At 33.9% G+C, this 72,089-nt stretch overlaps 1 protein-coding gene across 1 annotated transcript; it reads left to right on the top strand.

Moving 5' to 3' along the window:
• The first annotated feature begins 12,968 nt into the window (after nt 1-12,968).
• LOC126891160 (uncharacterized) lies at nt 12,969-34,094 on the top strand. Its single transcript, XM_050660342.1, has 3 exons — nt 12,969-13,371; nt 15,682-16,653; nt 34,003-34,094. The coding sequence occupies exons 1-3, from the start codon at nt 12,969-12,971 to the stop codon at nt 34,092-34,094; spliced, it is 1,467 nt and encodes a 488-aa protein (XP_050516299.1).
• The last annotated feature ends 37,995 nt before the right edge of the window (nt 34,095-72,089 follow it).

Raw genomic sequence — 72,089 nt, forward strand, 5'->3', positions numbered from 1 at the left:
GAGCCATAGTAAGTTCAATACACGAACCATGACTGATTTTCTCATTCTCCTAGCTCGCCTTAAATATGCTCTCGATGCCCTCTCCTTCGGTTTCCCCCAGCGGTGCCGTGAAGAAGGAATGCGCAAACACGGACACTCCATCAGTCCCCTCCGGTAACAGCAGCTCATCGCCCGCCGAGGCATCACATCGTTACACCCCCTTCTCTTTGGAAAACAAAAAAAAATGTAGCATACATTTTTTTTTGTGCCGTGTGTGCAACACGGCTTGGGCTCATCATCGGTGTGGTCTTGGTCGGTTCTTCCTTACTTCGTAAACTGGTCCTGGATGGCTGTCAAGAAGATGCTTCCCTCTGTAGATCTTGGTCGTGGTCCCCTCATATCCATTGGGACAGTGTACCAAGGCTTTTCTACAGAAATGGTCACATTCTTCCTGCTGGCTGCATCTGCGACGGTTTACCCTTAAGGCATGAAGAAGATGCTTCCCTCTGTAGATCTTGATCGTGGTCCCCTCATATCCATTGGGACAGTGTACCAAGGCTTTTCTACAGCAAATGGTCACATTCTTCCTGCTGGCTGCATCTGCGACGGTTTACCCTTAAGGCATGTACTTTCTGTCGATTTTCTTTCACAAACTGGTCTGGGATGATTGTCAAGAGGATGTTTCCTTCTGTAGATCTTGCTCGTGGTCCCCTCAAATCCATTGGGACAGCTTATCAAGGTTTTTCTACAGCAGATGGTCACATTTTTCTTGCTGGTTTCATCTTTGACGGTTCCATCAACAATGTCGTATTTTTCGGTGATTCGTAAATTGGTCTCGGATGACTGGCTAGAAGGTGCTTCCTTCTGTAGATCTTGGGCGTGATCCCCTCAACTCCATTGGGACAGTATGCCAAGGTTTTTCTACAGCGAACGGTCGCAACTCTTCCTGCTCGTTGCATCGGCGACGTTTATTTTCGGTTCCTTCTCGGTTTCGGTTCCTTAAGAATCTGAAAACAAAGAAGCTTAATCATCTTTGAACGGGTTCTATTTATTTATCCACGACGTGGACCTGGTACTGAGTCTGTGTCTTTGTATGGTTCTAATTATTGCTCGGGTGCCAATTTGTAACGGGTAGTTACAAACTGCGTAGCTTTTATTTTGCTCGGGCGCCATTTTGTAACGGGTAGTTGTTTTAAGGACGACAGACTCAGTAAAACACAATTTAAAAATAAAGCAAATATATTAAAGGTAATTATATACAGTTTAAAACAAATAAAATAAAATATAATTCCATCTTCTGCAAAGGAAAAACAATATTAAACTTTATTATAGTTATCCGATCATAATAGCAACATCGAAATAATACGATAATCAATATATACAATAATAATCTCGCTACGTTAAAACAACGTAGCCTGGAGACGGCATTTCACTTCAATGCAGTCACTCGTTCCTCGCTACTACCGCCTACTGCGATAACGATTGTGGCAAGACTCCACGTCACTACGGTGGCGTCTACCTAGGCATAGTTCCGCCTCACAAACGGCGCATCTTTGCCAGGCCAGCTGAAGCTCGTTCAATACGCGAGGCATCAGCTGTTGAGCCATAGTAAGTTCAATACACGAACCATGACTGATTTTCTCATTCTCCTAGCTCGCCTTAAATATGCTCTCGATGCCCTCTCCTTCGGTTTCCCCCAGCGGTGCCGTGAAGAAGGAATGCGCAAACACGGACACTCCATCAGTCCCCTCCGGTAACAGCAGCTCATCGCCCGCCGAGGCATCACATCGTTACAAATTATAATTAAAATATTTTTTATTTTATTTAAAAGGCAATCAATGCTTAATATTTGCTATTTCTTATTATTCTTAAACATAACATTTACAAATGGGAATCTTATTTCCTTTTGGTTTTCAATTGAAAGTTTTTATTAACATTTAACTATTAGGAGTTATTAGGAACAACTCTATTTAACTTTGATGAAGCTTTTCTGATATTATTGATTATGTTATTCAATTTTTTATGTGGAATTTAATACGAAAAACCCATACATTCATGTCCAAACAAATGAGACTGACCTTTTCCTGGTGAACTGAAAATGTCCTCACACAAGACCCGTTTCCTGCTATCCTTGGCTGCGATCAAACCTCGTCCTGGCTTCCAGTAATGTTCTCCTTTGAAAAACTAGCTCGAATAGCTCTCGTTCCTGCTTTTGTCGTGATGCTGTGTTCTACCTTTTTCGAAACTGCTATCAGCTACCGGGACACTCTTGGCTCAAGGAGGTTCTTTTACTCTCGACCTGGCCTACTTCTCGTTCCACGATAGATACTCCACACTCACGGAACTACCGGCTTTCTCACTCTCCGTACACTACCGTCTACTACTCGACTTCACTTCTCGACAGCTCAAAACATTCTGATCTCACTTTGTCATCCATTCCCCTACTTTCTAAATATCCCTTCCAGATTCACAAATCAATCTTCCACCACCAACTCTCATTCGTAATATTCCTCAAAATCAATTTTTAATCTTTCTAAATATGCTTAATGGATTTCAAAAGAAAATATTTAATTCCCATTCTAAAATACTTTCTAACTATTTACAAATTTTAATGACCTATTCTCTCTTTCAAATGAGTCTTATTTAGCATAGGCTAATGATCGAAACCTTCCGCGAAAAACGATAATGAACTATCATCTATTTCACTGAGTTTTATTTAGCATAGGCTAATGATCGACCGTCCGAGAAGAACGATAATGGTACGCGTCATTCACTTTGTTTATCTAAGCACATTGTTCCGAGTTTCGTACGCTTATTCTAATCACTTCTTAAAATTAAATATAACAATTTGTTGTATACAGGTTGTTCTAAATTTATATGCCCGAGGTTGAGAAAATTAAAAATATTTTATATTAAAGTGAATTTTGTTTATAATTATCAAAATTTAATTTTCATATCAAATAGAAATATAACAAATCCCCGCCTTGTATTCGATAAAATTTATCTGCATTTTTAAATAAATTTTCTCGAGGCAAAACCAACTCCCTGTATATTTCCTTACTTTAATCTACGTCTTATATCCTAACTTACTATCTACTTCATGTAATTCTGTCTTTTATTCGTGATATTTGTATACATCGTGAATATTATAAATTCCTCGGATCTTTTCCGAGTTCCTGTGCCTCAACTCATAACTATTTATCCCATTTTCATTATTCACTATGTACGGGCCTTCGAAAACAGGCATCAACTTTGCGCAAATGCCCCCAGGAAGATTTGATACTCGTAATGCCCTCACGAGTACTTTTTCACCCTTTTGGAAAGTCACTGGTCTTCTTTTTCTATTTTGTTCCTGTCTTTGGATATATTTTTCGTTGCTTCGCCGTAATCTTCTCTGTACGGTTTCAATCACCTGTTGATATTCTTTTGGCTCTTGGTCTTCCCATGGCCTTATCGGCAGTACACCCTTCATGATGTATTCTGGGGTCTCTTTTGTTACTGTGCTCGGAATTGTATTTAGATACCTTTCTATTTCCGCCATTTTCCTGTCCCAGTGGCGATGTTGACCATCTGTTGCAATGCGAAGAAATTTCGTCACTTCCTGTATGAATCGTTCCGAAGGATTACTCTGTGGATGCCTGATGCTGACAAAATTTGTCTCTATTCCTCGTTCTCGAAGTTGTCCCTTGAAACGATCATTTCGGAAATACGTTGCATTGTCCAGTAGAATCTTTTTTGGTGTTCCTACTATGGCTATAAAATTGTCGATTTTTCTTAATATTTCCTCCCCCTTTGTGGTGCGGCAACTATATAATTTTACGTATTTTGAAAACACATCCACCATTACCAGAATATGTTTGTTCCTTTTAGTGGTCATAATTAGATCGCTTAACATATCTATTGCTACAATGTCTAGTTTGTTTCGGGCTTCAATATTTTTGGCAACATTTTCGTTTTTGAAATTCCGACTCTTATATTTTTGACATACATCGCACTTCTGGGTAATTTCCTTTGCAATGCGGTAATCCTGTCGGCTGATGTAATTTTCCCTAAAAACGAGCCAAACTTTTCTGCTACCGATATGCCCATTGTCCTCATGTAATTTCTTTATTATCTTTTCGGCCAATGTCTGTGTCACTAAATATAGTTCCTTTCCGTCTATTCTCTTAAAATATATGTCATTTTCTACTTCCGCTCTTCTTTTCTCTCTTTCCTCTAGGTCTTCTTGGTTTGTCCTTATCTCATTTAACGAATATATCCCTTCTTCTTGTATTAATCTATTTAGTCCCACCTGTAGAGTAATTGTTTCCTTTTTTCCCGTGTCCTCATCCCGTGTTAGAGCGTCGGCTATTATGTTGTCTTTTCCTTTTATATATCGGAACTCAAAATCATACTCCTGTAATAATAGAATGCCTCTATGTATTCTATTATTTACTAATCTATTCTTCATGATATGTACTAAAGCTGCATGGTCTGTTTCGATTGTAAATTTTGCTCCCAATAAGTAAAACCTCAATTTGTTTACGCAATATAGTACACTGGCAAACTCCAATTCTGTAACACTATATTTTCTCTCATGTGTTTTAGTCACTCGCGATATAAAACATATCGGCACTTCTTGGTCGTTTTGTATTTGAGACAGAACTCCTGCAAATTTTTGTATGGACGCATCAGTTCGGAGTATAAAAGGTAAATTGTAAATGGGGTGGTATATTTTCGTTCCTTTTGCGAATTCTCGTTTTAATGTTTCGAAAGCTTCCTCCTGTTCTTCTTTCCAATTCCATTTTATTCCTTTTTTAAGCAACTTTATCAGAGGGATTTCCTTTTGGCTCAAATCGGGAATCAGTTTTTTAAAATAATTAATCGTGCCAAGAAAACCTCTCAATGTTTTCAAATTCGTTGGTCTTGGGTATTCATCTATGAGCTTGACTCTGTCTTCGGATAATCTTACTGTTTTGGTGTCCAATTGAAAACCCAAATAAATGACTTCTTTTTGAAAAAATTGACATTTTTCAATGTTTAATTTCAATCCCGCTGTGTCCAATTCTTGCAGAATTATTTCTATGTGTCTCAGATGACTCTGAGTATCTTGCGAAAAAATTAATAAATCATCGATATAATGAACTATGAAATCTTCGTGGCGATTCAAAATGGTATGTAGAGCTCGGACGAGTGCAGCACAAGCACTCTGCAATCCAAACGGCACTACCTTAAACCGGTAGACAATACCATCAATAGAAAAAGCGGTGTAGTTTCTACACTTTTCAGCTAACGGTATCAACCAAAAACTGTGTTTTAAGTCAATTTTCGAAAATATGTGTGACCCGGTGATTCTTCCAAAAATGGCCTCGATGTTTAGAGGTGATTCATATTGTGATACAGTGTGCTGGTTGATATTCCTGGCATCTAAACATAATCTCAATTCTCCACTGCTTTTCTTTACTATCACAATCGGGTTAACATACGGTGAATCACATCTTTCGATGATTTGATCTTCCAACATTTTATTTATTTCTTCTTTCACCTCTTGTCGATACTTGTATGGAATCGGGTAAGTCTTTGATCGAAAATTTCCCAAGTTTTTCACCTCAAATGAATGTTCGTACTTTTTAGCCACTCTGTTTTCCTCATTGATCAAATTTTCGTAGTTTCTTAACATCAACCGCAATTCTTTTTCTTTCCCTTCTCCACATATCAATTTTCTGTCTTTTTTCTCAGATTCTTCACACATGTTTACCGTGCATTCTGCATCCTCGTTTGCATATACCTCCTCTTCAAATACCACTGTTTCAATCATATTCTTTTCACTTTCATTTTTTAGCTTTATTTCTTCTTCTCCTGAGCCCGTCTCTTCTTTTGAGGAATCCCAGGTTTCCTTTGTTTCTGATACTCTCCAATTTTCTTCTTCTGGGCTCAACTCTTCTTTTGAGGAGCCACAGGTTTCATTTTCTTTTATCTTTTTCTGACCTTTTCTCCTTTTTCTTCTTTGTCCTTGCTTCGCTGCCAAATTCATTTCCACTGTTTGTTCTTTACCTGATTCGTCCGTATTTTGTTTCTCATGTTCCTTGTCCTGTTCTTTTTCTTTTTCTTCTGTTAGTTTCATCGTATTATTTTTAAAATCTATCACTACATGTTTTTCTGCCAATTTGTCCACTCCTACTATCATGTCATGTGACATGTTTGGCATTATTACACATTGTAGTGCATACATATTCTTGCCCAGTCGTACCATTACTCGTATGCCTTCATTTATAGTTGCCAATGTCCGTTTGTTTGCGCCCACTAAATTTACCCTAGGTATTTTATAAATTAAATTTGTTAAGTTAACTTCTTCTATTAGTTTTCTGTTGACCAATGTTATTTCAGATCCAGTGTCTATCATAATTTTAATTGGTTTCTCGTTGATAAATCCATCCACAAATTTTAAATTAATTCCATTTTTCTTTTCGTTGTTTCCTGCCAATTTAATAAACTCCTTGGGGTGACAAAAGATTCCTGTTTGATTTTTGGTTTTTAGTGAGCGCCGTCGTGAAAAGACGCCGGTTGCTCATCGTTGTTTATATTTTCGTCATAATGTCTCTCTCCGTCATATTCATCTGTCTGGGTATTATTTAGTTCTCTTCTATTTTCTCTTGGTCTGTCGGATCTGTTTCGGTTTTCTCGATATCCCTGTTCATTTTGTCTACCATTATTTCTGTTTTCTTGATTTGAGCGTGTGGTGTTTCTATTCTGGTATTCTCGATTTCTGTCCTCATTCCATTGCCTATTTCTTTGTTCATAATTTCCTCTTCCGTTGTCTCTATTTTCGTTTTCCCTTCTGGGATTAAAATCTCGTCTTGTATAGTCCCTCCTATTTTCATTTCTATCTCTGTACTCCTGTGTTTCTCGGGGCCTGTAATCTTCTCGCGACCTTCTTGATTTTCTTTCTCTTAGACGTGATTCTCTTATTTGTAGGAATTGGCATAAACTATCTATGTCTTTGTAATTTTGCAATGTGATATGGTCTTCCAGCGTTTCCTCGAAATGTCTTGCAATCAGTTCGACTAATTGTTCCGATGAGTAATTATATTGTAAATGTTTTGCATTATTGTAAATTTGCAAAGCATATGTCCTTTCTGATACACCCATCCTATCATTGTATTTCCCATTTTGCAATTCCTTGTTAATTTCCAATTGTTGGACTTTTCCCCAGAAATAATTCAAAAATTTTTGTTCAAATTGTTGCCAATTGCCGAATTCTTCTTCTTTACTATCGAACCATAGGCTTGCTTCATATTTGAGATGGTTTCTGATAGTTTCTTTTGCTGTTTCGAAATTTCCGATGTGCTGTATTTTCTTTTTCAGGCTCTTTATGAACGGCACTGGGTGTAATCTTCTTACATCCCCGCCAAACCTTATCTTCACGTCATCTGTGCTATGTATAACAATTTCTCTTCTTTCTCCGACATTCTGTTGCGTCCTGTTTTCGGTGACTTGTTTTTCTATTTCTGTGATTCTTTTTTCCACTTCTTCTCTGTCTACTTGAATAGCATTTTCCAACTTATTTTCCAAATTTTCTAGTTCCTTTTTCTGGCCATTCGTTAACTCCTCCATTTTGTTTTGAATTTTCATTTCTTGTTCTTTCATGTGGTCCTTCATTCTAATTTCTTGTTCTTGCATGTGATCTTTAATTTTCATTTCTTGCTGTTCTATCTCGTTTTTCATTGTTGTCAAACATCCTTTTATTTCCTTTTCATACTTTTCTATGCGTTCCTCTATTTTCTTATTGTTCTCTTCTATTGCTTGTTTTGTTTCCTTTTGATTGTCATCCATTTTTTGCTTTGATTCATCCATTTTCTTTGATGTTTCTTCCTGATTTTTATCCATTGTTCGTTTTGCTTCATCCATTGCGTGTTTTGTTTCTCTTTGATTGTCATCCAGTTTTTGTGACTGGAGTTGCATCAGTTGTAATAGTTTATCTATTCCTGATAATTCTTGCTGTTCTGATGCCATGATTGTCGTGTCTAAAATATCTTCTTGGTCTGAATGTTCTTTTTGTTTTTTGTTGTCCTTGCTTTGGCTTCTTGTCACAGACATTTGTTTTCAAGAAGTATTATCCCCGCCAAATATGAAATTTTACTAGTATGTTACCAATACGACTTTTTTTTACCCAAATATTATAAATTGTCAATAAATATATCAAATGTAAATATCGTAAAAATAAAATATTAAATCAGTTATGTAAAATTTGTACCTAAAGAGATCTAAAATTTTATGTTATCAAATGTAAGTATCTCACTTTTTACCACAGGCATATAAATTTTCAAATACCGGCTTTACTCTTTCTATCCTTCAAATTTGCCACTAGAAATACTTTACAATGCCCTCCACGTTGGACGACAGTTGTTGTGATCTTGATTATTGATATGAGATAATATTCTTATATGTCACTTAATTTAATCAATGTATTAATACTAATCTAATTAATTAACCAGATCACATATCAATATGTTTTCAATCTCAGGGCTAATTATAAATTAATTACTTACTTTCGTGGCTTCAAATATTTCTTAATGGTTCCTAATCGGGATAGAAAAGAAAAGAGTAAAAAAAATACACATATGGGTTACAATTATAATTAAAATATTTTTTATTTTATTTAAAAGGCAATCAATGCTTAATATTTGCTATTTCTTATTATTCTTAAACATAACATTTACAAATGGGAATCTTATTTCCTTTTGGTTTTCAATTGAAAGTTTTTATTAACATTTAACTATTAGGAGTTATTAGGAACAACTCTATTTAACTTTGATGAAGCTTTTCTGATATTATTGATTATGTTATTCAATTTTTTATGTGGAATTTAATACGAAAAACCCATACATTCATGTCCAAACAAATGAGACTGACCTTTTCCTGGTGAACTGAAAATGTCCTCACACAAGACCCGTTTCCTGCTATCCTTGGCTGCGATCAAACCTCGTCCTGGCTTCCAGTAATGTTCTCCTTTGAAAAACTAGCTCGAATAGCTCTCGTTTCTGCTTTTGTCGTGATGCTGTGTTCTACCTTTTTCGAAACTGCTATCAGCTACCGGGACACTCTTGGCTCAAGGAGGTTCTTTTACTCTCGACCTGGCCTACTTCTCGTTCCACGATAGATACTCCACACTCACGGAACTACCGGCTTTCTCACTCTCCGTACACTACCGTCTACTACTCGACTTCACTTCTCGACAGCTCAAAACATTCTGATCTCACTTTGTCATCCATTCCCCTACTTTCTAAATATCCCTTCCAGATTCACAAATCAATCTTCCACCACCAACTCTCATTCGTAATATTCCTCAAAATCAATTTTTAATCTTTCTAAATATGCTTAATGGATTTCAAAAGAAAATATTTAATTCCCATTCTAAAATACTTTCTAACTATTTACAAATTTTAATGACCTATTCTCTCTTTCAAATGAGTCTTATTTAGCATAGGCTAATGATCGAAACCTTCCGCGAAAAACGATAATGAACTATCATCTATTTCACTGAGTTTTATTTAGCATAGGCTAATGATCGACCGTCCGAGAAGAACGATAATGGTACGCGTCATTCACTTTGTTTATCTAAGCACATTGTTCCGAGTTTCGTACGCTTATTCTAATCACTTCTTAAAATTAAATATAACAATTTGTTGTATACAGGTTGTTCTAAATTTATATGCCCGAGGTTGAGAAAATTAAAAATATTTTATATTAAAGTGAATTTTGTTTATAATTATCAAAATTTAATTTTCATATCAAATAGAAATATAACAATATATATATATATATATATATATATATATATATATATATATATATATATATATTTTGCTATATATATATATAATATAATTTTGCTGTTGCACCTACATACATTCCCGTAGAAAACATCATTACTGAGGTAGAGACTACAATTACTAATCTCCCAGCAGAAACAGCCGAGATCATACGCCAAGACGTATCAAAAATATTAAGAACAGCCAAACCACCAAAAAGAAATTTAACACGGGAAGAGAAAGAAGCCTTACATAATTTGAAGAACAACAAAGAAATCATCGTGCTTCCAGCTGACAAAGGCAACGCTACGGTAGTGATGAATATTCAAGACTACGAAACAAAAATAAACGACATCTTAAATGATACAACATATCAAAGCATCTCGTCAGACCCGACAACCTATCTAGAGAAAATAACAAAAGCCAAGATCAAAGCCTCAAATATCAATAAAGAACAACAGGTCCATCTCATACCTAGAGAGAAGTCATCTAGATGCCCAAAATTTTACGGCCTACCCAAGGTACACAAGGCAGGATTACCACTGCGACCAATTGTGAGTTCCATCGGATCTCCCTTACAACCGCTGGCGAAATTTCTGGCCCAACAGCTGCAACCATACGCGGAAGAAGCGGAGTCTTACGTCAAGAACGCGAGCCACTTCATCGAGCGTATAAAAGGTGTGACTCTTGAGCCGGGACATTTGCTAGTCAGCTTCGATGTTGTCTCACTTTTCACGAATGTTCCTATAGATGAATCACTGGACATCATAAGCAAAAAGTATCCAATATCACCGGATACACTAAACCTAACCAAACACTGTTTAAATAACACTTATTTCATCTATAAGGAACAAAGATATAAACAAATTGAGGGAGCACCGATGGGTTCTCCACTGTCACCAGTAATAGCGAACTTGTTTATGAAGGAAATAGAACAGCGGGCAATAGAAACAGCTGAATACAAACCCAAACTGTGGCTTAGATACGTGGATGACACTTTTATTATCTGGACCCACGGAGAAGAAAAACTAAAGGCTTTTTTAGAACACATCACCAATATCCACCATAAAATTCAGTTTACCATGGAACTGGAAGAAAACGATCAAATTCCATTCTTAGATGTGTTAATAATAAAGAAACAAGACGGACACATAGGCCATACAGTGTATCGGAAACCGACACATACCGATAGATATCTAAATGCTGCTTCACACCACCATCCTGCACACTTGCATTCAGTCATCAAAACCTTGATTATAAGATCCGAAAGACTGACAGACCAAGAACATCAAAATGAAGAAATGCATAACGTGAAAACAGCGTTAAGAAAAAACGGCTTCTCAACATACAACATCGAAAAAGCTCAAAATGCTCGAAGAAGAGATAAGGACCCTACAGAAGACAATAAGCCGATCGGCAAAACCATTCTGCCATATGTGAAGGGTACGACAGAGAAAATAGGGAGAGTGCTGAGAAAACACAACATAGAAACGATATTTAATACGGACAGAAAGATCTCAACTATTTTACCAACACCAAAGACCAAAATATCGTTAGAAAGCCAAGGTGTATACGAGATTCCGTGTGGGGATTGTGGAAAGTCGTACATTGGACAGACCAACCGAAGAATCCAGGTAAGACGAGAAGAACACCGAAATGCTATCGAAAGGGGAGACCACGTCATCCCTGGCTCAACATGTCGCAAATACAGGACACACAATAAACCTGAACCAAACAACGATGTTAGCTAACATCGAAATAAAAAGAAAACGGGAAATCAGAGAATCGATAGAAATTGAAAGAAATCCCAACGGCTTAAACCAAAGAGATGATGCGCAACGGCTTCCTACAACTTGGAAAACGGTATTGAAGAAAAAGACCAAAATAAATCAGGCCGCAACATCCACGCGTAACATCCCGCCGACGACTGCAACCTACACCGGACCAATAACAAGAGCCAGAGTTCGCGCAGGGCAAGCAGCATCAGGATCAACTACATAAGCGACGGTATCGTGAGTAAAAATTCAGTTTACTTCAAGCAGCAGCGAGAAGCGGAACTACCTGACTTGACAATGGCAAGTGAAATCTTGCCGAAACGTCGTCAAAATAATGGTTTTTATCAAAACCAAAATTATTCAACGCGGAGTCAAACCCGGAAAACAACAGAAAGCACATATAGCTCCCGCGGAAACTTCAAGTGTAACATATATATATATATTGTTGTGATCTTACTTTTGAAATCTAATGATGTTCTCAGATGTAATTTATCTTAATCAATTAATCAATAATTATCTCATTAATCAAACAGATCAAATACCAATATAGTGTCAATCTCAGGGCTAAATTATAATATCTGTTTTGGCCTCATTAAATTTATTTCATTCGAAGTACCTGGCCTATTTTCTTGCCCAGATATTGTACTAAATTTTTTGTTTTCTCTTTAATTACCTTTCGTTAGTACTAACTAGTCGTGGTCGTCAGTAAGTAAGAACAAATTGAATTGTTAAGTCGTCTCCTGTAGTTATCAAGTGTCGCCAAAAAACGCCGGTTTCAGTTATAGTAAAAAATAAATTAACCCTTTCTCCCTCCTTCCTTCACCTTACTAATAACTGAAGACTTCTCGACCTACCAGTTAAAATAAGGTAAGAATTTTTTTGTTATTATTTCCATACAGTCCGCTTTAAATTCGATTGCGTAATAGACCAGCATAGCCCAATCGCCACCCCATAAGTTTGGCCTTCTAGCCGGATCGTCTTGAATCAATTTCGTTGTTGCTTTGCCGGTTCAAGATCTGATCTATCGTATTTTTCGCATTGGATAAATTTATTTAAAATTATAATTGTAATCGGTATAGTATATTTGTCGTGTTAAAATCTAATTAAATCGTAGTGTACCCTTTTTTTGTCGTGTATCGAAAAACCTTGTTCTTCGGTCGACTATAGTTGGAACATTGAATTCGTGTTTTTGCTTCTGAACCCATCGCTTAGTGAAATCGATTTTGATTAAGTAAATATATTTGATTTGGATATTTTGCAAACCTAAAAATAATTTGTTTGGATTTAGTTTAATAAAATTTTAGTAATTGTTGAAAAAATATATACACCTAACTACTATTCTTGACATATTTTGGGTTTTGTTCCATTTTATTTCTTCATCATTGATAATTTTTTGAAAGAATTTCAATATTTATTATTAAACATGCCTAAAAGTCAAAACGAACTAAAATTGGAGCGATTATGCTCTAAACGTGAAACTATCTTTCGTAGGGCTCAATTATGTTACGATGCCGGGTCGGCCTTAGAAAAAGATCCAGAAAATGCCTCAAAAATGCGTAACTTTGCAGTTAGATATAGTACTTTCGAAAAAACTCTATCAGAATATGAGGAAATTGTTCAAGATATCGTTATATTAAAACAAGAGATGGAGCCAGATGCTGGCGTTGCATACCATACGCATTTAGATGCATTTTATGATCTCTACTCCAATATTGAATATTTAGCTTCATTATTAATAAATAAACCTGCTGTTTTGAGTAATAATCCCAATAGTACTAATAATTCTACTATTAAAATGCCCAAATTTGAATTAGTTAAGTTTGATGGTGAAGATATATCTCTGTGGCCTGTTTTCTATGAAAATTTCAAACAATTTGTTCATAACAAAATAGAATATCCCAAGTCCGATAAGCTACAGTATTTGTTGAGTTGTATTTCCGGGAAAGCCTTGAAAAGCTGTAGCTCAATAGAACCCATTCCTAATAATTATGACATTATTTGGAATATGCTTGTTGAAAGATATAATGATAAAAAATATTTGTTTAATCTCTATATGGATCGAATTGTTAATTTTCGCGGTTTGCAATCTAATAATCCATCATATTTGGAAATATTTTTGGAAAAGTTTGATACTAATGTTTCTGCACTAAAACGATTAAATCTCGATAATTTAGATGATCATATTTTAACTTATTTAGCTATGTTAAAATTACCACAAGATACCATAGATTCATTTGATTTAATAAGAAATAATAATGATTTACCCGCTTATGATGATTTATTGAAATTTTTACGCCAACGTAGTAAATCTCTTATTAAAAATGATAGATCAAGGAATTCCAAAAATAATTTTTCGTTTCAAAAACCGAACAAATCGTTTCATTTGCAAGAACAGAATACGTATTCCTCCATAGATTGTGTTGTTTGTAAAAAAGGCCCACATTTAATTAAAGACTGTAAGCACTTTTTAGGGCTACCATTTGAATCCAGATTTAAATTAGTGAAGGAAAATAATTTATGTTTAAATTGTTTTTCTTCAAAGCATCGAGTATCCAATTGTCCGTCAAAATTTTCTTGTGTTGTGTGCAAAGCTAGGCACCATTCCAAGTTGCATAAGCCAAATACTACTCGGCCTAATGAGAATGTTCCATTTCCCTCCACTAGTACTGAGCCTACCTCTGGTTCTTCTGATAATCCTTCTAGTTTACATGTCCGCCATTCTAAAAATATCCCAAATGAATCAGAATCGAGTTCTGTTAGTCTGTTTGGGACAATAATGGTTAAAGTTGTTGATAAATGGGGTAGTGCTCACAAGGTTAGATTTTTGTTAGATAGTGGTTCTTCTGCTAATTTTCTTACTTTTGATTGTTCCCGAAAATTAGGCCTAAGTTATTCGAAATTAAATTTGACAGTTTCTGGTATAGGAGGATCAACCACCCCGATAGTAGGTAAAACCAACATTGTTATCTTTTCCCATTTTGATAAAAAAATACAATATCCTATAGAAGTGTTGCTTATAGACACAATCTCTAATAAGTTGCCAGATCAACCAGTTGACAAAGACTGTATTAACAGTATAGAACACTTGAAATTAGCTGACCCGAATTTCTTTTTTCCTGGCAAGATAGATGGTATTTTAGGCTTATCTGTCTTTTCAAATATCATTGGTTGTAATAGAGTGTCATGCGAAGATTCTCTATCAGCTATTGAGACTAGTTTAGGTTATGTAGTCATGGGCTCAGCTGCACCAAATTTTGAAAAAATCCACACATATTTGTCTTTCGTCTGTAACCCTTTGTTGAATTTAGATTCCTTGGTCGAAAGAATGTATGAATTAGAGGATTTGCCCACTGTTACTAATAGTTCATCAGAAGATGAAATTTGTGAAAATTTATTTTTAGAAAATGTATGTAGAGATGCAGATGGTAGATACACAGTTTCATTGCCGTTCCAAAATGATCCTAATGTACTGGGTGATTCTTTTGTTCTTGCTAAAAATAGATTGTTGTCCTTAGAAAATCGCCTAGCACCAAACCCAGAACTTAGAAAACTTTACTGTGATATCTTTCAAGACTATTTAGACCAAAAGCACATGAGTTTAGTTCCCATTCAAACCATTGATTCGTTGTCGTATTATATTCCCCATCATTGTGTTTTTAAATCAGATAGCCCTTCCACTCCTTGTAGAATAGTCTTTGATGCCTCTATGAAAACTAGTAAAGGACCGTCATTAAATGAAATTCTTTATAAAGGTCCAAAATTACAAAATAATCCTACCACAATATTGTTGAATTTTCGTCTTTTTCCAATCGCAATTGTCGCTGATTTGAAACAAATGTATAGGCAGGTTAAAGTGGTTGAATCTCATTGTTCGTTTCAAAGAGTTTTGTGGAGATTTGATACCAATGATCCTATTTCTATTTTCCAATTAAATACTTTAACTTTTGGAGTAAAAGCCTCACCATATCTTAGTCTCAGGGTAATAAAACAATTATGTAATGACGAATCTAAAAGTTTTCCTGATGCTATCATCCCAATTTTAAGAGATATGTATGTAGACGATTTTATTAGCAGTTTTCCAAATGTTTCTGAAGCTATAGTTACACACACTCAGTTAGTGAATTTGTTTCAAAAAGGTGGTTTTAAATTAACCAAATGGATGTCGAACTCGAACGATCTACTATCGACAATCCCCGAACCCCTTCAATTGGTCAAAACCAAACAATTTGATAAGTCAGTCTCCAAAGTGTTAGGATTGCAATGGGAAGAAAAATGTGACAATTTTAGTTTTGGGTTAGAAATACCCTCATCGACCCGTTGTACAAAAAGAAACATGCTCTCACTTGTTGCTCGTATGTTTGATCCCTTGGGATTCCTATCTCCTATAACCCTCTTGCTTAAAATTTGGATAAAGAAACTTTGGACTCTAAAGGTAGATTGGGATAGTACCGTACCAAAAGAAATCGAAATAGCATGGGAAAAGTTTCAAAATGAATTTCATGTCCTATACAAAATACAAATTCCACGCCATATAGCAGTTACACCTAATTCGTCGTTGTCTTTTGTAGGATTTTCAGACGCAAGTGCTGCTGGATACGCAGCCATTGTTTATTCCAGGGTTGTTAATTGTACAGGTCAAGTTAAAGTTACTTTACTGTACTCTCAATCTAAAGTATCTCCAATGTCTAAAATAACTCTTCCTCGATTAGAGCTTTGTGGAGCGCTTCTTCTCTCAAAGCTTCTTTCACATGCTATTGAAACTTATTCTCCTAGACATAATATTGATAAAATTTTTGCCTTAAGTGATTCCATGATTGTATTAAATTGGATAAAGTCCTCAGAGAAAAATCTCAAAATATTTGTTCAAAATAGAGTTGTTACAATTCATAAGATGGTTCCGTCAGAGTATTGGTTTTTTGTTCCTGGAAAGGAAAATGTTGTTGATTGCGCCTCTCGAGGTTTGTTTCCTTCTTCGTTAGTCAACCATTCCACATGGTTTACTGGTCCAAATTGGTTACTGTTGGAGCCAGAATATTGGCCTATTCAGTCTGTCAACGGACAGGAAATTATGATTTGTGATTCTGAATATAGATCACAAACCTTCTTTGGTAATGTCACTCGTGGAATTTCTCCGCTGTATACTCTTATTGAATATTTTTCCAGTTGGTCGAAACTTTTAAATTCCACAGTATACGTATTGAGATTTCTTAGAAAATTGTCTTTAAATAAACGGATATCTCTATTTGATTTAAAAATTGCAGAAATTGAATTAATTCGAGCTGTCCAGCAAAAGCATTTTTCTGAAGAATATAAAGCCCTTTCTCAAAATCTCGTTGTAAAATCTTCCATACGTCGTTTGAATCCATTTATTGAAAATGGAATAATTAGAGTAGGTGGACGTTTGTCCAACTCCCAATGTAGTTTTGAACAAAAACATCCGATTTTGTTGCCCAAAGCCGATCCTTTAACCATTTTGTTAATAGATTATTTCCATAAATTGCATTTACATGCTGGAGCGTATTTGTTGCAAAATCTTCTGAGAACAAATTATTGGATACTATCTAGTCGTCAGGCCATCAGAAATAGAATTTGGAGATGTAATCGTTGTTTTCGTCTTAATCCTAAACCTACCTATCCTATGATGGCTGACTTACCCGCCGTAAGAGTCAATCAGGCAAAAGCCTTTTTACACACTGGTGTAGATTATACTGGTGCGTTTTCCATTACTATAGGAAAATATCGTGGCGTAAAAACTCAAAAGGCTTACGTATGTTTGTTTGTTTGTCTAAGTACGAAAGCCATACATCTTGAATTAGCCTCCTCGCTCTCTACAGATTGTTTCTTAGCCACTTTCAAAAGATTTTTATCTCGTCGTGGAAATTGTAAGGTTTTATATTCAGATAATGGCACAAATTTTGTGGGTGCCAAGAGAGTCCTCGATGAAATATATCAATTAACTACTTCAAAAACTTATAAAGATGCATTCCAACAGGAACTTAATAATACCAAAATTTCTTGGAAAATGAACGTACCTTATGGCAGTCACTTCGGTGGTATTTGGGAAAGCAATATAAAAAGTGTAAAACTTCATTTAAATAGAGTTGTGGGGAATCAAATCCTTACTTACGAAGAATTTTTAACTGTTCTGACACAAATCGAGTGTCTTTTGAATTCGCGTCCTCTTTGTGTTCAAAGTAACGACCCTGAAAATCCAGTCGCGCTGACTCCATCGCATTTTTTATGTACAGAACCTTTAGTGTCATTACCCTCGATGGATATTGATCTTGATAAAAATATGAGTACTTTGAAAAGATATAAATTATTAGATTGCATTGTTCAACATTATTGGAAAAGATGGCATTCAGAATATTTGTCTTCTATGCAGTCTCGTTTAAAATGGAACACTAACTCGAACCCTCCCAAAGAGGGAATGGTAGTTATAATAAAAAATGAAACTATCCCACCTTTACAGTGGCCTCTGGCAGTCATAGAGACTTTGTATCCTGGAAAAGATGGGATTGTTCGAATCGTAAAAGTGCGAACCAAGCACGGTAGTTACATGCGCCCAGTCGTTAAACTGTGTCCTCTACCCAGTCAATAAACTGGAGAGGATTTTTTTATTTTATTTGATAGTTAAAATTTTAGTTTAGGGTGATGGGTTCATGTGCAGACTTAGCATATTAAAATTAAATTAGTTTTCGTTGATTTTTCGTTTATTTTAAAAATAAACTCGGGGGGGGGGCAGGATGTTTTGGCCTCATTAAATTTATTTCATGCGAAGTACCTGGCCTATTTTCTTGCCCAGATATTGTACTAAATTTTTTGTTTTCTCTTTAATTACCTTTCGTTAGTACTAACTAGTCGTGGTCGTCAGTAAGTAAGAACAAATTGAATTGTTAAGTCGTTTCCTGTAGTTATCAAGTGTCGCCAAAAAACGCCGGTTTCAGTTATAGTAAAAAATAAATTAACCCTTTCTCCCTCCTTCCTTCACCTTACTAATAACTGAAGACTTCTCGACCTACCAGTTAAAATAAGGTAAGAATTTTTTTGTTATTATTTCCATACAGTCCGCTTTAAATTCGATTGCGTAATAGACCAGCATAGCCCAATCGCCACCCCAATATCAATTACTTACTTTCGTGGCTTCAAAGTATTTCTCAGTGGATTCCTAATCGGGATAGATAAAAGAGAGTAATATAATACGCACATACAGATTTCAATTAGAAATTATAAAAATCGTTTATTTTATCTAAATGGCAATAACTGCTTAATATTTCTTATATCTTATCTTTCTATCTTTATTTAATACAACAGTTACAACCAATGGGAATCTTATTTCTTTTTGTCTCCAAATTTATTTTATTTATAATGAACTATTATAATTTATCAGTAACAAAATTGATTTAGGTTTGATGAAATTTTTTTAATAGTGATTGTGTGGATCAATTTTCAATGTGGTATTTCATACACAAACCATACATTCATGTCATAACAAAATAGACTGACCTTTACTGATGATTTGACAATGTCTTCACACAAAACACGTTTCCTATTGGCTTGGGTTGCGATCCAACGACTCGTCCAAGTCTTCCAGTAATGCCTCGGCTCCTTTGAAAACTACGCCTCGTACAGCCCTCGTTCCTACCTTCTCCTGATGCCGTGTTCTACCTTTTTCAAACACTTCAACAAAAACCGGGATACTCTAGACTCAAGGAGTTATATACTATCTCGACTCGGTCTATCACTCGCTCCACGATATCTTTTTATTTTTTTAAAGACAAAACTAACCAACCCGGCGTTTCACTTTTTTGTACACTCTTCTCGAAAACTCGACTTCGCCTTTCGATCGCTCAAAACATTCTGACTCCTCATTGATCATTCATTCTCCTCCTTCCAAATACCCCTTCCAGCATTCAAAAATCAACCCATCCAAGGCAACTTTCAATTATCCGTGTTTACCAACACAAACTTTCCTTTTTCTAAATATCTTAATGGATTTCAAGAAAAAATAATATTCCCAATTTCAATTTTACTTTCCACATTAACCCTCTTTACAAATTTAATAACCTATTATCTTATTTGCTAGAATATGAAGTATCGGTGGTTATTCACACCTTTCCACGAACACTCTCTTTTTAAACATCACTCTAATTGTTTACTTGAGTCGTATTGTTCCTGGGGTTCGTAAACACTTCTCCGAAACACTTTCTTAAAAACTACCTATACATAATTTGTTTTATACAGGGTGTTCCAAATTTACACGCCCGCGGTCGAGAAAAACGAAAACCTTTATTTTTATTTGAATTTTAAATATAACTATAGACTTTTATTTCTTATGTCAAATCGGAATATAACCAAATAAATCTATATATATATATATATATATATATATATATATATATATATATATATATATATATATATATATATATATGAGCACTCGTAAGTGTAGGGTTTTATCGGTCAAGTGGGTGAAAAAAGAGACAAAGAATTCAGCTACTTCATCTATTTATTGAAGACGTTTCGTCTACTGCTCAGTAGACATCATCAGTTCATCTACAAAAAGAGTGGTATAAGAGACAACATCCAAAAGAGAGGTAAACAAGCACTAGCGTTACCTTAAAAAGACATGTAGCAAACGATAAGATGTACATAGTAAAAAAACCTTATCCATGAACCAACGTAATGTAAAAGTATATAACATTTAAGTGTATAGTTAATATTTAAAAAACTTTAGTACAGCCAAAGACAAGACCATGTGGTAACAGTCATATATAAAAAACAAGTGGAAAAAAGCCGGCTTGCTTTTTTTGAAGTCAAGAATGAACCAAGAAAAAACCAGATTCACTTCCAAGAACTTAGTAGTATTTAAGCATACTTCATTTTAACTTTAGGTAACATCATTAAATGAGTAGAATGCTAATATGCAACTTTAAAAATTTAAGGTCAAATAGTTACCAGCAGGTCATCCTAGCCCAACCGACACACAAAAGAAAATGGAGTTTGAATTATCAGGTGTAAACTGACATCTCGCCAAGAGGCAGGCAACCTTTAAAAAATTATAACAAAGAGTGACTGACAACTGCAGTGCAGCGCGGTAAAATTTAAATTGATGTAATTAAAACAGTTATAAAAGTGTTTAAAAAGTGAAAGTAATATCAAGAAGTAATCAAGGGATGTACCTTATACCTCGTAGACAAGAATCACAGTTTATTTTAAACAAGTGAGGGCACTTCACACAATTATATGGAAAAGTGCCTACGTTAGTACTGGTAATCCAGTTAACTAACTAATATATAAGATAGTACAATAGTATAACTCCCATATATCGCAGCTCAAAAAGCAAGAAAAAAATATATGCAATAATTTAAGAAAATTTATAAATCAGTTTAGCAAATTGTAATTTATAATTAATATCAATAATGCAACATTTTATCCTATGGCAAAATTTTAAATTGTACATCTAATAAGTAAACTGTTATTATCAAAAAAAAAAAAAAAAAAAAAAAGTGGGAAAAGCTTGAAAAAACCACCAAAAACTTTTTTACAATAAAATAATTTAAGTGAATAACATCGACTGATTCAGCAAGATCACTATTAAAGAAGTGGAAAAAGCCTGAAAACCACAAAACTTTTTTACAATATAATAATTTGAGTGTAATAATACCAACTAATTCTGCAAAATCAATGCATGGTATATTTGACTCAAGTTACTGATGTCAGTTCTCTTGTTAAGTACATTAGAGGTTTTTAATATGAAACACATCTCTAAGAACTGTCTTTTCGACAGGTTGCGTTCATTGCAAAGGATCTTGGCTTCATCAAAGTCCACCTTATGTTTTGTATCTATTGCATGTTGGGCTAAGGCACAAGTTGGTTTTTTCAAATTGATATCACTACGGTGTGAAATTAAACGTGATTTTAAAGCTCGCTTTGTCTGCCCTACATAACATGCGTCACATTCAGCACAAGGTATGTGGTAGACCACATTAACTTGTTCCAAAGGGGACAAGGGTGTTTTAGTCTTAGAGAACAAATTTCTGACTGTTCTTGCGTTCTTAATTGCAATCTTAACAGGAATATTATTATTTTTATATAGTTTAATAAGTTTATCAGTAACCTGAGGAAAATAAGGAAGTGAAGAAAACTGGGAAACAGGAGTCCCAAGGTTAGTAGTAGGCAGAATTGTGATGTTAACAGTATTATTCGATATTGATCTAAGTTGGTCACCATTGGGTATGTCGTTCAGAGAAGAACCGTAGCTTTGGGAAAAAAGAAATTTATTGATAAGGGAGGAAGGGTAGGAATTATCTACCAATATACTTCTGAGTAGCAGAAGGGATTCCCTTCGATTAACCGGATGTGCCAACCTATGTAGCCTACAGCTTAAAGCTTTAATAAGATTTATTTTATATTTAAAAGGATGACAAGAATGGTAGTTGAGAAACCTATTAGAGGCCATTGGTTTCCTATACCAACTTGTACAAAGTGTGTTATCTCCACTTCTAGTGACACGCATGTCCAAGAAGGGGATACTATGGTTGTTGGGGTCCTCGAGTTCACATGTGAACTGCAAATGAGGATCAAACCCATTGAAGATGGACAAGGTGGCCTGAGTCTTGTCTGGTGGTAAGGCTAGTAATAGGTCGTCCACATAACGTTTAACAAAAGGAACTTGAAAATCTAAATAACCCAGACGGTCAGATACTAAATCATCCAAAACATAATTCACTAGGATGGGTGAAATCGAGGAACCCATTGGTGTCCCAAAAATTTGTAAATAAAATTTGTCGTTGAAGACCAAAAAATTAGTGTCAAACACTAATTGGAGCAATTCTGCAAACACTTCCCAGGAAACTGGAGAATTAGGTTGGATAATATTCCAATGATTTCTTAGTGAAGTAAGGACACTAGCTAGGGGGAGGTTAGTAAAAAGTGAAACTACATCAAAACTCACCAAAATATAACCATGTGGTAGCTTAAAGTCATTAATAAATTCACTAAATTGAAAAGAGTCAACAATGTTGTAATCATTATTGTAATTATAAGATTTTGACAAGATATCAGTCAAAAATTTTGCAATATGTATGTTGGGTGAATTAATTGAGGAAACAATAGGCCTCATGCTCAATGTGGGCTTGTGAATTTTGGGCAGACAATAAAATCTTGGAGCATAACCATCATAATTATGTAATGACTTAGCTAAAGTTTGATCTATGATCTTAATATTTTTTAAGTGAGTAATGAATTTATTAATTTTGTTAGAAAATTTTGAACAAGGATTTGAAGTAAGAGGTTGGTAGTACCTAACGTCATCTAACAATGATTGACTGAGGCTGATATATTGATCTTTATCCATAAGAACAGTGGCATTGCCTTTGTCACTGGTGAGAACGAGAAGATTAGGGTGGGTTTTTAAAAACGATACCGTTTCCCTATAAATCTTATCAATTTCAGATATGGATTGCCTAGGGCGGTTGGTATAATTCAACAGAATGTTATTAGAAGATGACCTTAGGGAAAGAAGATCAGCATTGTCTGCATGAGACAATATATTTTCTACATCTGCAAGGGTCCTACTGATTGAATAATCTTTGAAGGTAGGTTCCAGACCAAATTTAGGGCCCAAAGATAGTAGCTTTAGAATATTTTGAGGAACATCCACATTAGAAAGATTCTTTATCCAATTAGGATTAAATGGAATTTTGTGGAAGTCTGGTGCACCCAATTTATCAAGCTTACTCTGAAGATGTAAAATAGTTTTTTTATAAACGAAATTAAATTTCTTGTGTAAAGAGGTCTCAAACCTATCTAACAAAGATGCAGGTAAAGTGTGATCTAAGAAATCAGTGACATTATTTATTTGACCAAAAATGAATTTAATATCTGAATGAACCTTCGATATATGGAAATTAAGTAATCGTGCCCTCACCTGTCTATTAAGAGCCTGGCTCCTGCGTTGGAGTGTGTGATCGTGGGTTCCTGTGGTAGTAGTAAGTATGTTAGAAGTGGTATCTGTGATAAATCTTGGAATTTTCTTGGTCCTCCTGCACTCTAGAAGGAAAGTTCTTCTTGCTTCAGCTGTAGCTAGTTTTTCGGTCAAATTGGTCCATCTCTTGAGCTTTTTCACTGGTAGTTCCCCATGGATGCGCCTGGTATTAGCGTAAAAACCCTCTGTAACAGAAGACATCATAAAGGAGTACGACCGTCAATTCCAATATAACAAAGGAGCACTCGTAAGTGTAGGGTTTTATCGGTCAAGTGGGTGAAAAAAGAGACAAAGAATTCAGCTACTTCATCTATTTATTGAAGACGTTTCGTCTACTGCTCAGTAGACATCATCAGTTCATCTACAAAAAGAGTGGTATAAGAGACAACATCCAAAAGAGAGGTAAACAAGCACTAGCGTTACCTTAAAAAGACATGTAGCAAACGATAAGATGTACATAGTAAAAAAACCTTATCCATGAACCAACGTAATGTAAAAGTATATAACATTTAAGTGTATAGTTAATATTTAAAAAACTTTAGTACAGCCAAAGACAAGACCATGTGGTAACAGTCATATATAAAAAACAAGTGTATATATGACATACATTCAATTGACCTTCAAAGATTATTCAATCAGTAGGACCCTTGCAGATGTAGAAAATATATTGTCTCATGCAGACAATGCTGATCTTCTTTCCCTAAGGTCATCTTCTAATAACATTCTGTTGAATTATACCAACCGCCCTAGGCAATCCATATCTGAAATTGATAAGATTTATAGGGAAACGGTATCGTTTTTAAAAACCCACCCTAATCTTCTCGTTCTCACCAGTGACAAAGGCAATGCCACTGTTCTTATGGATAAAGATCAATATATCAGCCTCAGTCAATCATTGTTAGATGACGTTAGGTACTACCAACCTCTTACTTCAAATCCCTGTTCAAAATTTTCTAACAAAATTAATAAATTCATTACTCACTTAAAAAATATTAAGATCATAGATCAAACTTTAGCTAAGTCATTACATAATTATGATGGTTATGCTCCAAGATTTTATTGTCTGCCCAAAATTCACAAGCCCACATTGAGCATGAGGCCTATTGTTTCCTCAATTAATTCACCCAACATACATATTGCAAAATTTTTGACTGATATCTTGTCAAAATCTTATAATTACAATAATGATTACAACATTGTTGACTCTTTTCAATTTAGTGAATTTATTAATGACTTTAAGCTACCACATGGTTATATTTTGGTGAGTTTTGATGTAGTTTCACTTTTTACTAACCTCCCCCTAGCTAGTGTCCTTACTTCACTAAGAAATCATTGGAATATTATCCAACCTAATTCTCCAGTTTCCTGGGAAGTGTTTGCAGAATTGCTCCAATTAGTGTTTGACACTAATTTTTTGGTCTTCAACGACAAATTTTATTTACAAATTTTTGGGACACCAATGGGTTCCTCGATTTCACCCATCCTAGTGAATTATGTTTTGGATGATTTAGTATCTGACCGTCTGGGTTATTTAGATTTTCAAGTTCCTTTTGTTAAACGTTATGTGGACGACCTATTACTAGCCTTACCACCAGACAAGACTCAGGCCACCTTGTCCATCTTCAATGGGTTTGATCCTCATTTGCAGTTCACATGTGAACTCGAGGACCCCAACAACCATAGTATCCCCTTCTTGGACATGCGTGTCACTAGAAGTGGAGATAACACACTTTGTACAAGTTGGTATAGGAAACCAATGGCCTCTAATAGGTTTCTCAACTACCATTCTTGTCATCCCTTTAAATATAAAATAAATCTTATTAAAGCTTTAAGCTGTAGGCTACATAGGTTGGCACATCCGGTTAATCGAAGGGAATCCCTTCTGCTACTCAGAAGTATATCGGTAGATAATTCCTACCCTTCCTCCCTTATCAATAAATTTCTTTTTTCCCAAAGCTACGGTTCTTCTCTGAACGACATACCCAATGGTGACCAACTTAGATCAATATCGAATAATACTGTTAACATCACAATTCTGCCTACTACTAACCTTGGGACTCCTGTTTCCCAGTTTTCTTCACTTCCTTATTTTCCTCAGGTTACTGATAAACTTATTAAACTATATAAAAATAATAATATTCCTGTTAAGATTGCAATTAAGAACGCAAGAACAGTCAGAAATTTGTTCTCTAAGACTAAAACACCCTTGTCCCCTTTGGAACAAGTTAATGTGGTCTACCACATACCTTGTGCTGAATGTGACGCATGTTATGTAGGGCAGACAAAGCGAGCTTTAAAATCACGTTTAATTTCACACCGTAGTGATATCAATTTGAAAAAACCAACTTGTGCCTTAGCCCAACATGCAATAGATACAAAACATAAGGTGGACTTTGATGAAGCCAAGATCCTTTGCAATGAACGCAACCTGTCGAAAAGACAGTTCTTAGAGATGTGTTTCATATTAAAAACCTCTAATGTACTTAACAAGAGAACTGACATCAGTAACTTGAGTCAAATATACCATGCATTGATTTTGCAGAATTAGTTGGTATTATTACACTCAAATTATTATATTGTAAAAAAGTTTTGTGGTTTTCAGGCTTTTTCCACTTCTTTAATAGTGATCTTGCTGAATCAGTCGATGTTATTCACTTAAATTATTTTATTGTAAAAAAGTTTTTGGTGGTTTTTTCAAGCTTTTCCCACTTTTTTTTTTTTTTTTTTTTTTTGATAATAACAGTTTACTTATTAGATGTACAATTTAAAATTTTGCCATAGGATAAAATGTTGCATTATTGATATTAATTATAAATTACAATTTGCTAAACTGATTTATAAATTTTCTTAAATTATTGCATATATTTTTTTCTTGCTTTTTGAGCTGCGATATATGGGAGTTATACTATTGTACTATCTTATATATTAGTTAGTTAACTGGATTACCAGTACTAACGTAGGCACTTTTCCATATAATTGTGTGAAGTGCCCTCACTTGTTTAAAATAAACTGTGATTCTTGTCTACGAGGTATAAGGTACATCCCTTGATTACTTCTTGATATTACTTTCACTTTTTAAACACTTTTATAACTGTTTTAATTACATCAATTTAAATTTTACCGCGCTGCACTGCAGTTGTCAGTCACTCTTTGTTATAATTTTTTAAAGGTTGCCTGCCTCTTGGCGAGATGTCAGTTTACACCTGATAATTCAAACTCCATTTTCTTTTGTGTGTCGGTTGGGCTAGGATGACCTGCTGGTAACTATTTGACCTTAAATTTTTAAAGTTGCATATTAGCATTCTACTTATTTAATGATGTTACCTAAAGTTAAAATGAAGTATGCTTAAATACTACTAAGTTTTTGGAAGTGAATCTGGTTTTTTCTTGGTTCATTCTTGACTTCAAAAAAAGCAAGCCGGCTTTTTTCCACTTGTTTTTTATATATGACTGTTACCACATGGTCTTGTCTTTGGCTGTACTAAAGTTTTTTAAATATTAACTATACACTTAAATGTTATATACTTTTACATTACGTTGGTTCATGGATAAGGTTTTTTTACTATGTACATCTTATCGTTTGCTACATGTCTTTTTAAGGTAACGCTAGTGCTTGTTTACCTCTCTTTTGGATGTTGTCTCTTATACCACTCTTTTTGTAGATGAACTGATGATGTCTACTGAGCAGTAGACGAAACGTCTTCAATAAATAGATGAAGTAGCTGAATTCTTTGTCTCTTTTTTCACCCACTTGACCGATAAAACCCTACACTTACGAGTGCTCCTTTGTTATATTGGAATTGACGGTCGTACTCCTTTATGATATATATATATATATATATATATATATATATATATATATATATATATATATATATATATATATATATATATATATGTATATATATATGTTACACTTGAAGTTTCCGCGGGAGCTATATGTGCTTTCTGTTGTTTTCCGGGTTTGACTCCGCGTTGAATAATTTTGGTTTTGATAAAAACCATTATTTTGACGACGTTTCGGCAAGATCTCACTTGCCATTGTCAAGTCAGGTAGTTCCGCTTCTCGCTGCTGCTTGAAGTAAACTGAATTTTTACTCACGATACCGTCGCTTATGTAGTTGATCCTGATGCTGCTTGCCCTGCGCGAACTCTGGCTCTTGTTATTGGTCCGGTGTAGGTTGCAGTCGTCGGCGGGATGTTACGCGTGGATGTTGCGGCCTGATTTATTTTGGTCTTTTTCTTCAATACCGTTTTCCAAGTTGTAGGAAGCCGTTGCGCATCATCTCTTTGGTTTAAGCCGTTGGGATTTCTTTCAATTTCTATCGATTCTCTGATTTCCCGTTTTCTTTTTATTTCGATGTTAGCTAACATCGTTGTTTGGTTCAGGTTTATTGTGTGTCCTGTATTTGCGACATGTTGAGCCAGGGATGACGTGGTTTCTCCCCTTTCGATAGCATTTCGGTGTTCTTCTCGTCTTACCTGGATTCTTCGGTTGGTCTGTCCAATGTACGACTTTCCACAATCCCCACACGGAATCTCGTATACACCTTGGCTTTCTAACGATATTTTGGTCTTTGGTGTTGGTAAAATAGTTGAGATCTTTCTGTCCGTATTAAATATCGTTTCTATGTTGTGTTTTCTCAGCACTCTCCCTATTTTCTCTGTCGTACCCTTCACATATGGCAGAATGGCTTTGCCGATCGGCTTATTGTCTTCTGTAGGGTCCTTATCTCTTCCTCGAGCATTTTGAGCTTTTTCGATGTTGTATGTTGATAAGCCGTTTTTTCTTAACGCTGTTTTCACGTTATGCATTTCTTCATTTTGATGTTCTTGGTCTGTCAGTCTTTCGGATCTTGTAATCAAGGTTTTGATGACTGAATGCAATTGTTCAGGATGGTGGTGTGAAGCAGCATTTAGATATCTATCGGTATGTGTCGGTTTCCGATACACTGTATGGCCTATGTGTCCGTCTTGTTTCTTTATTATTAACACATCTAAGAATGGAATTTGATCGTTTTCTTCCAGTTCCATGGTAAACTGAATTTTATGGTGGATATTGTTGATGTGTTCTAAAAAAGCCTTTAGTTTTTAGAAACAGCTGAATACAAACCCAAACTGTGGCTTAGATACGTGGATGACACTTTTATTATCTGGACCCACTGAGAAGAAAAACTAAAGGCTTTTTTAGAACACATCAACAATATCCACCATAAAATTCAGTTTACCATGGAACTGGAAGAAAACGATCAAATTCCATTCTTAGATGTGTTAATAATAAAGAAACAAGACGGACACATAGGCCATACAGTGTATCGGAAACCGACACATACCGATAGATATCTAAATGCTGCTTCACACCACCATCCTGCACAATTGCATTCAGTCATCAAAACCTTGATTACAAGATCCGAAAGACTGACAGACCAAGAACATCAAAATGAAGAAATGCATAACGTGAAAACAGCGTTAAGAAAAAACGGCTTCTCAACATACAACATCGAAAAAGCTCAAAATGCTCGAGGAAGAGATAAGGACCCTACAGAAGACAATAAGCCGATCGGCAAACCCATTCTGCCATATGTGAAGGGTACGAAAGAGAAAATAGGGAGAGTGCTGAGAAAACACAACATAGAAACGATATTTAATACGGACAGAAAGATCTCAACTATTTTACCAACACCAAAGACCAAAATATCGTTAGAAAGCCAAGGTGTATACGAGATTCCGTGTGGGGATTGTGGAAAGTCGTACATTGGACAGACCAACCGAAGAATCCAGGTAAGACGAGAAGAACACCGAAATGCTATCGAAAGGGGAGAAACCACGTCATCCCTGGCTCAACATGTCGCAAATACAGGACACACAATAAACCTGAACCAAACAACGATGTTAGCTAACATCGAAATAAAAAGAAAACGGGAAATCAGAGAATCGATAGAAATTGAAAGAAATCCCAACGGCTTAAACCAAAGAGATGATGCGCAACGGCTTCCTACAACTTGGAAAACGGTATTGAAGAAAAAGACCAAAATAAATCAGGCCGCAACATCCACGCGTAACATCCCGCCGACGACTGCAACCTACACCGGACCAATAACAAGAGCCAGAGTTCGCGCAGGGCAAGCAGCATCAGGATCAACTACATAAGCGACGGTATCGTGAGTAAAAATTCAGTTTACTTCAAGCAGCAGCGAGAAGCGGAACTACCTGACTTGACAATGGCAAGTGAGATCTTGCCGAAACGTCGTCAAAATAATGGTTTTTATCAAAACCAAAATTATTCAACGCGGAGTCAAACCCGGAAAACAACAGAAAGCACATATAGCTCCCGCGGAAACTTCAAGTGTAACATATATATATATATATATATATATATATATATATATATATATATATATATATATATATATATATATATATATATATATATATATATATATATATATATATATATATATATATATATGTTCGGAAAGGTTTCCGCGGTTACTACAATAAAACTTAAAGCTAAAATCAATATCAATAAAAGAATTAATATTAAAAATAAACTCACCAGGCTTCCGGGTTGAACCGCGTCGTTGATTTCTAGGCTAGCTTTCGACGTCCTCTCTGACGTCATCTTCAGGGCTTCCGGGGTCTCATTCTCCTGAGGCTCCACACACTACACTCACTACTCACTGCACTACTGTTGTTGTTGACGCTGGGGCGGTTATTTATACCGTGGACTGGGAGTTTCAATGGATGAGGAGAGAGTAGAAAGAATAAAGGAGTACCCTACTCCTAAAAATATTAAAAATTTGCGTGGTTTTCTTGGTTTGATCATCTATTTTAAAAGGCTTGTGCCTGATTTGAGCCAAAAGATAGTTCCTTTAAATCATTTACTCAAGAAGGGAGTGAAATGGTATTTTTCATTATTTTAATTTGCGTTTGAAAATATTTTTAATATAAATGATTTGTATAAATATTACCAGGGATAGATTAAAGTTTATAGGATAAGAAATTTTTTAATAAATATAATTAATATAATAGTTAAAATTTTAAATGAAAAATTTAAATTTTACTTAAGAAAAATTATCAATTTTTCATTTAGGGCAATTGTCATGATTTTAAATAGTTATTATGATTTTTAAGATACCCAAACCATAGAATAGTTAAAATAATAGATAATTTAGTAATTTTAGTAAAGCCCAAAGTATATGGATAATCATATTTATTATTGCCACTGTTGAGGGGTATCGTTGATTGGAAGGTTGAGAAGAATAAGAATTATAAAAAGAACTAAAGTTATGAGAGCACTTAGTAATAATTAAATAGTTATAAGATGATTTTATTTAAGAGTATAAAAGTAGAATTACATAAGAAATCAAACTAGGTAATCCTATATCAAAGATGATATTTGAATGGCATATAAATTAGAAATTTGTTACTAGAACCTATAATAATTTGAATTTTGAGTTTTACCAGAGAATTACTTCTAGTTGTATCACACAATAGCCTTATTTATTCGTAAGAATCATCAAAAGGTTCCATTTTTCCAAAACTTACTTCGAAAGGAACTTCGTTAAGGTGATACGTCTTGCATTACTTAGCTGCATGTGTGGATTTGTGAAATTATGTTGAAATAGACATAAATCTAAAATTTGAGAACAATAGTTAGTTCAATATTAATATTATTAGTATAAATTTTACCAAAAATGTGGAAAATAATTCAATAGAATCATAGCTTTGACAAGTGTCGAAACTTTAGGTAAAATTTAACGTATAAGAATGATCTTTTGAGGAAATGGCTTATGCATATTCAATTGCTGATTTATTTTGTATAAATTGAAAGTTATTTCAATCCTTAGTTTGTAGTAATTGTGTAAATATTTGAATTTTAATATGTGAGTGTAAGTGTTAAAGAAACTAAAAATGAAGTGTCGGACGGTGAAGTGAACCCTAATAGAACTTTAATAAGGGCACCTAGGAAAAAGGACATTATATCAAAATAAACTAGAAAGTTTAATCTATTCAATTCCCAGATTAGATTATACCCAAATATTAGAATAGAATCACAATTTGGGTTCATATTTCCAAAATTTTCATCAAAATTATCATTTTGATGAAATGTCAAATTTATTGGAATTATTTGATTGGTGAATTCAAATTCTCATAGCAAGGATTGTTATTAATAATTAATTTCCATTGGCTGTGAAGGGACGCCAAGCCAAAAAGAATCCATTTTAAGGAGAGTGTTCCAGACCTTTGAACAGGCAACAGCTTGTTGCAAGTAGCTCCGCAAATTTTGGAAAAAAAATGCGGTAAATCGTAAAAAATTAAGTTCAAAAAACTTTTATCCTACTAACCTGTAAAAATAATCTTCATAGTGAAGCAAAATTTTTCAAAAATGACCCTCAATTTAATAAGAAAAATTAAGAAGTGTTCTGCATATGCCGGTAACTACCATAGAATTTAGAACAAAAGACGGTGAAGGAGAATGGATTGGTTTCTTCTTGGATCCGAAGAGACTTCATAGCAGCATTCGTTGGTTTATCTTCATATTACATCGTGAAAGGTTGTACTGAACAGTTTTTTTTTAATCGATCATGATCAAAATCAATGTTTTTTTCATTTTCTAGCTTTAGTATAACAAATTTTGAATATTCAAGATAATTTTGGGTTATCCTAGACTTGTGTGGCGGAGTGGGAATTTCCCCTCCGCCACGTCATCGACAGCCACGTCAGTCACGCCAGTCCACGGTATAAATAACCGCCCCAGCGTCAACAACAACAGTAGTGCAGTGAGTAGTGAGTGTAGTGTGTGGAGCCTCAGGAGAATGAGACCCCGGAAGCCCTGAAGATGACGTCAGAGAGGACGTCGAAAGCTAGCCTAGAAATCAACGACGCGGTTCAACCCGGAAGCCTGGTGAGTTTATTTTTAATATTAATTCTTTTATTGATATTGATTTTAGCTTTAAGTTTTATTGTAGTAACCGCGGAAACCTTTCCGAACATATATATATATATATATATATATATATATATATATATATATATATATATATATATATATATATATATATATATATATATATATATATATATATATATATATATATATATATATGTTCGGAAAGGTTTCCGCGGTTACTACAATAAAACTTAAAGCTAAAATCAATATCAATAAAAGAATTAATATTAAAAATAAACTCACCAGGCTTCCGGGTTGAACCGCGTCGTTGATTTCTAGGCTAGCTTTCGACGTCCTCTCTGACGTCATCTTCAGGGCTTCCGGGGTCTCATTCTCCTGAGGCTCCACACACTACACTCACTACTCACTGCACTACTGTTGTTGTTGACGCTGGGGCGGTTATTTATACCGTGGACTGGCGTGACTGACGTGGCTGTCGATGACGTGGCGGAGGGGAAATTCCCACTCCGCCACACAAGTCTAGGATAACCCAAAATTATCTTGAATATTCAAAATTTGTTATACTAAAGCTAGAAAATGAAAAAAACATTGATTTTGATCATGATCGATTAAAAAAAAACTGTTCAGTACAACCTTTCACGATGTAATATGAAGATAAACCAACGAATGCTGCTATGAAGTCTCTTCGGATCCAAGAAGAAACCAATCCATTCTCCTTCACCGTCTTTTGTTCTAAATTCTATGGTAGTTACCGGCATATGCAGAACACTTCTTAATTTTTCTTATTAAATTGAGGGTCATTTTTGAAAAATTTTGCTTCACTATGAAGATTATTTTTACAGGTTAGTAGGATAAAAGTTTTTTGAACTTAATTTTTTACGATTTACCGCATTTTTTTTCCAAAATTTGCGGAGCTACTTGCAACAAGCTGTTGCCTGTTCAAAGGTCTGGAACACTCTCCTTAAAATGGATTCTTTTTGGCTTGGCGTCCCTTCACAGCCAATGGAAATTAATTATTAATAACAATCCTTGCTATGAGAATTTGAATTCACCAATCAAATAATTCCAATAAATTTGACATTTCATCAAAATGATAATTTTGATGAAAATTTTGGAAATATGAACCCAAATTGTGATTCTATTCTAATATTTGGGTATAATCTAATCTGGGAATTGAATAGATTAAACTTTCTAGTTTATTTTGATATAATGTCCTTTTTCCTAGGTGCCCTTATTAAAGTTCTATTAGGGTTCACTTCACCGTCCGACACTTCATTTTTAGTTTCTTTAACACTTACACTCACATATTAAAATTCAAATATTTACACAATTACTACAAACTAAGGATTGAAATAACTTTCAATTTATACAAAATAAATCAGCAATTGAATATGCATAAGCCATTTCCTCAAAAGATCATTCTTATACGTTAAATTTTACCTAAAGTTTCGACACTTGTCAAAGCTATGATTCTATTGAATTATTTTCCACATTTTTGGTAAAATTTATACTAATAATATTAATATTGAACTAACTATTGTTCTCAAATTTTAGATTTATGTCTATTTCAACATAATTTCACAAATCCACACATGCAGCTAAGTAATGCAAGACGTATCACCTTAACGAAGTTCCTTTCGAAGTAAGTTTTGGAAAAATGGAACCTTTTGATGATTCTTACGAATAAATAAGGCTATTGTGTGATACAACTAGAAGTAATTCTCTGGTAAAACTCAAAATTCAAATTATTATAGGTTCTAGTAACAAATTTCTAATTTATATGCCATTCAAATATCATCTTTGATATAGGATTACCTAGTTTGATTTCTTATGTAATTCTACTTTTATACTCTTAAATAAAATCATCTTATAACTATTTAATTATTACTAAGTGCTCTCATAACTTTAGTTCTTTTTATAATTCTTATTCTTCTCAACCTTCCAATCAACGATACCCCTCAACAGTGGCAATAATAAATATGATTATCCATATACTTTGGGCTTTACTAAAATTACTAAATTATCTATTATTTTAACTATTCTATGGTTTGGGTATCTTAAAAATCATAATAACTATTTAAAATCATGACAATTGCCCTAAATGAAAAATTGATAATTTTTCTTAAGTAAAATTTAAATTTTTCATTTAAAATTTTAACTATTATATTAATTATATTTATTAAAAAATTTCTTATCCTATAAACTTTAATCTATCCCTGGTAATATTTATACAAATCATTTATATTAAAAATATTTTCAAACGCAAATTAAAATAATGAAAAATACCATTTCACTCCCTTCTTGAGTAAATGATTTAAAGGAACTATCTTTTGGCTCAAATCAGGCACAAGCCTTTTAAAATAGATGATCAAACCAAGAAAACCACGCAAATTTTTAATATTTTTAGGAGTAGGGTACTCCTTTATTCTTTCTACTCTCTCCTCATCCATTGAAACTCCCAAATTATCTATTTTATATCCCAAAAACGTAACACTATCTTGAAAAAATTGGCATTTCTTTATATTTATTTTAAGACCCGCTAAATCTAATTCTCTTAATAATATTTCTATATGTTTTAGGTGTGAAAATTCATCTTTTGAAAGTATAAGGATATCGTCTATATAATGAAGAATAAAATCATCATATTTATCTAAAACATTATGAAGAGCACGAACTAAAGCACTACATGAACTTTGCAAACCATAAGGCACAACACAAAATCTGTACAGAACACCATCTATCATGAAAGCTGTATAATCTCTGGATTCATGGGCTAAAGGAATTAACCAAAAACTATGTCTCAAATCTACTTTGCTATAATATTTTGCCCCCGTTATTCTCCCGAAAATAGTTTCCGTTGTAGCAGGTGCTTCATATTGCGGTATGGTGTGATTATTTAAATTTCTTGCATCTAGACAAAGTCTTAATTCTCCACTGCTCTTTTTGACTACAACAATTGGATTTATTATTCTTGAATTACATTTTTCTATTATTCCATTTTCTAACATCTTTTCTACTTCTTTATTTACCTCACTTCGGTATCTATATGGTATCGGATATGTTTTCGGTCTAAAATCTTGGATATTTCTAACTTCTATTTTGTGAACATAATCACTAGCAAATCTATTTTCCTCATTTATGAGTCCTTCATACTTTAATAATATTTTCTTCACTTCTCCTATCCACTCTTTCTTACATATTACTTCCTCGTCCATTATATCCATACTACTTTTACACACAGCATCATCAACATCTTCATATAATACATTATTAATATCTATATAATCATTATTTATCAATTCATTGCCCTTTTCTGGACTTAATTCATTAAATATTTCATTATCCTCCATATACATTCTCCTCATATTCATCAATTCCTTGCCCTTTTCTGGACATAATTCTTCCTCAAATTTCACACACTCCTCCTCTACTTGTACCATACCTTTCTCATAATTGATTACCATACCCATTTTGTCTAACATATCCGATCCAATCATAATATCATATTTCATCTTATCAATGACAATCAGTTGTAGAATATAATTTTTTTTAATTTATTTAATATGGCCAACAATACTTTTATTTACATGTGTAATCGGTTTATTATTTGCACCTACTAAATTTAACTTTGGAATTTTAAAACATGAATCTTCCAAATTCAAATTTTTAATGACATCTTGACTAATTAATGAAATCTCTGACCCTGTATCCAATAAAACTTTAAAATATTTACCACAAAATTGAACTTTAATAAAAATTAATCCCCTGAACTTTTTAGATACAACATTTGCTCCCATGTCCAAAAATTCCCTATGATGCTCGTACAGTTTGGTTGCTATATTGCCTAGCAGGTGCGATCTACAAAATTCTGTTCAAATGACTCCATTTGAACACCTGATGACGTTGATGGTTGATCAGAAATATCACCATCCATGACTACATTATTTACACTAAATTGTGCCCTATTATCACTATTTCTACTATTGTTGTTGGAAGGCTGATTCGAACCCGAACTACCCATGTCTCGTCTTGGTGATCGTCTGCTATCACCATTATTATCATTATTATTGTAAAAATTGTCATTATTATTATTATAGTTATTTCTATAACCATTATTTCTATTATTATTGTCTCTGTAATTATTATATCCCCTATTATTATTATTATTTTGGTTATAATTATTATAACCTCCACGTCCATTATTATTTCTATTATTATTGTAATTGTTATATGGTCTATTATTTTGACTTCTGTTTTGATTATTATAATTATTGTTATCCAGATTTAGCCATACGGCTCACACTCCCTCTAAGGGGAAAATTGACTCATCCCAGATACCTACGGTATCAAAAGGATTGAGCTCTGGTGGGACTCTTTCCGTGTTATCGAGCCCTAGGTGACTTGGTATGCTGGAGTATCTCCCAGAAATTTTCGTACACATCTGGCCGTCGCGAGTAGTACAGCTTTCTGCATGGTCTTATAAAGGTGTTCATTTAGACCCAGCTTTTTTATGTTTTCGAGGAGGTTCTTCGGAATGACTCCAGTAGTAGACATAATAATAGGTATCGTCTGGGTACTTTGCATTCTCCATTGTCTTCTTATTTGAATTTCCAGATCTCTGTACTTGGCGATCTTTTCAGTAAATTTACTGCGTAGATTATTGTTGTTAGGTATCGCCACATCAATCAGTGTTGTTTGTCTTGTTAATTTATTAACTAGTACGAGATCTGGTCTATTATGTGCCACTGTTTGGTCTGTGAGCACAGTACGGTCCCAGTATAGCTTGTAGTTGCCATCCTCAAGCATACTCTCAGGGACGTATTGATAATATGGGAGATGGTCCGTTTGGAGAAGTCCCAGCTTGATAGCTATCTCTTGATGAAGGATTTTTCCCACTGCGTCATGCCGTTCCTTGTATTCAGTTGCAGCAAATGCCTGGCAGCCCCCTGTAAGATGTTGGATGGTTTCTTGGGTTCGGCATCCATATCGGCATTTGTCGTTCTGGATCTGAGGGTCTTTGACGATATGTTTCAGGTAATTTTTAGTTGGTATAACCTGATCCTGAATGGCTAGTAATGAACCTTCTGTTTCAGGGAACATCTTTCCCGATGTCAACCAATAGTTCGACGCTGTATTGTCGACATAGTCTTGGCTGACCTCATTGGGATGTCGCCCGTGCAGAGGTTTGCCCATCCAGGTGCGCAGTTTTTCGTCCTTAGTAAGGTGGTTTATGCGCATTTCTGGTTCCCTCAGTTTGATCGGTGTTGTGTCATCTACTGCGCAAATAGCGCGGTGTAGAGTAGATGTCTCAGCCTGCATCTGAAAATAAGTTCTTAACTAAGCAATCTGTTTATCTAATTGCTCACCTATATCCATAAGTCCTCTTCCTCCTAAATACCGGGGTAATGTCGTTCGTTCTACTGCACTTTTAGGATGGTGTTTTTGTGCCTTTGTGAGGTGTGTTCGTACTTTTCGCTGAAGATTTTCTATATCCGTTTTTGTCCACTTAACAATACCAAATGAATAGCTAAGCGCGGAACAAGCGTAGGTGTTTAGTGCCTTAAACAAATTTTTACTGTTAAGCTGTGAACGAAGCAGCTGTTTTACCCTTCGTATAAACTCAGTAGTTATCTCAGTTTTCAGTTGCTTATGGTCAATTTTACGCGCCTGCTTTACCCCAAGATATTTGTACATATCATTTTCGCCCATGGCCTCGATGTTCTGGCCATTTTGCATATCGAATCCACCGGGCTGTACCTTTCCTCTGACTATATTCAAAACACGGCACTTGTCTAGTCCGAAGTGCATACTAATATCATTAGAGAATGTTTCTACAGTTTTTAGCATCTGTTCTAGGTGTTCTCGAGTGGAAGCCATTAATTTTAAATCATCCATATACAACAGATGATTGAGCTTCGCTACCACAGTATTATTGTTTCTAATGCTAAAACCTGAGTCAGTGGAGTTTAATAGCTGGAAAAGAGGGTTCAAAGCTAAGCAGAACCACAATGGACTCAACGAGTCTCCTTGAAACAGGCCCCGGTTGATTGCGATATTTTCGGTTTCGATATTGTTTTCACCAGGTATTTGGAGGTGAATTTTAGTCTTCCATTCTCTCATTATATGACTTAAAAAGGTCACTATGTTATCATCGACTTTGTATATTTTCAATATATCTATAAGCCATTCATGCGGTACTGAATCAAAGGCCTTTTTATAGTCAATAAAGGCAGTAAAAAGGTTCCTTTTTTAGTGAATGCCTGGTTAGAAATGACTGAGTCGATGATAAGCTGTTCTTTGCAACCCATGGAACCCTTAGCGCATCCTTTCTGTTGAGGCTCTATGATATTGTTTAGAGCACAGTGTTGGTAGATACGCCGGGTTACACAGGATGTTACCAATTTATACAAAGTTGGAAGACAAGTAATTGGGCGGTACTTGGATGGATCTTGGGTGTTATTAAATAAGTAGTTCCCTGAGTTAGAAATGATGGTATTTCCTGCGGATTAGAAATAACATGATTAATTAATGTTGATAAACAATCATGAATACACCAAAACTTTTTAAGCCAGAAGTTCTGAACTCCGTCTGGTCCGGGGGATTTCCAGTTATGAAGCTCTTTGATGACATTTGAGACCTCTTCAGTCGTGAATGGTTCGTAGTTAGCAGTAACGTAGTGGTGGCAGTTGTGCGTCGTATCTTCTATCCATCCAGCATTGTTGTTAAAAGCAGCTGGTGTGGAAAGTTGATTTCCCCAAAACTCATGAATTTCTTCTTGGCTTGGGTAAGACTTGTCGGCACTTTCTACCGTGGAATTGAGTTTTCGGTAGAACGCCTTCTCGGAATTTTCAAAAAGTGCATTGTCACTTTTTCGGTTGTTACTAACTTTGTACCTCTTTAGTCGTCCTGAATAGACGGAGAGTTTTTGCTTTAATGTATCCAGACACTGTTGGGCTGTGTTATTGTCTGGATCGTATCTCGAGTGTCTTGCAGTGTTCCGCATTATTTCTTCAGCTCTCCTAACGACTTTTCTACTTGGTACTCCTCGTAAATATTCTGTGACTTGGCCAATATCCCTACGCAGTAATTCAATCTTCCCTTGCAGTCTTTTTTCCCAGGGTGCAATTCTGTTACCAGTTCTTCCGTTATTAGTATCCCGCCGTGTTCTGATCTTAATGCCCATGACATTAGCAATTGCTGTTGCTGCACAGTAGATGAGCATATGCAAATATTCTAATGTGTAATGAGCTTCTACGACGTAATTGGGTAGGACTTCAGTGTTCACAATTTGTAACAGCGCACCTAGTTTCTTACAAGAGTTAATTCTTGGTAGCGGTGGTCTGCTAAGTGGGTTTGTTCCATTAAACTCTTGTACGGCGCGAGCCATTTCGTTTACTAGGCTATCACGTAACTCGTTGTTTTCCTGCGGTGTATTATCAGGTTGAGTTGTTTCTGGTACGGGAAGCTCAGGAATCTGCTCATCAGGGATTTCATTAGGGACTTGATCTAAAATTAGCCCTTGATTGTTAATCTCCCGTTCGACTTCGCTTTTGATGGTATCGCGTCTAGTCTCTGGGATAAGATTATTTCTGATGATTACCCGGTATTGATCTGATACTCGTTGCTCCGATACTTGAATATCTGGGTACTCTCTGCAAAATTCGGCATACAGTTGTTGTCGGTAGCCGATCGTTTCTTGACCGAGGTTTGCCACCTTGTAGTAGAAGCGCGAAATGTTTTCATTAATGGACGCAGTCCATTTCATGCGCTGCCTCGGTCGTCCCGCTTGAGTGAGCGCCGGCTGATGTTCCAGCGCAGCACCTTCAGCGGGTGGAGCTCTTGCTGTTGTTTGGCTCACTTGTGGTTGTTGTTGTTGTTGGGCTGTAGCTGATTGTATGACAGGGGCCCGCCTCCTCAACACCCTGCCACCGACGTCCCGCATGCTGTCACGTCCAGCGCCGGCTCCAGACGTGCCCTGGCGATCCCCAGGCAGCGATCCTAAACATAAATCATAATTCTCCATATTAATGGGTTTGCATTTTATACCTACTGCCAGGTGTCAGTTTTTGTTCCACGGCAAGTATCCCTGCTACTCTCTGGGTACTGGCGCTACGAATACCCAGAAAGCATCCCCCATTCGCAGGGGGCCGCGCCTGATAGAAGAACTGACAAAAAAACTCCCACAGGTTATCCAGATTTAGCCATACGGCTCACACTCCCTCTGAGGGGAAAATTGACTCATCCCAGATACCTACGGTATCAAAAGGATTGAGCTCTGGTGGGACTCTTTCCGTGTTATCGAGCCCTAGGTGACTTGGAATGCAGGTGTATCTCCCAAAAATTTTCTTACACTTCTGGCCGTCGCAAGTAGTACAGCTTTCTGCATGGTCTTATAAATATGTTCATTGAGACCCAGCTTTTTTATGCTTTCGAGGAGGGTCTTCGGAATGACTCCAGTAGTAGACATAACAATAGGTATCGTCTGGGTACTTTGCATTCTCCATTGTCTCCGTATTTGAATTTCCAGATCTCTATACTTCCAGATCCACAGGTTATTATTATTATTGTTATCCAGATTTAGCCATACGGCTCACACTCCCTCTAAGGGGAAAATTGACTCATCCCAGATACCTACGGTATCAAAAGGATTGAGCTCTGGTGGGACTCTTTCCGTGTTATCGAGCCCTAGGTGACTTGGTATGCAGGTGTATCTATGCAGGTATATTATTGTTATTATTATTGTTATTTTTATTATTCCAAGTTTGATTATTGTTATTATTATTATCATTTCTGTTGTCATTATAATTATTATTATCAATAAAATTTTGAAAATTGCAATTATTATTATTTCTAGATCTGTAACTTTGAAAAGCTTTTTCCTTTTCAATAAGAAAATTGCAGAGCATGTTGAAGTCGGTTAAATGGAAATTTAGTCGGATATTCTCTATCTGACTTTCAAAATGAACTACTATGTGGTTCACTAGTTCCTTCTCTGTTAGTTTTCCATCCAGATACTGGGCAGCACTATATAACCTCATAGCATATAGATGTATGCTTGTTCTAGAGTTGGAGTTATATCTTCCTCCAAACAATTCTGCTCTTACAACTTGTTGTCTGGACTGTCCCCAGAAAAATTCCAAAAACTTCATTTTAAAACTATCAAAATCTTGGATTTCATTCTCCACATTCGTGTACCAAATCAATGCTTCGCCCTTCAGCTGATTTCTAATGACTTCACGAAATTCGTCGAAGTCATTGTATTTCAAATATTTGGTTGTGAGTATACAAATAAATGGTACTGGATGTTGAGATTTATAGTCCCCATTAAAATAAATTCTGTTCTCCGATGTTTCTATAGTATGGACTATTGTTCCTTTTGTTGTATTCCTAATCTTCTTCTCCATCTTTTCTATCTCTTGCTTAACTTCTTTTACTTCAAACTTTAATTTATTCTCCAATTGATCCTCCTTCTCCTTGGATGTTTTCTGATCTTTCTTGATTTGATTTATGTTTTCATCTAACATGATGAATCTTCTGTTCGTCCACTCTGCTTCCTTTTCTATATCTTCTTCTACTATATTTATTCTTTCTTTATGCTGTTGTATTTGTGTTTTTATCTCCTGATTTTCAACAGTTAATTAAGTTTCTAAATTTTCATGTTTACTCATGATCCCTCCGTACAACATTTTCACTTCTCCAATACTCTTATTTACTCTCTGTTCCATTTGTTCTTCTATTCTTTGAATGTTCTCTTCTAATTTCTTTTCCAACCTCTGACTATTTTCTTCTGCTTTTCTGTTATTTTCTTCCAACTTGTCTTCCATCTTCATTAATGTTGTTTCTAATCTTTGTTCTACTTTTTGACTATTTTCTTCTAATTTCTGTTCTAATGATTTATTATGTTCTTCTGTTTTTTGACTATTTTCTTTTAATTTTTGTTCTAATGATTTATTATTTTCTTCTGTTTTTTGACTATTTTCTTCTAATTTTTCTTCTACCCTTTGACTATTTTCTTCTAATTTTTGTTCTAACGATTTATTATTTTCTTCTGCTTTTTTACTAGTCTCATCTAACTTTTGACTATTTTCATCTAATTTTCTTCCCATTTTCTTGTTGTTTTCATCCAAGTGAATTAATTTTCTTTCTATTTTACCATTATTTTCTTCCATTTTTGTTAATATTAACTCCATGAATTTTTCAAGGTCAGACTTTTCTTGTTTCTGTTCCTCTTCTTCCTTTGTCGTCTTCGAAACAGATCTACGTCCATCTGCCATTTTGTATAATATCTCAAACTCAAAATTTTAATATTGATTATTTAATATGTGACAATTTTGCCCTATATTTATTTTATCGTCCCACGTTGGTTGTGCCAATTAACATATATTTATTTAATTTAATTTATTTATTTATTTAAAATTTTATTATTAATTATTTTATTTATTTATTTAGCTTAGCTTCCATTGTGTTTAGCTCCCACGTTGGTAAGCTAATTATTATATATTTTTAATTTATTTAATTTATTGATTTTAATTTTATTATTGAAATATTTTTATTTATATTGATTATTTAAATTAATATCGATTTATATTGATTTATATATTTTTATTATTATTTTATTTTTATTTAATTTTAATAAAAATAATATTGATTTATATTATTGATTTATAAGATTTTAATATTGATTTTGCCCGGCGCCATCTACTAATCACTTACCTAACTAGCTCAGTTATAATGTAAAACCTGCATGAAATCTCCTATCTGTGGAGGTGTGAGAAAAAGATTTCTGAAATATCAATTGAACAAAACGACACAAAAAATAAAGTTATACAAAATGGTGGATTAAGAAAAACAAAATACTGTCGAATATGTACGGAAATCTTGAGAATATATTGGAAAATAAAAGGCTTTGTTATGCAACATCAAAAATACAAGGTAATTATACAATAATATAGATCAGATCAATATATCAATTTGAAATATCTGTTGATCTATCTAACGCTAAATTATTTATTTTAGGTTATCTCGTCGAAAATCTGAATAAAGAAATACGATGCAATGAATTTGACTATGAAATAAATTAGAGTATTTGACAAAAAACTAAGTCTAAGATAACCCAAAATTATCTTGAATATTCAAAATTTGTTATACTAAAGCTAGAAAATGAAAAAAACATTGATTTTGATGATGATCGATTAAAAAAAAACTGTTCAGTACAACCTTTCACGATGTAATATGAAGATAAACCAACGAATGCTGCTATGAAGTCTCTTCGGATCCAAGAAGAAACCAATCCATTCTCCTTCACCGTATTTTGTTCTAAATTCTATGGTAGTTACCGGCATATGCAGAACACTTCTTCATTTTTCTTATTAAATTGAGGGTCATTTTTGAAAAATTTTGCTTCACTATGAAGATTATTTTTACAGGTTAGTAGAATAAAAGTTTTTTGAACTTAATTTTTTACGATTTACCGCATTTTTTTTCCAAAATTTGCGGAGCTACTTGCAACAAGCTGTTGCCTGTTCAAAGGTCTGGAACACTCTCCTTAAAATGGATTCTTTTTGGCTTGGCGTCCCTTCACAGCCAATGGAAATTAATTATTAATAACAATCCTTGCTATGAGAATTTGAATTCACCAATCAAATAATTCCAATAAATTTGACATTTCATCAAAATGATAATTTTGATGAAAATTTTGGAAATATGAACCCAAATTGTGATTCTATTCTAATATTTGGGTATAATCTAATCTGGGAATTGAATAGATTAAACTTTCTAGTTTATTTTGATATAATGTCCTTTTTCCTAGGTGCCCTTATTAAAGTTCTATTAGGGTTCACTTCACCGTCCGACACTTCATTTTTAGTTTCTTTAACACTTACACTCACATATTAAAATTCAAATATTTACACAATTACTACAAACTAAGGATTGAAATAACTTTCAATTTATACAAAATAAATCAGCAATTGAATATGCATAAGCCATTTCCTCAAAAGATCATTCTTATACGTTAAATTTTACCTAAAGCTTCGACACTTGTCAAAGCTATGATTCTATTGAATTATTTTCCACATTTTTGGTAAAATTTATACTAATAATATTAATATTGAACTAACTATTGTTCTCAAATTTTAGATTGATGTCTATTTCAACATAATTTCACAAATCCACACATGCAGCTAAGTAATGCAAGACGTATCACCTTAACGAAGTTCCTTTCGAAGTAAGTTTTGGAAAAATGGAACCTTTTGATGATTCTTACGAATAAATAAGGCTATTGTGTGATACAACTAGAAGTAATTCTCTGGTAAAACTCAAAATTCAAATTATTATAGGTTCTAGTAACAAATTTCTAATTTATATGCCATTCAAATATCATCTTTGATATAGGATTACCTATTTTGATTTCTTATGTAATTCTACTTTTATACTCTTAAATAAAATCATCTTATAACTATTTAATTATTACTAAGTGCTCTCATAACTTTAGTTCTTTTTATAATTCTTATTCTTCTCAACCTTCCAATCAACGATACCCCTCAACAGTGGCAATAATAAATATGATTATCCATATACTTTGGGCTTTACTAAAATTACTAAATTATCTATTATTTTAACTATTCTATGGTTTGGGTATCTTAAAAATCATAATAACTATTTAAAATCATGACAATATATATATATATATATATATATATATATATATATCGAACTCTCCCCCATATCACTGGTATCGAGTATGGTTTCATTTTATACCAAGTACTCAGTATCGAATAAAGGTTTCGATACCATATGAGTACTTAGTAGTACCAAATCATCTATATATGCACTTATACAAACATATAAGCATATACGTGTCTGCGTAACTTGGAACAATATGGGAAACTTTTTTGTTATCAATTTTACGAAAAAAAAGTTATTCTACATAAACTGCTCTGCATAGCCTAAAACCTAAGATACAATCATCAGATATTAAATTTTATCAACAGTATACAAAGTATGTCAAAAATATGAATTTCGCTCAAGAGTAAATAAAATAACAATATTTTTCACAATAACGAAAATTGTGATTAAAAAAAGTTGTTTAGAATTAAGAGCTATGTTCCAATATGTAATTACATCCTTCTAATTGAAATATTCTGAACTGTAAAGGTACTTTACTCTTGGTCGAAATTCATATTTTTTGACATACCTCGTATAATATTCATTAAAATAAAAGTAATATCTGATGGCTGAATCTTAGGTTTTAGATCGTGCAGAACTTTTTATAAAGAATAACTTTTTTTCGTAAAATTAATAATAGAAAAGTTTTCAAATGGTTCCAACTTACAGGGACGTACTGTATATATTTACATGTATAAAATTATAGTTATATTTTAGTTTCAACACTTTGACTGCCTTGTGTTACCTGAATATACAGTGGCTGAGCTCAAACCGTCACGTGTATATTTACATATACACATGGCGTGCACATGGCTTATAATAAAAAAATGCTTTTCCAGGTCACCTGAATATTTTTGTCAAACTACAAAAAATATAATTAAATTATTTAAACAATGTATCTAAGGTATGTTGATAAACAATATATACATTTACATAATATGTAAATAGCCATGCCTATATTATAGGCATGGCCTTTAATAAAAAATTGCTTTTCCAGGCCACGTGTATATTTTTGTCAAACTTTTTGTTAAAATATAATTAAATTATTTAAACAATGTACCTATCTAAGGTATGCTGATAAACAATTTTACATACATTTACATAACACGTAGCGCACACACGTGACCTTTAATAAAAAATTGCTTTTCCAGGCCACGTATATTTTTGTCAACTTTTTGTTAAAATATAATTAAATTATTTAAACAATGTACCTATCTAAGGTCTATTGATAAACAATTTTACATGCATTTACATAACACGTGGCGCGCACACGTGACCTTTAATAAAAAAATTGCTTTTCCAGGTCACATGTATATTTTTTTCAAACTAAACTACAAAGAATATAATTAAATTATTTAACTAATGTATCTAAGGTATGTTGCTAAACAATTTTAAAAACATTTTTATAGAATAATTATTTTGGCGCGAATTTGGTGTCGCAGTCAAAGCGTTAAATATTGATTAATATAAAAAATTTACTTAGATAAACATTTTAGCTCCAACGCTACTAATTTTAATTGATCCTGGTCTTTTGTCTAATGTAATTCCATGGACGCTGGACAAATGTTTGTAAAGATTGGAAGTGTTTCCACTATATTTAATTGTCTTTAAGCATTTTTACAGGTTGCTTTTATGGCATCCATTTTTGTAAAAAAATTCCACCTTTGGATTTCGGAGGCGGTATTTTTAGGTTTTACTCAGGAAATCACACACAATACCACGAAACAATTTACTATTACTTATAAACAAGCAAAGTTTAAACTTATTTAAACTATACTACACTACTTTAAAACTGAACTTTACTATTATACACTAGACACTATACTATAAACGATTTTAAACTCTAAACTATAAATAACAACAATAAAAATTTAAAAATATAGAAATAACACAATAGATAGACCGTTACAACAACATACACCGTTAGTGAACAAAGTTCAACAAACAACGAAAATGAAGTTTTTGGCAGGTTATTTCTTCTGCAACAATAACAAAAGAATTTTTATTTATTTGACAGCAATAAAAGCGGAATCTATTAGGTGAATTGAAAAATTCTAAATAATGTTAGCCAAAATATTGTTCATAAATAGAGATCTACATCTAATGTTGGCATTTACGCTAGTATAAGGTAGATGTCAGATGTGGTCACGAATATTGTTATTTAAAATTTAAATTTAATTTACAATATAATGTATGTTAAAATTTTCCCATTATTGTAACATTTTAAAGCGTTTTTATCCTCATATTTTTAATTTTGGTAGCTTAGCGTGTTATGTGAACATCCTGTTAAGCACTGATGATCACTATAAAATCGCTATATAGGTATTAGATCGAAAATATATGTATTCCGCCTGTAATGTGTGATTGGGACTTTTATTAATATATCTACCTTTTATAAAGGATTCTAATAAAAAACAAATTTTTGTGACATATGATATACAGCCAGCTACAGGAAATAATATTCCTTGTGGAGTTGTTTTATGTTCTGTTTTATTAAAAAGAACTCATACATAAAAGTTTATGCTCAGATAGGTATATAGATTATTTAGTAATGTTTTGACCCTAACAAATGTAAAAAAGAATATTTTATTGAAGAAGTTTGAATCCAAAATTTAGTATAAAGGAATTTGCAAATAATTTTAAAGTGTTTAATAATTACAATGCTCAGACATACCGAATATCTTTATAACTCATTTATTTAACTCAATATAGATATCATGCTTTATACATTGTTAAAATTCTGCATTCAAAAGTAGAGTTCAATTCAACATAACATAAATGGTCTTAACAATATAAACAGAACACAATAAAACAAAGGTTTAAGTATTTATTTTTGAAATTTGAAACCTTTATACATTAGAATCTATAAAGCTTTTAAGCAAAAGTATTACACTTTTATTTTCGTGGCTTCAGCGATTTTGTTCATTTAAAACTACTAATAAAAAAAATCACCATCAAACTATAAGTCTCCTATTATTATTATTATTATTGTCATTTAAAACAATTTGTTTGTTCATACATGTTTGCTAGTTGTCGAACTCCTTTTAGTGGAATGTGATGTAACATATTTTAAAGGCTACTTAAAATCAAACAACAATATTATGTATGTATTTATAAATTTATTAAAAAACTGGTAATAATGTAATAACACTAAAATACTCCAAATCCGTCTCCAATAGATTTATAATATATTTATTTATAAATTTGTTAACAAACTGCAGTTTAATAAAAGAAAATATCAACATTAACTATTTAAGCTTATTCCAAATGGAGAATAATAAATATTTTAAAACAAACACATTCAAAATTTGGTTGCAAGAGATTTGCTCCTGGTCCTGGTTGAAAATGTTACAGCTTCTATATCAACAGCACTCTCATTTGCCAGTATATCAATGTTTTCTCTATTAACTACTGCAATATTATGTAAAACTGAACAAGCTGATTGTTAACAATTGAGTTAACCAAGTGTCCAAAAATCTTGAAAAGATCTTGGATTAGAGATGTACAAGCACAGGTGCAGGATCGTAAATAGAAGAGATCGAAATATCAATATTGTGCCTCAAAAGAAATACTGTAGATGGCAAAAGTACTAAAGAGAAAAATTAGCTGACATATAATTCCACTAAAGCTAAAGATAAATCAAAAAGAACGTATAATTAGGACAATTGTATATTGTAAATGAGAAAAAACAAAATAATAGTAAACAAGAGTACAAAAAAATATATAGTTAAATGAAAGAACCTGAAAACCCTATTCTAGCTGAACTTTAGAAATAAATGCAACAATAACTTAACTTACAAACTTACAGATATGTTGTGAATAGTCCGTGACACAAACTTATAAGAATAAACGCAAAAAAATGTTCGTCTTCGGATCACAAAGGGTGGAGGCTGAGGTTGTCTGCTGGCAGCACAAAGTATTGTGTTATATGGAGTACAAAATGTGAGAACAAGGCATTGCTTCTCACAGTCAGTGCAAAAAAACTATATTCAAAGCAATGTATTGCGTGAAACTTTGAGAAAGTAAGGTATTGTTTCTTGAGGGTAAAAACTATCTTGAATTTTACACAAAGTATTGCGTAAAATTATGTCTGAGAGGTCTGAGAGGTATTGCTTCTTAAAAAAAAGGAAAAAATTCGACTGACTTTTTTGCTTGAAGTTTTTTGTGACAGTTCAGAGCACGGTGAATTGTTCTCATTTTCTTACACATTGTCACCTATTGCTAATCTTAAAATCTACACACAAATATATTATAATGACAAATTGACATTAAATAAAATGGAACTTGACGAAATATTTTAAATTATTTCGTATGTTTAAATGAAATTTAAACATACTCCCCACCGCCGAGAAGAGAAGAAGAAAACAAACAACTAAATGTTAGCAATGTCTTTTCAAGACATAACTGCTACTACTATTTAATCGTACCCTGTATCGATAGGGAGACGGACGATCTTAAGAATTGAGCGAGTATAATATTTGTCTCAAGATTTTAATCTAAAATTTTGAACTAATCCATCTTTACTAAGAATTAATTCTGTAATGAGAGCGATATTCCATTTAAGTGGAGGAGAAAAATCGTCTCTGACTAAAACAACTTCCCTAACTTTAAGTGTGTCTGTGATTTTTTGCCATTTTGGGCGATTTTGAAGTAAATTGAGATAATCAATTGACCATCTCTTCCAGAATAGCTGTTGTATCTGAGAAATTCGTTGTTACATCGATAACTTGTTTGTTGGTGAATCTGTGACGTCTACTTCTGGAGGTGCCATGAGTGGTTTGCCTATAAGTAGGTGACCTGGCGTTAAACAACTAGGGTCAGATGGATCAGATGACAGTTTGGTGATTGGACGGAAATTTAATATGGCCTCAATTTGGTACAAAATTGTATAAAAAGATTCAAAAGTAAGAATCTCTTTACCTATGAGTCGTTTAATATGATATTTTGCAGATTGGATTCCCCTTTCGTGAATGCCGAACTGTTCTGGGTGCAAAGGGTTACCAAATTTAAAATCTATGTAATTACTTGTACAAAAATCTCTGATTTCATCTGAAACATCTTGTTTTAGAAATAATTCGTATAATTCATGCAACTCGTTCTTGGCTCCGTAAAAGCTTGTGGCGTTATCTGACCAAATGCATGATGGTGCAGAACGTCGAGCTATGAATCTTTTGAGACATAGTATATAAGCTTCAGCAGTAAGACCAGTCACCAACTTTAAATGAACACATTTAGAAGTGGTACATATGAAAAATACAATATAAACTTTATATACGGGAGCTTTACGAAGGTGAGATGATTTCACATGAAAATATCCTCCATAATCTACCGAAACATACTGGAACGGACGTGTACCAATCACACGATTATAATGCAGATCTGCCATAAGCTTCGTGGAAGGTTTCGTGGAGAATCTGTGACACTTGACACAGTTGTGAATGACCTGTTTGACTTGACGAAGTCCATTCAAAGGCCAGTATTTCAGTCTGAAATGTGAAAGAGTTGATTGAGCACCAATATGCCCTAATGAGATGTGTGTATTTTGAAGCATTAGAGAGACTATATAATTTTTTCCTGGAAGTAAAATGGGATGTTTTTGGTTAAAACAAATATTTGCATTCTCAAGGCGATCGCCTACTCTTAGGGTAGAATCCGACGGGTCTTAAAAGGGGTTTAAAGATCTGAAATTTTTATTCGTAAGTGGTTTATTGTTTTTCAGTTCTGAAATTTCCTTAGAGAATGCTTTAAGTTGTAGGTATTGAATAATAGTGAGTGTGGATTTATGGATCTATTCGACAGACAAGGGTCCAACAATTAGAGCTGTTGCCAATCTTTTATTTTTAAGATTAGTTATGAACCGCAATATTTGTGAAAAAAAAAACCCTGTTGCATTCTTATGAATGTTGAATATCGAGAGAAAATCTGTTTAAGTGTATCATTTTCGAGATTCTTGTTTACGATGTTAGCTAATGAGGTTTGTGTTGTACGTAATTCAGGTACATTCACTGTGAGAGGAATTAATTTAAAGGAAGAATAATCAATTTCTGGATTTCTTACAAAATTTGGACCAGTCGTCCACATTTTAAAGAGGTCTGGGTCATTTACTAGATTTTTACATCTTGTGGGAATATCAGCGGGGTTATCCGAAGAGCCAATGTATAAATAATAAATGAATGTATCATTGATAGATCGTATTTTATTTACCCTGTTCTGAACATAAGGCGTATAAGAGAATTTTTTAGATAGCGACCATGTGAGAGCTATCAAACTATCTGAGTATATATGAGTACTTGAAATAGTGAATCTATTGTGTATGATCTGAAGAACGTTTTGTATCAGAGTAACACCTAACAAACTTGCATTTAATTCCAGGCGCGGAATTGTCAATTTTTGTTTTATTGGAGCAATTCTACTTTTTGATGTTATTAAATGAGATGATACTGATTGATCATTATAGAGTATTTTGAGGTATATACAAGTGGCGAATATGACATTTGAGCTGTCGCAAAATGTATGCAACTGAAAACTTACAACGTCCTTATCTAAAACTAAGCAACGTGGAAAACTCAGTTGTTGAATTGAACTAAAATTTTCAACTAATTTGTCCCACTCTTTCATTAAAGTAGAGTCATTTATAGGCTCATCCCATGAGAGAGTTGCAATCCAAAGCTTCTGCAACAATAATTTTGCAGCTGAGACATTGTGAGATTAGTCCCAGGGGATCAAAACATCGTGCAATCACACTTAAGATTTTTCTTTTCGTGAGTGGTGGCTCAAAATCCATACACGGGGGAGAGAAAAAAAAATGTGTCTTCTTTCCAATACCATTTAATACCTAATACTTTAGAAGATGAATTTTCCAAATTAAATTCACTTCAGAGTGTGGATTTAGGTTGTGTCGATTCACAAATTCTACATTGTTAGAATGTATTTTATGCAAAGAGAAATTATGCCTTTGTAACAATGAATAAAGTTGTGAAAAGAGTATCTCCAGCTCATTTGGTGTGTCTGCGCCGCTGAGAAGGTCGTCGACATAAGTGGAGCATAAAAGAGTTTGTGATGCGAGTGATGCATCTGAGTTGTTTTCTGCAATGTGCATTAAAACACGTGTTGCGATAAAAGGAGAGCAGTTTAATCCAAAAGGGAGTCGAGTCAATTGGTAACATTTTAGAGGATCTCGTGGATTATCACGCCACAGGAAATTGAGCAAATGTCTATCCTTTTCAAAAACACTAATTTGCATGTACATAGCCTTTATGTCTGGTTAATGATTGGCGGAAGGTACGAAATCTAACGAGAATTTGAAACAGATCTGGTTGGCAAACAAAACCTTTGTCTAATACTTTATTTAGAGAGAGATTTGTAGAACTAGAGGGATCAAATACTACTCGAATACTAGAGGAATTGTCTTTGAGTACTGGAAAGTATGGGAGAAAATAATTTTCCTTATTTTGAGGAGTTCTAATAACCAATGGAACTTGTTGAATTTGATTATTTGCTAAATAATCATCAATAATTTTTTTATACCCTTCAAATAGACCAGGGTTCGAGTGGAGTTTTTTTTCTAATTGAAAAAATCTACTTTTTGCTACAGAGAGAGAATTACCGACGTTTAAGTCATCGACTATTTGTTTAAAGTTTAGAGACACTTGATATCTACCTGAATCAAGAATTTTTACTGACTGTAAGAAGTTAGTTTCTGCAGGATGAATTGAGCTATTAGAGATAGAAAGTGGGATTTCTTCAGATTCCCAAAAGGATTCAAGCAATTGCGATAAGTTTTCTTCTTCCGAAAAGTCTTTGTTTGCATGACACGTAACTAAGTGATTTTCATACATGTTATGAGAGGGTTTCTTCATTATACACGAATTTGGTATGCGACCATTTACAATAAAACCAAAGGTAGAATCTTGCAATATAGGTAAATTTTTACCGAGATGAATAACCTTATCTAAAAGTATATCACTGACATATTCTGCGCTTAAAAGTATATCAATTTCTGAAGGAGTGCAAAAACTACTATCAGCAAGTTTTATTTCGGGAGAGATATTCAGTTCATTTGCATTAATGCTTACTTGAGGACGTTTGCATGTGATCTGATCCAAAACCAAACAACGAACATCCAAATATGACTTAGAAGATACCGAATTTATGCGAACTATGGTCTCCTGGTTGAAGTCACTAGAAAAACAGCCAATTCCACGAACCTTTACTATGTGTTGTTGTGAGAGAATATTTAAAATTTTTAACAGTGAGCTTCTAATAAAAGATATTTGAGAGGCTGAATCAAGCAATACCTTCACAAATACTTTTTTCCTTCGAAGAATTTATGTAAGCTTTTAATGTACCCAATAATATAATAGAATCCCTATTATTGACCTTAGAAGTAGCTAAACTTATTGAATCTTTTTGTTTCGAAGTAGAGAGTCTATTTTGCGATGGAAAATCGGAACGTGGTTCATTACGAATTGGAGCGGCATGTTCTTGAGAGTTACTTGAGAGAGTGACTGATTCTTTTTGTTCTGCAATGTTTACGTTAGGTCTATGAGGTTGAGGATCTTTATTACCCGGTTTATTAGAATCAAAATGTAAAAGAGTGTGGTGTTTATGTCCACAATGAAAACAGGTTCTCTTAGAAATGCAATCCTTGATAGAGTGTTTACTGCCCAGGCAATTAAAACAAAGGGAATGTTGTTTGGCAAAATTTCTACGAATGTTAACATGCTGAGCTTTAAAATCATTACATGAATAAATTGAGTGATATTTTCTTTTACAATAACTACAAGAACTGTTAGAGTTAGAATGACTCGATGAAGTGCTTTGTTTATCATCAAAGCTAGTGTGTAGAGAATGCTTTACATGTTTTGGCGAATGAGAGTTTAAGTGTAAGTTTTCCAAATGCTTGGCACGAACATTAATATTTTCTAAGAATTTACTGAAGTCATCCATTTGATCACCTTCTGGGGTAAATTCAAATTGTCTAACAATTTTTCATGTGAGAGGTTCAGGTTCAAAAGAGAGTTGTATGCATTTGATACAGAAATGTGTAGATCTCGCAATTGTGAAAAATGGGCATTGTTTTGTAAACTTTTACAATCAATAATCTTAAAAAGCAAATTCTTAATAATCAATTTATTATTTGAGTAACTATTAACTAATGTGGTGAGAGCTAACTGATAGTTAGTTGCAACAAGTGGCAAGTTTTCTATTAGCTTGTATGGTTCGCCCTGTAACAACGACCGCAAATAGACAAATTTTTCAATAGTTGACAGAGAAGAGTCTGAATTAATTATACTTACAAAAATTTGATAACACGTTTGAAAATTGTTAATGTCGCCAAAAGAATTTATTTTTAGTTCGGGAAGTTTTATAGGTCTGGATCCCGCGTATGAAAAAAAAGTTGATTAATAGCAAGCTGAAAATTTGTTAATAGCTTAAGGGTGTCTAGACGGATAAACTTTGATATGTGGGAACACTGGAACAGGGGCAGTTTTAATTGTGGAACAGGTTAAAAATTTGGAACGGCCAGACCACGAAAACCAAATATTTATTTTGTCCGACAGAACAGACTTAAACTCTCCGGACAGAGATTAAACTCTCATGCAAAAATCAGACTGCCATTTATCACCTGTCATAATTCCTGTCATTTGACATATTCTACATATTCCACTCATTAAAACGCCCATTTGGTGACAAATAGCAGTCTGATTTTTGCATGAGAGTTTAATCTCTGTTCGGAGAGTTTAAGTCTGTTCTGTCGGACAAAATACATGTGCCGTTTTCGTGGTCTGACCGTTCCAAATTTTTAACCTGTTCCACAATTAAAACTTCCCTTGTTCCAGTTTTCCCATATACCAAAGTTTGTCCGACTAGACACCCTTAAGCTATTAACAAATTTTCAGCTTGCTATTAATCAACTTTTTTTTCATACGCGGGATCCAGACCTATTACTATTTTATGAGAAATACTAGAGTTGTGACCTACTGATTCGGAACTTAAATTGTGTGATTCATTACTTGAGGATGATTGAAAATTTCGCAGCTTATCTTGCAAAGTTGAGATTATAGAAAAATATAAATTATCAATAACATCTGAATCTTCTGAGGAATTGTCATAATCTTCCTCAGAGTCCAGCAAATCTTGTGAAGAGGTATACAGAGTGTAGGCCTCCTTTAAATGAACAATTCGTTCTTGAACAGAGTGAATATTTAAATCATCCAAATTCTTTGTCAACCAATTGCTTATTTTGGTAATTTTAATCTTAGCTAAACGCCGTGACTTTAACGATTTTTCAAGCTCCATTTTCCGTTTGTTTTAAATCCAACAATTAAATCTAATATACAATTGTCCCACTATATTTGAAAACCTGGAACGCTATTAAGGGTGTCTAGCAAGAAATTTGTGAGTTGGGATGAGTTAGAACAACATTATCGTTATTGTGGTGCTTGGGTGGTGTTGTCAGATTATTTAGGATTTCAGAGGTACTAGAGAAAACGTTTGAGGACGATTTTAGTGGAATTTTTGAACTTTTCACAAAGTGCAAATTTCGGGGTTTGAGCAATAAATTGATATCAATTATTAGAGCAGAATAGAGCCTCTAAGATCCGGCTCGAAGGACCAAACAACTTGTGTTAACAATTGAGTTAACCAAGGGTCCAAAAATTTGAAAAGATCTTGGATTAGAGATGTACAAGCACAGGTGCAGGATCGTAAATAGAAGAGCTCTTGCTTTAATATCGAAATATTAATATTGTGCCTCAAAAGATACTGTAGATGGTAAAAGTACTAAAGAGAAGAATGAGCTGACATATAATTCCACTAAAGCTAAAGATAAATTAAAAAGAACGTATAATTAGGACAATTGTATATTGTAAATGAGAAAAAACAAAATAATAGTAAACAAGAGTACAAAAAAATATATAGTTAAATGAAAGAACCTGAAAACCCTATTCTAGCTGAACTTTAGAAATAAATGCAACAATAACTTAACTTACAAACTTACAGATATGTTGTGAATAGTCCGTGATACAAACTTATAAGAATAAACGCAAAAAAATGTTCGTCTTCGGATCACAAAGGGTGGAGGCTGAGGTTGTCTGCTGGTAGCACAAAGTATTGTGTTATCTGGAGTACAAAATGTGAGAACAAGGTATTGCTTCTCACAGTCAGTGCAAAAAAAACTATATTCAAAGCAAAGTATTGCGTAAAACTTGGAGAAAGCAATGTATTGTTTCTTGAGGGTAAAAACTATCTTGACTTTTACACAAAGTATTGCGTAAAATTATGTCTGAGAGGTGTGAGACGTATTGCTTCTTAAAAAAAGGAAAAATTCGACTGACTTTTTTGCTTGAAGTTTTTTGTGACAGTTAAGAGCACGGTGAATAGTTCTCATTTTCTTGCACATTGTCACTTATTGCTAATCTTAAAATCTACATACAAATATATTATAATGACAAATTGACATTAAAGAAAATGGAACTTGACGAAATATTTTAAATTATTTCGTATGTTTAAATGAAATTTAAACACTGATATTAATATCCCTCTACTAGTACTCGGTATCGAATATTTAGTACTCAGTATCTAATACTTAGCACTCAGTATCGAATAAGGTTTGATTTGATACTGAGTACTCAGTGCCAGAATGAAGGTATTGATACCATATGAGTACTCAGTAGCATCGAATCATCCCCAAATATTATGTAATACTGAACAAGCTGATATTAACAATATCACTCTACTAGTACCTGGTATCGAATATACTTTGATTCGATATCAAGTACTCAGTATCGAATAAAGTTATTGATATCATAAAAGTACTTACTAGCATCGAATCATCCCTAACATGAAAACCTGAACAATTAATGGCTACTATTAATAATATTACTCTACTAGTACTTGGTATCAAATACGGTTTCATTCGATACCGAGTATTCAGTATCGACTGAAGGTATTGATACCATATGAGTACTTAGTAGCATCAAATCATCCCATCACATTATGTAAAATTGAACAAGCTGCTATAATAATATCACTCTACTGGTACTCAGCATCAAATACGGTTTGATTCGATACCGAGTACTCAGTATCGAATGAAGGTATTAATACCATATGAGTACTTACTAGCATCGATTAACTACTTCAATATTATATAAAACTGAACAAGCTGATATTAATGATATCACTCTACTAGTACTCGGTATTGAAAAGGGTTTGTTTTGATACCAACTACTCAGTATCGAATGGAGGTATTGATACCATATGAGTAGTTAGTAGCATCGAATAACTATTGCAATATTATGAAAAATTGAACAAGCTGATATAAATTGATATAACTCTACTAGTATTCGTTATTGAATATGGTTTGATGATTTGATACTGAATACTCAGTATTGAATGAAGAGCTATCGAAGGGGTTGATCCCATACGAGTACTTGCTAGCATTGAATATCTACTCCACTATTATGTAAAACTGAACAAGCTGCTATTAAAAATATCACTACTAGTACTCGGTATCGAATACGGTTTGATTCGATACCAAGTACTCAGTATCGACTGAAGGTATTGATACCATATGTGTACTTAGTAGCATTAAATTATCCCTATGTAAAACTGAACAACCTGATACTAATAATTTCACTCTACTTTTACTCAGTATCAAATACGGTTTGATGCGATACCGAGTACTCACTATCGAATGAAGATATTAACACCATATGAGTACTTACTAGCATCGAATAACTACTGCAATATTATGTAAAACTGAACAAGCTAATATTAATGATATCATTCTACTAGTACTGGGTATTGAAAATGGTTTGTTTTGAGTACCAAGTTCTCAGTATCGAATGAAGGTATTGATACCATATTAGTACTTAGTAGCATCGAATAACTATTGCAATATTATGTAAAATTGAACAAGTTGATATTAATGATATAACTCTACTAGTACTCGTTATTGAATATGGTTTGATGATTCAATACTGAATACTCAGTATTGAATGAAGGGCTATCGAAGGGGTTGATCCCATATAAGTACTTGCTAGCATCAAATATCTACTGCAGTATTATGTAAAACTAAACAAGCTGCTATTAAAAATATCTCTACTAGTACTCGGTATCGAATACGGTTTGATTCGATACCAAGTACTTAATATCGACTGAAGGTATTGATACCATATGTGTACTTAGTAGCATTAAATCAATCCTAACATTATGTGAAACTGAACAAGCTGCTATTGATAATATCACTCTACTGGTACTCATTATCAAATACGGTTTGATGCGATACCGAGTACTCAGTATCGAATAAAGGTATTAAGACCATATAAGTACTTACTAGCAATCAATAACTACTGCAATATTATGTAAAACTGAACAAGCTGATATTATTGATATCCATATCACTCTACTAGTACAGGGTATTGAAAATGGTTTGTTTTCAGTACCAAGTACTCTGTATCGAATGAAGGTATTGATAGCGAATGAGTACTTAGTAGCATCAAATAACTACTGCAATATTATGTAAAATTTAACAAGCTGATATTAATGTTATTACTCTGCTAGTACTCAGTATTGAATATGATTTGATTCGATACTGAGTACCCAGTATTGAATGAAGGCAATGATACCATATGAGTACTTAATAGAATCGAATCATCCCTAGACATTATTCTTTGAACAAAAGGTAACACGCATCTCAATACACAAGTTAAAAAGGAAAATCTCTTCAAAATACCAAATGTTCTTTCAATAACAATTCTTAGTATAATAAGATATATAATAATCAACATTAATCGCATTAATCAACATCCTTTTTATGTTTTAAACCTCTTGGCTTTTATTTCCTCAGGTAGCTGTAGCTCCTTAGTGTGGCTGTGTTAGTTGTAGCCCTGAATCCAACGTGGTCTTCTAGCATTTTTGCCACAGTTGGGCACTTGCTCCTGTGGTGATCCTTGGCTATACCGTACTGATGAAGACTAAGGAGTCAGAAACACGTGTCTGCGGTTGCATTACATCATTCATATATTTTTGTAAATTCTTTATACCATGTTGCGAGGTTTGCCAATATATTTTTTCTTTAACATATATTTTTGACGAATTTGTGCTCCAATGCCATGTATTATGGCGTTTTAATTCATAAAAGCAATAGCAAGCTTTGCTAGAAGCTTTATTCTTTTTGCACATTCCGATAGCTCAGAGGATAGGAGACGGTATTATTAAACCGTCTTCGTTCCCTGCCATCAAAAGAGATGGCGCCTCTGTAAGCTGCCACTAGAGTGGCGAAATTTTTGGAGACGTTCAGAGAAACTTCCGTGATTTAATTTGTAGTACCAGCTCGACTGACTGATGAGAGGGAGACCTTGAAATATCGATATATCAGTCTATTGGTACCAGTTAAATCACGGAAGTTTTGACGAATTTGTGCTCCAATGCCATGTATTATGGCGTTTTAATTCATAAAAGCAATAGCAAGCTTTGCTAGAAGCTTTATTCTTTTTGCACATTCCGATAGCTCAGAGGATAGGAGACGGTATTATTAAACCGTCTTCGTTCCCTGCCATCAAAAGAGATGGCGCCTCTGTAAGCTGCCACTAGAGTGGCGAAATTTTTGGAGACGTTCAGAGAAACTTCCGTGATTTAATTTGTAGTACCAGCTCGACTGACTGATGAGAGGGAGACCTTGAAATATCGATATATCAGTCTATTGGTACCAGTTAAATCACGGAAGTTTTGACGAATTTGTGCTCCAATGCCATGTATTATGGCGTTTTAATTCATAAAAGCAATAGCAAGCTTTGCTAGAAGCTTTATTCTTTTTGCACATTCCGATAGCTCAGAGGATAGGAGACGGTATTATTAAACCGTCTTCGTTCCCTGCCATCAAAAGAGATGGCGCCTCTGTAAGCTGCCACTAGAGTGGCGAAATTTTTGGAGACGTTCAGAGAAACTTCCGTGATTTAATTTGTAGTACCAGCTCGACTGACTGATGAGAGGGAGACCTTGAAATATCGATATATCAGTCTATTGGTACCAGTTAAATCACGGAAGTTTTGACGAATTTGTGCTCCAATGCCATGTATTATGGCGTTTTAATTCATAAAAGCAATAGCAAGCTTTGCTAGAAGCTTTATTCTTTTTGCATATATATATATATATATATATATATATATATATATATATATATATATATATATATATATATATATATATATATATATACAGAGAGAGTCTGTAAAGTGGAATAAATTCAATATCTCAAATACTAATTGTTTTTTTGGAAAATGCTCAGACCCGTCGATTAGTATTTCAAATTGTCCTTTTTGACATTCAATAATAATGTATACAGGGTGACAAATTTAGAGATATGACGTCATCGTCGATTTTCTTAAATGGCAACACTGTCATTTTGATAGCTAATTTGATAGGGTTTGTAAAGTTATACATAACTGCAAAATATCAAATTTTTATTCTCTACCATTTACAAGATAATAGAAAATAACAAAGTTATATCTGTAATTTGGAATATATTCAATAATTAAAATACTAACTGTTTTTTTGAAAAATGCTCAGACCCGTCGATTAGTATATCAAATTGTCCTTTTTGACATATAATAATAATGTATACAGGGTGTCCCAATTTAGAGATATGACGTCATCGTTGATTTTCTTAAATGGCAACACTGTCATTTTGATAGCTATTTTGATAGGGTGTGTAAAGTTATACACAACTGCAAAATTTCAAATTTGTATTCTCTACCATTTAGATGATAATAAAAAATAACAAAGTTATGAAAAAGAAGTAATCAACTAATAATTGAATTTAATTATTTCAATAAATTAAGCAAAAACTCATAATGTTGCCCTCAATTATTGTCAAATTGTCAATGGGCAACGTTATGAGCATTTGCTTAATTGAAATAAATAAATTCAATTATTATTTGATTACTTCTTGTTCTTCATAACTTTGTTATTTTTTATTATCTTGTAAATGGTAGGGAATAAAATTTTGAAATTTTTCAGATGTGTATAACTTTACACACGCTATCAAAATAGCTATCAAAATGATAGTGTTGCCATTTAAGAAAATCAACGATGACGTCATATCTCTAAATTGGGACACCCTGTATACATTATTATTATATGTCAAAAATGACAATTTGATATACTAATCGACGGGTCTGAGCATTTTTCAAAAAAACAGTTAGTATTTTAATTATTGAATATATTCGAAATTACAGATATAACTTTGTTATTTTCTATTATCTTGTAAATGGTAGAGAATAAAAATTTGATATTTTGCAGTTATGTATAACTTTACAAACCCTATCAAATTAGCTATCAAAATGACAGTGTTGCCATTTAAGAAAATCGACGATGACGTCATATCTCTAAATTGGGACACCCTGTATACATTTTTATTGAATGTCAAAAAGGACAATTTGAAATACTAATCGACGGGTCTGAGCATTTTCCAAAAAAACAATTAGTATTTGAGATATTGAATTTATTCCACTTTACAGACTCTCTCTGTATACTAGCCGAATACTGACGAGCGAGGCATCGCGAAACTAGTCTATTCTATTGGTACCCATTAATATACGGAGGATTTAACGATGTGATCTTACACCATTTATTTGGTATGTAAAATCTAGCATTGGCAAAGCTTTTGCCGAAGCCCTGCATGCAGGCAACTTTTAATACAGCTCAAAAGATTGTGGAAAACTTCTCTTTTCGAGTCGTGTTTCTACTTCTTGGTCATCAGAGTAGATGGCACTTTTGTAGCTCGGCACCTGAGGTGCGAAATATTAAGACACATCATTGAACCGTCGGTGTATCAATTCGTACCTAGCCGAATACTGACGAGCGAGGCATCGCGAAACTAGTCTATTCTATTGGTACCCATTGATATACGGAGGATTTAACGATGTGATCTTACACCATTTATTTGGTATGTAAAATCTAGCATTGGCAAAGCTTTTGCCGAAGCCCTGCATGCAGGCAACTTTTAATACAGCTCAAAAGATTGTGGAAAACTTCTCTTTTCGAGTCGTGTTTCTACTTCTTGGTCATCAGAGTAGATGGCACTTTTGTAGCTCGGCACCTGAGGTGCGAAATATTAAGACACATCATTGAACCGTCGGTGTATCAATTCGTACCTAGCCGAATACTGACGAGCGAGGCATCGCGAAACTAGTCTATTCTATTGGTACCCATTGATATACGGAGGATTTAACGATGTGATCTTACACCATTTATTTGGTATGTAAAATCTAGCATTGGCAAAGCTTTTGCCGAAGCCCTGCATGCAGGCAACTTTTAATACAGCTCAAAAGATTGTGGAAAACTTCTCTTTTCGAGTCGTGTTTCTACTTCTTGGTCATCAGAGTAGATGGCACTTTTGTAGCTCGGCACCTGAGGTGCGAAATATTAAGACACATCATTGAACCGTCGGTGTATCAATTCGTACCTAGCCGAATACTGACGAGCGAGGCATCGCGAAACTAGTCTATTCTATTGGTACCCATTGATATACGGAGGATTTAACGATGTGATCTTACACCATTTATTTGGTATGTAAAATATATATATATATATATATATATCAAGCAGTGATTCTTGAGGATGCAGTCTATTTTGGCCCACAAGACAAAGAAAACTCTTTGACTTACTGTCAAGCTTTCTAGTAATTTAATTTTTTTACTAGTAAGTAATTAAGAAAATTGTAAGTACCTACATAATTTTTATATTTGTATATTTTTATCAACAGATGTCTTGAAAAAGAATTAAAATAAATTCGAAAGCTTGACAGTAAGTCAAAGAGTTTTCTTTGTCTTGTGGGCCAAAATAGACTGCATCCTCAAGAATCACTGCTTGATATTTGAATATACAGTCAAGAATACCATAATCTTATATATATATATATATTGATGTGATCTAGATTATTGATATGAGATGATAATTTTATATGTCATTTAATTTAATCAATGCATTACTAATAATCTAATTAATTTACCAGATCACATATCAATATGTTTTTAATCTCAGGGCTATTTATAAAATTAATTACTTACATACGTGGCTTCTAAGTATTTCTTAATGGTTCCTAATCGGGATAGGAAAGAAAGGAGTAAAATAATAACACATATGGGTTACAATTGTAATCAAAATATTGTTTATTTTATTTAAATGGCAATCACTGCTTAATATTGGCTATATCTTATTATTCTTAAACATAACATTTACACATGGGAATCTTATTTCCTTTTGATTTCCAATTGAAAGTTTTTATTAACATTTAACTATTATGATTTATTAGCAACAATTCTATTTAAGTTTGATGAAGCTTTTCTGATATTATTGATTATGTTTCTTCAATTTTAAATGTGGTATTTACTACGAAAAACCCATACATTCATGTCCAAACAAATGAGACTGACCTTTTTCTGGTGCACTGAGAATGTCTTCACACAAAACCCGTTTCCTGCTATCCTTGGCTGCAATCAAAACCTCGTCCTGGCTTCCAGTAATGTTCTCCTCTGAAACTAGCTCGTATAGCTCTCGTTTCCTGCTTCTGTCGTGATGCTGTGTTCTACCTTTTTCGAAACTGCAATCAGCTACCGGGAACTCTTGGCCCAAGGAGGTTCTTTTACTCTCAACCTGGCCTACCTCTCGTTCCACGATAGATACTCCACACTCACGGAACTACACCGGCTTTCTCACTCTCCGTACACTACCGTCTACGACTCGACTTCACTTCTCGACAGCGCAAAACATTCTGATCTCTATTTGTCATTCATTCCCCTACTTTCTAAATATCCCTTCCAGATTCACAAATCAAACTTCCACCACCAATTCTCCTTCGCAGTATTCCTCAAAACCAATTTTTAAACTTTCTAAATATGCTTAATGGATTTCAAAGAAAATAGTTAATTCCCATTCTAAAATTACTTTCTACTATATACAAATTTTAATGACTTATTCTCTATTTCCGCTTAGTCTTATTTAGCATCGGCTAATGACCGATCCTTCCGCGAACAAACGATAATGACCTATTAACGATTTCACTTGAGTCTTATTTAATCACTTCTTAAAATTAAATATAACAATTTGTTGTATACAGGTTGTTCTAAATTTATATGCCCGTGGTTGAGAAAATTGAAAATATTTTATATTAAATTGAATTCTGTTTATAATTATCAAAATTTAATTTTCATATCAAATAGAAATATAACAAATCCCCGCCTTGTATTCGATAAAATTTATCTGCATTTTTAAATAAATTTTCTCGGGGCAAAACCAACTCCCTGTATATTTCCTTACTTTAATCTACGTCTTATACCCCTTCTTCTTGTATTACTCTAATTAGTCCCACCTGTAGAGTAATTGTTTCCTTATTTTCAGTGTCCTCATCCTGTGTTAGAGTGTCGGCTATTATGTTGTCTTTCCCTTTTTCCCATATCAATCTTCTGTCTTTTTCCTCAGATTTTTCACATACTTTTACCGTGTATTCTGCATCCTCGTTTTCATATGCCTCCTCTTCAAATGCCACTGTTTCGATCATATCTTTTTCGCTTTCATTTGTTAGCTTTATTTCTTCTTCTCCTGAGCTCATCTCTTCTTTTGAGGAATCCCAGTTTTCTTTTGCTTTTGATACTCTCAATTTTTCTTCTTCTGGGCTCAACTCTTCTTTTGAGGAGCCACAGGTTTCATTTTCTTTTGTCTTTTTCTGACTTTTTCTCCCTTTTCTTCTTTGTCCTTGCTTCGTTGCCAAATTCATTTCCACTGTTTGTTCTTTACCTGATTTGTCCGTATTTTGTTTCTCCTGTTCCTTGTTCTGTTCTTCTTCTTTTTCTTCTGTTAGATTCATCGTATTATTTTTAAAATCTATCACTACATGTTTTTCTGCCAATTCGTCAACTCCTACTATCATGTCATGTGACATGTTTGGCATTATTACACATTCTAGTGCATACATCTTCTTACCCAGTCGTACCATTACTCGTATGCCTTCATTTATAGTTGCCAATGTCCGTTTGTTTGCGCCCACTAAATTTACCCTAGGTATTTTGTAAATTAAATTTGTTAAGTTAACTTCTTCTATTAGTTTTCTGTTGACCAATGTTATTTCAGATCCAGTGTCTATCATAATTTTAATTAGTTTCTCGTTGATAAATCCATCCACAAATTTTAAATTAACTCCATTTTTCTTTTCGTTGTTTCTTGCCAATTTAATAAACTCCTTGGGGTTACAAAAGATTCCTGTTTGATTTTTGGTTTTTAGTGAGCGCCGTCGTGAAAAAACGCCGGTTGCTCATCGTAGTTTATATTTTCGTCATAATGTCTCTCTCCGTCATATTCATCTGTCTGGGTATTATTTACTTCTCTTCTATTTTCTCTTGGTCTGTCGGATCTGTTTCGGTTTTCTCGATATCCCTGTTCATTTTGTCTACCATTATTTCTGTTTTCTTGATTTGCGAGTGTGGTGTTTCTATTCTGGTATTCTCGATTTCTGTCCTCATTCCATTGCCTATTTCTTTGTTCATAATTTCCTCTTCCGTTGTCTCTATTTTCGTTTTCCCTTCTGGGATTAATATCTCGTCTTGTATAGTCCCTCCTATTTTGATTTCTATCTCTGTAATCCTGTTTTTCTCGGAGCCTGTAATCTTCTCGCGACCTTCTTGATTTTCTTTCTCTTAAACGTGATTCTCTTATTTGTAGGAATTGGCATAAACTATCTATGTCTTTGTAGTTTTGCAATGTGATATGGTCTTCCAGCGTTTCTTCGAAATGTCTTGCAATCAGTTCGACTAATTGTTCCGATGAGTAATTATATTGTAAATGTTTTGCGTTATAGTAAATTTGTAATGCATATGTCCTTTCTGATATACCCATCCTATCATTGTATTTCCCATTTTGCAATTCCTTGTTAATTTCCAATTGTTGGACTTTTCCCCAGACATAATTCAAAAATTTTTGTTCAAATTGTTGCCAACTGTCAAATTCTTCTTCTTTGCAATCGAACCATAGGCTTGCTTCATATTTTAGATGGTTTCTGATAGTTTCTTTTGCTGTTTCGAAATTTCCGATGTGCTGTATTTTCTTTTTCAGGCTATTTATGAACGGCACTGGGTGTAATCTTCTTACATCCCCGCCAAACCTTATCTTCACGTCATCTGTGCTATGTATAACCATTTCTCTTCTTTCTCCGACATTCTGTTGCGTCCTGTTTTCGGTGACTTGTTTTTCTATTTCTGTGATTCTTTTTTTCACTTCTTCTCTGTCTACTTGAATAGCATTTTCCAACTTATTTTCCAAATTTTCTATTTCCTTTTTCTGGCAATTCGTTACCTCCTTTATTTTGATTTTGATTTCTTTAATCTCTAACTCCTGTTTCTCGCTCTTTTCTGCAATCTCTTCTATTTTTTTAACCATTTCCTTCTTAATACTCTCTATATTTCTGTTGTTTTCTTCTATGGCTTGTTTTGTTTCCTGTTGATTTTCATCCATTTTTTTCTGTGTTTCATCCATTTTCTGATCCAATTTTTGTTGTGTTTCATCCATTTTCTGTTCTATTCTTTGTGACTGTAGTTGCATCATTTGTAATATTTTATCTATTCCTGATAATTCTTGCTGTTCTGATGCCATGATTGTCGTGTCTAAAATATCTTCTTGGTCTGAATGTTCTTTTTGTTTTTTGTTGTCTTTGCTTTGGCTTCTTGTCACAGACATTTGTTTTCAAGAAGTACTGTCCCCGCCAAATATGAAATTTTACTAGTATGTTACCAAGACGACTTTTTCTCACCCAAATATTATAAATTGTCAATAAATATATCAAATGTAAATATCGTAAAAGTAAATTATTAAATCAGTTATGTAAAATTTGTACCTAAAGAGATCTAAAATTTTATGTTATCAAATGTAAGTATCTCACTTTTTACCACAGGCATATAAATCTTCAAATACCGGCTTTACTCTTTCTATCCTTCAAATTTGCCACTAGAAATACTTTTCAATGCCCTCCACGTTGGACGACAGTTGATGTGATCTAGATTATTGATATGAGATGATAATTTTATATGTCATTTAATTTAATCAATGCATTACTAATAATCTAATTAATTTACCAGATCACATATCAATATGTTTTTAATCTCAGGGCTATTTATAAAATTAATTACTTACATACGTGGCTTCTAAGTATTTCTTAATGGTTCCTAATCGGGATAGGAAAGAAAGGAGTAAAATAATAACACATATGGGTTACAATTGTAATCAAAATATTGTTTATTTTATTTAAATGGCAATCACTGCTTAATATTGGCTATATCTTATTATTCTTAAACATAACATTTACACATGGGAATCTTATTTCCTTTTGATTTCCAATTGAAAGTTTTTATTAACATTTAACTATTATGATTTATTAGCAACAATTCTATTTAAGTTTGATGAAGCTTTTCTGATATTATTGATTATGTTTCTTCAATTTTAAATGTGGTATTTACTACGAAAAACCCATACATTCATGTCCAAACAAATGAGACTGACCTTTTTCTGGTGCACTGAGAATGTCTTCACACAAAACCCGTTTCCTGCTATCCTTGGCTGCAATCAAAACCTCGTCCTGGCTTCCAGTAATGTTCTCCTCTGAAACTAGCTCGTATAGCTCTCGTTTCCTGCTTCTGTCGTGATGCTGTGTTCTACCTTTTTCGAAACTGCAATCAGCTACCGGGAACTCTTGGCCCAAGGAGGTTCTTTTACTCTCAACCTGGCCTACCTCTCGTTCCACGATAGATACTCCACACTCACGGAACTACACCGGCTTTCTCACTCTCCGTACACTACCGTCTACGACTCGACTTCACTTCTCGACAGCGCAAAACATTCTGATCTCTATTTGTCATTCATTCCCCTACTTTCTAAATATCCCTTCCAGATTCACAAATCAAACTTCCACCACCAATTCTCCTTCGCAGTATTCCTCAAAACCAATTTTTAAACTTTCTAAATATGCTTAATGGATTTCAAAGAAAATAGTTAATTCCCATTCTAAAATTACTTTCTACTATATACAAATTTTAATGACTTATTCTCTATTTCCGCTTAGTCTTATTTAGCATCGGCTAATGACCGATCCTTCCGCGAACAAACGATAATGACCTATTAACGATTTCACTTGAGTCTTATTTAATCACTTCTTAAAATTAAATATAACAATTTGTTGTATACAGGTTGTTCTAAATTTATATGCCCGTGGTTGAGAAAATTGAAAATATTTTATATTAAATTGAATTCTGTTTATAATTATCAAAATTTAATTTTCATATCAAATAGAAATATAACAATATATATATATATATACCAAACAAATGAAATAGAGAATGTGGAAAAATCCCCTTACGAATAACTCACACATCCACTATTTCTGGCTGGGAAAAATTTTTCGAATAGAATCAAAGATCCAAACACCAGTTCTTAGAAATGTGTTTCGCCCTCTTCAACCTCCGTGGGCTCATCGGTAAAGATGAGAGGTTGAATATCTTTAGACACATTCCATCAAAAAACAACATCCGAGACATAGACATAACAGGAGCGTAAATCTACGCCCAACCTGAAAATGACAGTCTCAAGTTTTAATTCCCTAATCACTTTAGAGTAAGTAAGATAATGTTTATGAAAAAACAAAAGATGTAGATCTTTGAAACACACTCAGTGATCAAAATATCCACAGGTACTGGTTTAACGACCACTCGTACGAAATCAAACAAATGAAATATATATATATATATATATATATATATATATATATATATATATATATATATATATATATATATATATATATATATACAGTAAACACTATTGACGGCATCCCCTGGAAACGTCTACTAGTAGACGGCTAATCCTTCCAACACCGGACCAAACCAAATCAGATGGCAAACACCACACCACAACGGTTCTTCTCAGAGCCAACACTGACGGTAGCGAGCATAAATATCGAGGGCATCACTACATCAAAAGAAGACATTTTATCAGAATTCTGCGAAAACACGAAATGTGAGGTATTGTGCATCCAGGAAACCACAGAGACCTAACTGCAGCGAGACCGAAAATCTCAGGTATGAAACTGTTTGCGGAGATACCACACAATAAGCATGGGAGCGCGATATTTGTGAGAAGTCAAACCACAGTCTCATCGGTGGGAACGACAAATGTAAACTGTATAGAGAAAATAACCATTGAGATCGGAAAATGCACACTAGCCTCGATATACAAGCCCCCAAATGAGCCTTTTATATTTTCACCCCCAACTAACTTGCAATCACAACCAAATCAGCTTATACTGGGAGACTTTAACAGTCAGAGTTTACTCTGGGGCTATGCGAATTCGGATGCAAATGGAGACGCAGTAGAAGCATGGGCTGAAACGAGTGGCCTAACGCTAATCCAAGATCCTAAACTTCCACCATCTTTTCAGAGCAAAGTTTGGAAAAGGGGATATAAGCCGGATATCTGTTTTTCAAGTAATAACCGATGTACCAAAGTAGTATATGGCCCCATACCCAAAACTCAACATAGACCTTCCTTGGAACAGTGCAGGATGAACCGCCTGAGTATTTTCCTCTTCCTCAGGGTCAATGGACCGGCCAGTCTCTAGACTTTAAAACTTTGAAAACAATGAATAGGATAAAAACGGGAGTCGCTCCAGTGAAATCAAACATGGTAAAATGGGGGAAAATAAACCAAGATGGTGTGAACTGTGACTGTGGAGAAACGCAGAATATGGAACATCTTTTTATATGCACAAACTGTCCTTATCGGTGTACCCTCGAAGATTTGTGGCTCGCAACGAACATGGAACCGATGTAGCCCAATAGTGGGCCGAAATTTTATGAATGACCACAACAGAACTCAGTATAGTTCTTACACTAAGAACTAATGGCTAATCTTCTAAGGCGCATTTGGCTGGTTCTGAAAACAATTAAGCCAAAGCGATTTCTTTCTTACATTATAAATGAACTCTAAAAAAGAAAACACTATACTAAAAATAAAACAACTTCTTTATCGTAGAAAGACCCCAGACCACAGAGGCAGGGAAAGGCAAGTGCAACGCCTCGGCTGACGGATGTCCGGACACGATAAAGTAAAGTATCCGATCTATTAAATATTGACCGATGAGAAATATTTACCAAAATGAAAATCAACACAGCTGAATGAGATGTCTAAATACAGAGTGGGTCTTTGAAAATAAATTCTAGAAAGTGGCTGATTGGCATGCTACTCTTTTTTCCCATTTTAATTCCTAGAAACTGAAAACTTTTTTTGTGAGTGGGAGTGACGCTCTCCACTCCCACTCCTATCGTGTTCATATTGATGACGAAATATTATAATTCATTTACAAGTGCCAACATTGGACCAAGAAACAGGTTCAACATAACATCGCAAACATCAACACGGCGAGCATTTATGGGTTGTATGGGTCTAGTCCTCTGCATTCTCTGTGCATACTATACACTATCAGTAAAAATGAATGAACTTCGGTATAACTGCTTTATTCTCTCAATTTATTATGGTCACAAATCAAGATCTACATTTTAGAATTTATGAAGTTAATTTATACAGGGTGTAACAAAAATACAGGTCATAAATCAAATCACATATTCTGGGACCAAAAATAGTTCGATTTAACCTAACTTACCTTAGTACAAATGTGCACATAAAAAAAGTTACAGCCGTTTGAAGTTACAAAATAAAAATCGATCTTTTTCAATATATCGAAAACTATTTGAGGTTTCTTATTGAAAACGGACATGTGGCATTCTTATGACAGGAACATCTTAAAAAGAAATTATAGTGAAATTTGTGCACCCCATAAACATTTTATGGGGTTTTGTTTCCTTAAACCCCCCCAAACTTTTGTGTACGTTCCAATTTAATTATCATTGTGGCACCGTTAGTTAAACACAATATTTTTAAAACTTTTTTGCCTCTCAGTACTTTTTCGAAAAGCTAGTTCTTATCGAGATATTTTGCATATTTGTCAAATCCACCACATATTTGTATACTGTTACGTACGATTAAAGAGACCTGGTAATAATATGAAAATTTATTTATAAATTACAGTTTGAGGTATATTTTGAACCATATTAGAAAAGAAGCTACATCTCGATAGAAAGTGCTTTACCGGAAAAATACTAAGAGGCAAAAAAGTTTTAAAAACACTGTATTTAACTAATGGTACCGCAATAATGCTTTAATTGGAACGTACACAAACATTTGGGGGGTTTAAAGGCACAAAACTCCCATAAAAATTTTATGTAAACATATTAAAAAGAAGCCGCATCTCGATTAAAACGGGTTTATCGAAAAAATATTGAAAGGCAAAAAAGTTTTAAAAATATTGTGTTTAACTAACGATGCCACAATGATAATTAAATTGGAACGTACACAAAAGTTTGGGAGGGTTTAAGGGAACAAAACCCCCATAAAATGTTTATGGGGGTGCACAAATTTCACTATAATTTCTTTTTGAGATGCTCCTGCCATAATAATGCCACATGTACATTTTCATTAAAAAATCTCTAATAGTTTTCGGTATATCGGAAAAAATCGATTTTCATTTTGTAACTTCAAAGGGCTGTAACTTTTTTTGTGCGTGCATATTTGTACTAAGGTAAGTTACGTTCAATCGAACTATTTTTGGTCCCAGATATATGAGATTTAATTTATGACCTGTATTTTTGTTACACCCTGTATAATAATAATCTGTCTCTGTTGACAGGCAAGTAAAATATTTTATTAAGGAACCGTATGGTCACCTGGTAAACTGCAACAAAGTCGACGATTACTCCTAAGGTTGCCTTGGGGGTCTGTTATGTTTTTTTTTACTTAAGATGCTGAGCTCAACAAAATCTCGGTAGTTATTATTAAAATATATATTAACTAATAGGGGAGTGCAATTAGAACGAAAA

This window comes from Diabrotica virgifera, chromosome 9 (assembly GCF_917563875.1).
Source record: "Diabrotica virgifera virgifera chromosome 9, PGI_DIABVI_V3a".
Lineage (NCBI taxonomy): Eukaryota > Metazoa > Arthropoda > Insecta > Coleoptera > Chrysomelidae > Diabrotica > Diabrotica virgifera.

What these genes read in the sequence shown, in the direction of transcription:
- LOC126891160 (XM_050660342.1), top strand. Translation starts at nt 12,969, where the DNA reads ATGCCTAAAAGTCAAAACGAACTAAAATTGGAGCGATTATGCTCTAAA. An exon ending in TGAATTAGTTAAGTTTGATG is followed by an intron (nt 13,372 to 15,681) that starts GTGAAGATATAT and finishes TGTTTCAAAAAG; the next exon opens with GTGGTTTTAAATTAACCAAA. An exon ending in TAGATCACAAACCTTCTTTG is followed by an intron (nt 16,654 to 34,002) that starts GTAATGTCACTC and finishes CTCAAATTTTAG; the next exon opens with ATTTATGTCTATTTCAACAT.